Source organism: Styela clava, chromosome 2 (genome assembly GCF_964204865.1).
Source record: "Styela clava chromosome 2, kaStyClav1.hap1.2, whole genome shotgun sequence".
Classification (NCBI taxonomy): Eukaryota; Metazoa; Chordata; class Ascidiacea; order Stolidobranchia; family Styelidae; genus Styela; species Styela clava.
Genome location: NC_135251.1, coordinates 29,046,823 through 29,118,911, shown reverse-complemented (window position 1 = coordinate 29,118,911; position 72,089 = coordinate 29,046,823). Strand labels below are relative to the sequence as shown.

The following is a 72,089-nucleotide window of genomic DNA, read 5'->3' as shown; positions in this document are numbered from 1 at the left end:
CACATTAATAAAAATATATTTCTATGACACTTGGGACTTTTATTAAAGTTTTGTCGACCTAAGATTTTTTTAGCGCTGAAAATGGGCCACAAGGAAATAAAGGTTGAGAACGACTGGTTTCAAGCAACTACAGAGATCTGATTAACTCTGGAGACATATCTGGCATTCATAATTTTATCAATACATATACCTGCATAAATATACCATTAGTGTGGAGATTGGGGTGGTCCGAGGATTTTTACATACAATATACGATGGTGGTGATCAAATACCTTGGACTTGGGGAAACTCATTTTCACTGTCAATATAAATTGTGATTTAGCGCCGATAGAAACTCCAGATTTGATCACACTCACACAGCTATAAGATCTTCATAGTTTACCAAGGTATATCAAAACAGCCATACAAGTGTATAAAAAAGATATTAGCGGAAAAGAAAAAAGGAATACTTTCAGGAAAAAGGTTCCAGACTTTCAATAGTGTTACAAGGTTATTTATATCGCTGTTAATGCTGTTTGCGACACCGGGATATTGTATTTTCATTGCAACTTCTCTACCATCATGCAATACTGCCCTGTGAACCTAAAAAATAAATCTATTGATTTTTAGGACTCGTTTCTTACATTCGGTCAAATTAGGACTTTTAACAACCAATTACCCAGAAGTAACAGCTATTAAATTATAGAAAAGCTGCTATCATCCTTATTTGGAATAGCCCCAACTAATTACTATGCCTTAGGTCAGCGGTTCCCAAAGGGGGCGATTTGCTAAGTGCGTTAAACATAACTAATATAAGATTGAATATTTTACATATTGCATTTATTCTTATGTTTTTTATTTTCAATGCATGCATGTATATGAATCAATATATTCATTTTACTCTTCTATGTCGTTTACATTCTGTTACATAGTGTCTGCTTCTATTGATATGATAATTAACCGTAACATAACTATTGAGGTTGACACTACTTGCTGCAATTTTGCAAGCTGCAGTTTATTATTATCTGCTTAGCGAACATGAGTGATTTTTTTAGTATTTCAAAGGAACATCAGGCAGAAACGAGGAAAAAGGGTTGAACTTTTGCCTTTATTCTTTAGGCTCACATGTTTACAAACTTCAAATAGCATAAAGTACACATTAATGATCACAAAATTGAATTAGCCGGAACTGAAACTGGCACTTCCGACCATACCAACAAGGTTCAGCTAAAATACTAAATATTATAATTGCAACATTGGCTGCATAGAACACATACATACAAACTATTTCTGAATGTAACTTCAAAAATTTTCACATTTTCTAAACAAAATGCTGATTTTATTCCAATCCAACATAACAGAATCGAATAATGACCAGAATTACCTGCCCAATGGAAGCAGCTGCAAATGGTTTTTCCTCAAAATGAGCAAGCTTGTCTTGCCAATCCTTCCCAAGTTCTTGAACAAGTACTTGCTGGAAAATCACACAATATTTAGAATCAATTTTCAATTAGGTAGAATGTCTGGATTCATATATTTGTTATAAAGATAAGTTTCAGAATAAAAAATTTCAAATCTTTGACCCTGTAATGATATATTTGAAAGATATTTCACTTCTCAATCAATACTTCGAATACTCCAGTTTCCAACACATCCAAATTTACTCACAGTATTTAAATATACCTGAATTTCACTTAAATCTGGCATTATCATAAACAATACATATGATCCTTTCATTTTAAATATACAGAAACTAACCTTCATTTGTGATGCTGGCATGAAATCTGCACTCTGTCGTACCCTTTCAAATACTTCAAGTAATCTTGGATCAACGATACTTTCATCTATATAACGAATGGTACAACCGTAGAACTACAAGTTTAACCTAACACAAGCAAGGCTGTCGAGTATTTTTACATAATATTGGTCTATGGTTATTCTGGTAACCATTATTAAGTTCGTAGAGCATCAAACAGAAAAGTTGGCCTGGGCAGGTTGAAAACTACAACAGAAAACATTTTCAAAAGAGAATGCCAACATAGGGGTTGAATGCTATTAATGGCTTGGCGGTGCGGCACATAGTGCTAAGCGTGAGGAATATGCTCGTCATCGCTCCCCTTATTATCCTGCGTGGGTTAGCAAGTTTGATCCCATGCGAGGATGGTTATGTGCAAGAGGGCTGCTGGCATCCTTGCCACCGTAGGATGGTTCACGTAACCGCTGGTCAGTTGCTTCCGAAAACTGGCCAACTAATTCCATATCCTACATGGACCGGTAACCAGGCGAGAGGCTGTGGTTCACCATGTGATTAAGCCGTCCTATCGTTTTTGCTCTCCCCCTAAATATGTAAATCCTATCCTATGTATTGCATGCGAAAAATGATGACATGTTATACTGATTAAAATGATTCTTTACCTTGAATGCTAAGCATTTGTCCAAGTTTAAGAGCAGCACCACGAACTCTGCAAAGAGTGTTTACAATTCTTTCCAAATTTGCATCACTCATCAAAGAACTTGTCTTCAGTAGACTGTCAGAAGAATTTTTGTCAACTAAAAATAATGAAAACCAAAGTTTAATAAACTGAATACTTATATTATTAAAGCTTACTAAATAGGTATTACAGATTCTTCTGCCTATATTCACTAGTGCCATTCTTAAATGACATGAAGCAAACCATTCAGTTATCAAAGTCACCACAATCAGTAAAACAAGGTAAATATATCGTCTATTGATGGTATGCAGGAAATTTCAAATATTGAATCAGGTCATAAATATCTTCAAGATGACATTCAGGATGGCACACTAAGAGTTTAGGATCATTCTCTCACGCTTAATTCTTTATAATTGTTTTCATAATATTTTCAACCCAAACCCTTCATTTCAATAAGAAAGAAATAGAAAGACCAAGGTATCATAGCTTATTTGAAAAAAGTAACTGTAAATAAAAGCGCATTAAGTTGACTATTAATTAGGAATAGGCCTGATCAAGGAATCTATCCATCCTTTCTATTTATCATTAGGAAACTGAAAATAGTAAAGAGTGATCAAATGACATAAATGAATGTTCGATTTAAATCATTTTTGAATCATGGCGGCGAAAACATCAAAAATGAACCAAACACAATTCTATAGGTATCTAATGAGTAAACATTCTTCTGGTTAGTATATATCATCTCTTTCAATTCATCCTAATTATCTTAAGCATTTCACACTTCATTATAAACATGCAATTTTGCTCCCAGTTTCAAAAATACTTAATGACTTGAACATGATGAGTGTTGACAAAGCAAGTTAGAAAGGCTTAAGCCAAATCTATTAAATCTGTTCTTGGCATTTTAAATTACACAGCGGTACCTCATCTTAAAATAATTTGTCTCACTTTTTCCAGATTCAACAACACCTAGTGTCTTCTTTGCTAGCTCTGACACTGTCCCAACCATCAAACCAGCCGCAAGACCTGTATAACAATGTTTCGTTGAAAAAGAAAGAGTAAAAATTGATGAGGACAAAGGTCTTGAAGGTATCACAAATTTGATGAGGATTAAAATGCTAGCTGGCACTTTCAAAGTCAGCAAGACTAGTTAGTCAGCTCATTTCATCTAGCAGTTATATTTGTGTTTAAGTGAAATACTCATTGCTGAATAAGTCAAATATGATTCAAAAAAACAGCCACTACTTAATACACCCTAAAAATATAAATTTGTAAGACGATTTTTCATTCATATTCACCACCAAATGAAGCTACTCTGCCAATCCTAGTTGCTGGCACACGCGTTTCTCTTGACCGACTACTGAGTTGTTGTTTAAAGTAGGCTTCATTTCCAGTAACATTTGCTTTATGCTTTGGAATATCATCAAATGTCTTATTTTTAGCTACAGTAGCAACTTTTGCCAGGTCCTCAGGTGTTATTGCATAGTTTAAAATAGCATGTGAGTGAAACTGTTTATAAGGTTGGAATAAGTTTGAAGATGATGTAAATAGTCTGTGTGAATATTTTCTTCTGCATAACGAAGATGTACTATAGTCTCGTTTTTGATTGACAGTTCCGGTAATATTATTAGACTTCACAGAAATTGGATCGTATGATTCGTTTTCAACCTCTTGCTGACACTTTTCTGATTGGTCAATTGAAGAATCAGCTGTTTCGGTCATGTTATCATCCTGAAAAGAAATTGAATATAAAAATGTGACCTGACTTGATATATGATAAATATTGCTGGTTACTTCCAAATTTTATTAGTCTGGTCTAAAACACAGCTTTTGACTATTCATTCACTTTTAAATTAGCCGACCATTTTAAATGAATCAGTAAACTTTCTTATAAAGTCCATCAATGGTTAGAAACTTAATCTAGATTGAATGGATTAAATCTCCAGCTAGAAACAGTTCAGACCATATGTAAATGTATTCTGAAGATCACCATCGTACGAAAACCACCAGCGTGACCAGAAAAAAAGAGGCTGTTGTGCAACTATTAAAATAGGATGAGCAGTGTCTCCCTCCTCTTCATCTTCATCATATAGGCTATATGTAATCTCATCCAATCCAGGATGTAATTTTTACTGTTTCTGCGTTTTAATGAACTAGCCTACGCATGCTGAGTACCTTATTAGATAAATGTTTTAATACACACAAATCACGAATAAAGAACTCAAGTAAGCAGATTCTAAAAATTGCGGTTTTGTAATGAAAACTCTCGAATGCTGCTGTAAATTTTTTTTTTTTCACAACTACCCAATGGTAAAGTTTTTAGATTGCGCTTCCTTTTAGTTCAATGCACAGTGCCGGTTTGCCGATATGAATGCCCAGACTGGCTTGTAAAGAAGGGGTTTGCATTCAATGTTATAATTGATATCTTTGATTCTGGAGGCTATTCTTGGAATCAGGGAACTGTGCCATACTGAACTAGGCAAAGAAACACCAACGTAAGTAAATGAGACCTGGGCCAGAAATAAACACATAAATGTATTGAACTTTCGGTTTGTTGTACTACTAATAAAACACTTAATACAGCAATAATCACCTACTTCCTTTAATTTCCCTGGAACCAAGTTGAAATATGAATGCAAGGTTGTTGTTGCTATTGACATATACCTACAGAACTAGCTGTCTATACAGCTATAGTACAGTAAAATATGAATCACGTCCGATCTATTTACAACACCAATATTGTCTCTTAGAATCATTAAATTATGATAGAAATGAAATAATCCTATAGCCCATGATTAGAATAATATCTTCCAGATTAAGCAATGAGTTGACGAGAATGTTTTTATCACTTACCATAATGTGCTTACAGTTTTACTGAGTAATATTGATAAGTTTTATAGTAGGCTAAATCAGCCATAGGATATTTCAATACCTATGACTGTATGAACTAACCTGGTAAAATCTATGGAAAATTGATTGCATCATCCCACTGTTGTTGCAGAAATGCTCCCACTTAGAGCAAGCCAATCTCAGTTGAGCCTTCTTTATCTTCAATATTCCTTGACCAATCCAAACTAAATCTGACATACGCTGAATTACCATGTTGAGCACAACATACAACCACAAGAATCTACAGACTTAACTCTAATAATGTTCAATCTAAGTCACCTTTAGGAAACTATAGCAGAAAATAACAAAATTGGAGATGAAGAATCGCAGAAAATTCTCACACATACCGGTAAAATGTCCCCACTCTTTTTCGTTAAAAATTTTATATTCTAATTATTTTTACGATAGCAAACAAAGTTGAACAATTAGCAAATAGAATAATATTCAAGATTGATTATCTCAATAATCAATGAATTGTTAAAATATAGTAAACACGCTAAAACGACTGTAACAGTGCCAGGATAAATAATGATAATACCTTTATTTTGATTTCCCCAAAAAACATGCACAGAGCAAATAATGAACACACAAAACCTAAACACACAGAATGGGAAAACAGGCAAAACCTCTAGTAGGGTTTAAAACACGTAGAAATACATGTGCCTGTTTACCCATATTACACGCACAAACATAGGCCTATTACAGTATTATGAAAAAGATAAAAAACGAACGTGTTACCGTACCGTTCGGGCGTCTAACTTGTGTAACAAACGGTTCCATTACATTTGAACCCACGACAATTGCACATGCATACTATTGCACCTATGGAAATTTTATTTGTTTTACGGATATTTAATACTAACCCTGTGCCTGAACCATGGGTTTTAGCACCCGCTTATAGATTGGACCCGCGGATATACCTGTATACACAATTACACGGCGCGGCGGTGTGGCTCAACGGGCTAAGCGTTAGGAATACGCTCGCCACCGCACCTCTAATTACTCTGCGTGGGTTCGCAGGTTCGAATTCCATGCAGGGATGGTTATGTGCGAGAGGATTGCTGGACTCCTCGCTGTCGTTGGGTGGTTCACGTAACCGCTGGTCGGTTACGGGTTACGGCTTCCTCCACCACCAAGTCCATGCTTCCGGAGACAAACAATATAACTAATCCCATACCCGACTTGGAATGGTAACCGGACGAGAGGCCGTGGTTCGCCATATTGATAAGCCGTCTTATCGGCTTTCCTCTCTCCCGGGATAAATATGTAAATCCTATCCTATCCTACACATGGGTTCAAAAGTACGGTCACCGTAACAAACAAACTGCAGGGTTCCAATTTAAAACTTTTGTGCGAAACGTCCTGATTTCTGGGTACAATCATACACAAACAGAAGTTCGAGCGTAGACAAAATTATATAATTTACCCTATTTCTATAGGAATAATTAGAAAAAGCATGGGTTCCGTTTTTATTGGGTCACCCAGTGACGTTTTTTACTGTCATTGGGTCACCTAAATATCCTAAATTAAAGACGCGTAGATGCTGTTTCAAATTACAGTTTTTACTATGTTTTACTATTTAATTAATATGTAAATCCTATAATAGAATTCCATGCGCGTTTAGGAGTTGTTCAAAAATGACTGAATTTCCGCATTGCTTCGTTTTTTTTGGACCAAGGGTGTGCAACCTGAGGCTCGCGGGCCGAATGCGACTCACAAGTAAAATTTGTGCGGCCGGCATAGAATTACTAACTTTCAGTGGTTTGAGGCTCGCGAAGCGAGTTTTTAATTTAGTTTAATCCTAGTATATATTTACGGTTTAATCTGGCACGTGCGGGTGATCTAGCACGTGGGTGCAAATGTTCGTGGGTGCAAATGTACAATGGTGCAAATATTCGTAGGGCAAATGTCCACGGGTGCAAATGTGCGCTGGTGCAATCTACATGCGAGGGCTCAAATCGATAGGTGGAAATCAACGACTAACAGGTGGAAATGTATGGATGCAAATGTCGGTGGGTGCAAAAGTATGCAGGTGCAAATGTTCTGGGTGCAGTTTACGGGTGCAAAATACGTGGGTACAAAATGTGCTTTCACCGTGTATAAAAATCGTGGATAGTTTAGAGTCTAAACTTTAGACGACCGAAATGAATTTCTCGGGTCTACAGTTTTTAGCCTGTCGCATTTGTGTCGTTTTCGCTGTCCAGAATTCTCCATTTTTTTGTGCGTGTATTGTGAAATTTTCAAACTGAGAGAAAGGACAAAATGAACATTACTGTGCTGTATCAGTGTACTAAGTTTCAAAAATATTGAAAATTGAATTTTATATTTCCACCCTTTCATGACATTCAAATCAGGCGAATTAGGGCATACTGTATCAGATGGACCTTTCCCCGACCTTTGGCCCCCGAAAATTTCTTCCTATACTTTACTATTGCAAAATTTTCGGGGCTATTTTAAGAGTGATTTTGCGAGTTGGTGCCTGTATGGAGTGTGTGTTTCAAACCATCTTTATGATTCATTGCATACAACAATCTGTTTTTAAAAAGTACCGGTAAATAATTTTAGCCTATAGTCTATCACAGCTATTTCTAAACTAATTTTTTATTGCTGCAATTAAATTAAAACTCCTAGGAAGATAGAGTGATCATTGAATTATCTGATTTATATTTAAGTTTCCGAAACACAACAGAAAACTAACGAATAGAGTTCAAAAACGCGAAAACGACCACGCTTGAAAATCTTTCTGAGTGAGGAAAGTGTCTGAGCGGAAGTGAAAAGGGAGCATTGTTATGTCACTTTTTGCATCTCGCTGATTGGCCAATGTCACGAAGTAAACAAGGAAGTCGATGCTCGGGGAAAGGTCAATTGAAACGATTATTATCAGTTTAAGTGTTTTACAAGTGTAACAGCCCAAAAGTTCAATACATTCGCGTATTTTTGTTTGTTTATTTCTGGCCCAAGCCTCGTTTAACTAGGTTTGTGTTTTTGTAAATTTTTTGTGTGTGTGCTGATGAGCGGACTTGTGATATTTCTGGTGTTTTAAACTTTTTGAAAGATTTTGTTCGCTTTTCAGAATTTCCCATTTTTAATTTATGTGTAATATGGAGTTAAAAAAAAACTATCTGTCTAAATATCTTTCTCTGCAAAACACTCTCAATAATAGCGTTGAAGAAAATTGTTCTGTGGGAAGGGTCGGAGAAAAATATCCATAAAAAACAGCCTTGTCTCCGATTAAATGACGGGTGTGACGCCATAGAAAAGTTTATAAAGTTACCAATGCATGACCTCGCTTGCAGACGTGGGTTATATTCGCTTTGGTTTGAACGAGTGAAACGGTGCAAATATTTTCCTTGAGCTAGATAAATGTAAAAAATATTGAGCGCGTTAGCAAAGCATTTTTACATTGAGTTTCGTTACGATTTCACATCACCAGTTTGGTGAAGTTAGTGACGTTTTAGTAGGCTGTTTACAATTCGCAAAATCGAAAGTAAGGCTAAGATAGATTTGAAATTCACACAAGTACAATGAATAGGCAGTCATGGGATAATTTAGTTTTGTTTGACAGTTAGATAAATATTGAAGTGTAAATTATCGGAATAATATCATTTTAACATGAAGCGACAGTGCTGCTGCGACACACGTCACTCGCACGTTAGTCGCTTTAGTTAGACAGAATGCCGACACCGTGCATTTGGTCAAACAGGCTGTCCTGTAGGTCTCAGATGTCGTGTAATATAGTGCCACAAGCACTTCTAGTGAGCATGACCTAACAAATATGTCATTCCCGATCCCACCTGAGTACGTCATCCAAAAATTACGTCACGGTGACGTCACAATCACTAAATGGAGCTTTCCTGTGACAACGAACGCCTGCGATATCTCTCGTTTCCGGACCGTTGAGCTAAAAAATAATTATGAACGGCAAGAGGAAATCAAATTTGATCGATGAACGTTCACGCTAGTATCATCATAGCAACAGCGTGATTTATGGAAATACTTTTATAAATTCACGAGTTTACAAGACCCTAGCCTAGACGTACTGTTTGAATGACGCAGTTAGGTGGGCCGGGAATGACATGAGTTGTAACAATTGTTAGGCCACACTTTCTCGTAGTACTTGTGGTACAATATACACGTGACCCAAGTTCTCGGTCGCAACTATAGGGAGAGATAGGAAAATTCGTAGTTACGTGAATTGCTTGTTCTATTCTGAGATATTCCTTGCTATTTCTAAATCTGGGGTCTTGAGCGTTGAGATATTAGAAACCGGAGTATATGCCTTGGTATTATGTCTACGAAGTTTATAAACATAATTTCTTTTGTTATGATAATTTCGTTCGTGTTGACAGAATTCTAATTGCATATGAGGAAGCTGTGGTCCAACCCTGTACCTATTTCGGATATTCAGTGAGAACCTGACTAACTTGCCGTCACACCCACAATGACCAGTCCTTTGTTCTTGAAATCACAAACTAACAGTTATCAATTTCAAATACATACCAGGCAACATCGACTCGTAAAAGTCCAATTCGATGCTAATATTTTTAATATGGTTAAAATGAAGTAATGAGCTTGTTGAAATGTAAACCATTATTTGTTGTTGGTTGACAATCTACTAAATATTTACGTTATAGATATGCCTGATGATTAACATGGTGTCATATCATAAATAAAACTTGAAACTTCTCCATGAATTGTATGCTTTTTGTTCCACCCCTCAGTCCAGAGACCGATTATAGTTTTATAGCTTTACATATAAATGAGTATGACTCAGATGTATTTTGTTCATATCCGTTCGGTAGTACGTATACTTTCTGCCGAGAGATCATGATCATGAACGGGGCGGGACATATATTTTTACCCCCCCCCCCCCCCCCCCCCCACACACACACACCACAAAGACATGGTTATTAGGAAATTTCGTTCGAGTCCGTTAGTGAATTCTGAATAATTATAAAAACTCTCGCTGCTTTCGACAACAGCTACGCGAATATACTGAAGTGGTTTCTGTTGAGGATCCCGATCTCTGTATTGTTGCCTAAACTTAATTAGATGTTTTTTTTAGCTCGATTGGATTATTGCCGACTTTGAAGTGTGTGAACTGTGAAGTATCTGTCGTGTTATAGTTACACCCGTACTTTAAGGTGTCGATGATGTTTGAGACAATTGTTAGGCCTTTGGGACAGATTTTAGCAGAGTTTGTAAAATTTCTTGCGGAAGTTTAAAATTATGGAAATGAACTATTTTTACTCTTTAAATGGCTGTTTGATTGGAACAATACTTGAGATAGGTGCTCTTACTTTAATGAATTTACATTCTCTTAATTAGGGCTGGGACCAGTTAATTGATTGACCCATTTTCATTGATACCATCCAATCATTTTTTGTATTAACCGTTGTATATGTCTGAACCATTTCACCCGTGAATTAGTTGGCTCAGGCATACCGCACTTGGTACATTACAACACTCACAATAGGATGAAGTTATTTTGAATTTTATTTGTGATGATCTCATACCTTGAGTTATTCCAGCTGATAAAGGTAGTTTCACGACTTGGCATTGAAAAAATATTAAATCATATTACTTAGTTGTTGTCTGGTATGGCTAATACTATATTGATCTTACAATAATATTCCTTGCGCGCATTTGCAACGTAGACGACCGCAATCCGGATGTTCCTTCTGACTAATAACGCTCGGGTCGTAGCATATAGTGGTATATAAAGAGGTATTCAAGGCGTCATATTATTATTTTGTTTTATTTTTTCTGTACGTAGGAGATATGAAATTACTACCTCGTTTAATAGCATTTTCAACGGTGTACCTATCAGCCTATATGTTCATATTGTTTTGGAGAAGCCGTTTTTTGCACGGAAGGTAAGAATGATTTTTAGTTAAAAAGTCAGACTTTCAAGTTAACGATCAAATTGTCAATCAGTTTTCAACAGAGTGAAGTATTGTATGTAAGTGAATTACAATTTGTTGCATCACCTAATAATCAACAAAAACTTTACCGGCTTAGTTGAATGCGCAGATAACGTAACTAAATAATATTTGCCTACTATTCAAATTGTCTCGTATTTTAATGATTTAAGTGATTTTTTACTCTAAATTATTTGAACGACGAATTTATGGGTGATCGGTTATTGAATGGTTGCGCTTAAGGCAACATTATCAAATAACTTTAATTTATCAAAACAGCGTGGTTTATAATTTGATCTGCATTTCCCGGAATAAGAGCTGGTAAACCGAATCATTCTAAACATACATCCTCGCCAGAGCACGCCTGGCTATATTTGTTTGAGCAGCCGCGTTATCTATTGTTGTAAGAAGAACTGCTGAAGTGCCCGGTGTTTCTTTATTCTGGGGTTGTGAAAGCAAACCGTTTGAACGATAACCGGCTTATTGAAGATTACGTGTTTATACTGCGATATATCTAATTTAATGTTTGTTATGGCGAATTTTTCGTTCATAAATAATTAATCAATGCTCATACTCACTTGAGTCTGCAATTTTATATGGATTCAAACACGACTACATACAGAAATAAACGCTTTAATAGCTTTTTAAGAATCGACCTTCTATAAAACAATAAAAAATTTTATTACATTTTTTGTGACTTTTTTTTAAAGAAAATTCACGCACATTTAAAACCGAGAGAGACTGACCTTTAATCGAAGTTATGGGCCTCCACCAAAATACCAAGGTCTTTTTATGTTGTAAACAGTAGTTCAAACTAATATTACAACTTAATTTTAAATTAGACTTGTTTTTATTTCCGCAGCGTCGACGAGTTTTTACATTTAAAAATGATGAACAAATTAACCAAACGAAGACAACTTTTTTCGTTTTTGATGAGACCTATGAAAATCAAAGTTGAAACACCAAGATCGAATTTATTAAATTTGACTGATCCAGGTAGAGTAGAAGCTTTATTATTAAATATGAAATGTCACGATCACTGGATCAAAGTCATAAGAGAGACTACTGATAAAATTGCAAGCGAGCGCACCAACGCCGTCGATTATTGAAATTGTACATAAAATTATTTTTGTACTCGAGGTTTACCTGTAGCAAACGATTTGCATATCATGCTGTTTGGCCGAAGTTGTTATGAAAATTGCTTAAATATTTATATATTAACCAAAGTCCAAGCACGGGCCTTAGTGCTTAATATCGTTAAATCATGCTTGGGATAATATTCTCTGCTCGATTCCCACTCGACCAAATTTGAGTGGGAATAAAACATCATTCATGTTGTTTACAACACACAACAGCACAACATGAAGTACAAAAGCATTATCAAGCGCTTGGGCAGATTTTCTTTTTGTTTCAAGAAAGAAATTAGTATCATTTATATTTCAGTTTCTCTATTATTCGCAAGGAAGCAAATCAAATCTTCGTATTCTAGAACTTTTTGAGTTATGACTACCTAAATTCATATAATACAGGTTTACGATGGTCGATGATTGTATTTGTTAAATCACATACCTCGCATCGATCTCGGCGAATGTTAGCCAGGATGTCATGGGCTTCATTCGAATATGTTGATGGAATTCGAATTGAAACTATATTTATAGTTGGTAAAGCTGAAAATCAAATAGAACAATCCCAACTCGAGGACGAAAACAAAAAATATGGAGATCTTCTACAAATCAATATAGAGGAAAAATACTCGTAAGTTTGTATTATGCGAATTGAAATGGACTAAACTACAACTGAGACACTCCGTAACAATTACGTCCTTGCGTATATATCGTTTAGGTTTCAAATATCCCATACAGCAATTGGCCTGGTAACCGGATTAATTTGTCTAGTCGTCTAGTCCAGTGAGTCCCAAACTTTTTTGACCATCGCCCCCCTACAGTAGCTTATACAACTTCATCGCCCCCCGGCACTACAAAAAAATGTAAAGTCAGAAACGAATATATTACAGACCAAAAAGGAAGTCAAATCATAGCTTATAATGTTTTTTAATGAGATGGATGAGCTTGATGTCTTTCAGCGAGTTTTTTATTATATCTAAAATTACCCCGTTTACAGATGGAAAGGCGATTTCGTTGTTTTGGTAGCAATAGTAGCACGGCTGAAAACCCCCTTTTCACCATATAATATAGGTAGGAAATGATGAATCCAGGGTTCTACCTCCTCAAAAACCGCCGTGTACTCTTGCCTTACAGCATTTCACTCCCCAAATTCACCCCATTTCACATTAAAATAATTAAAACAAAGGTAATTTTCCCAAACTTATAATAATGATTTTCGTACATCTCATTCATTCCCACAGCCTGATGACCTGCACCAAAATACTTCGGTAAATATCATCCCCGATTCCTTATCCTACCATGGCCTCCAGTCCATAGAATTAATTAGCCTTTTGTTTTTGGATTCATGGACTCGGATGTGGAAGATGCCGTGACCAACTACTGTATCGTGAATCTCTCGAATAGAATATAAATTTTATTTCCTTATTGCATTGCATTATATATATTCGAATATTTACTGCGCTATTGAACCCCTGCCCTCAGCATCAACTTTTTTCGTGATTCCATTTGTCTAATTACAATTAATTAAATTGTAGGCTCGTTACACAAGTAGCTGTTCGATAGAATTTTCAGGATATAATAAAACTTAGTCTAAACGTGTCTCACGATAAATTCTGTTACGTAAAAAATGTAATTTACTCCTCGAGCGTAGATTATGGGTAATATTAATTCATCGTCAAAACCGCCATTTGGATGTTTCTCCGGGCATAGACTTCCTTGTTTACTTCGTGACATTGGCCAATCAGCAAGATGCAAATGCCCTCTTTCGCATCCGCTCAGACACACTCTCTCAGACAGACTTTCAGGCGTGAACATTACCCTATTTTCGCGTTTTTGAATTATATTCGTTAGTTTTTAGTTGTTTTTCGGAAACTTATATATAAATCAAATAAGTCAATGATTACTTTGTCTTCCTATGAGTTTCAGTTTAAATACAGTAATCAAAATTTATTGTAGAAATAGCTGTGATAGACTAGGCTAAACTTCTTCATCGGTATTTTTTAAAAACAGATTGTTGGATGGTATGAATTAGAATGATAGTTTGAAACAAATTACCCCATTTTACAGGCAGCAACTCGCGAAACCACTCTTAAAATAAGCACCGAAAATTTTAAAATGGTGAAGTATAGGAAGAATTTTCCGCAGTCAAAGGTCGGGGTAAGGTCCATTCAGTGAATCGTTCCGGGCCAGATTATTTTACTTCAGCCGTATTTTGCCGACCACTGGGATACGCAAACTACTGCGAAGACGAGTCAAGCAATCCCTTTGCGTGTGATAATCGCCCACGTGATTCAAGCCTGCGAATTCACACGGAGTACAGAATAAGTGCACGATGCGCCGAACAAAAACAGGTTTCGCGAAATCGCCCCCCTATCGCCCCCTTCGACTTTTTCGCCCTTCCCCCCTCTGTATCGTTTTCGCCCACCGGAGGGCGATATCGCCCACTTTGGGAATCACTGGTCTAGTCGACGTTCCCGATCCTGATGAAGATCTAATTTCTATTCCTCCTTTATTGTTCTCTCACATTTTGTTGACATTTTTTACATTCTGACTATATACCCCACAAAGTATAATTTGACTAGTTCAAATTATTGCTGGAAGCGGATACAATACTTACTCATTCGACTCATTGTATTGACGGAACTTTGTTTGTGGCACGTTCTTATCTATACTTCCAACCGATTTGCGTGCAATTCCTGTTTAACTTCTACCAATATCAATATTCATCTCACTTTGAGCAGTTGAAAATCAACTTTTGGAATTCGATTTGTTGCCAATAGAATTCGTGGATTGAATAATTTTTTAAGCATGATAATTTAAATCAATACTGTGAATTGTCCATTTGATGACAAAAACTTGTGCCCAGTTCCAGTAAGGTCACAATATACATGGATGGCGAACCTTTATTTAAATAAAGGGCACAATATACATTTTTATTATGAAAAAGAACACTGTGGGTCACAGATATTAAATCAACGAACAAAAAAATGCTTTTGTTTCTTTTCCGCAAATCCGAAAACACGAATTCGCATGTAGGCTATATGAATTACCGATAAACCTTTATAATGCAACTGCAGAATTAGGCTTGTACGTAATTGACAAAAATCGATTCCGTAATTACGGCCAAATCGATCACGTAATGACCTGTAACTGCGATATTTTCCCACACATTTAAACCTATCATAACAACCTATTGAATCCACTTCTTTTCCGAATAGTACATCGAATTTTTGTTTTCATATTCCTGGCAGTACTACACGCCGGCGACAGATGTTAATGACAAAAATATCAAGGAGTGAATTAAAATTAATTTTATTCTGATTTTTATCTTTTGTGTTAGCTCTGATTTTCCTTTATCACATCCGCAAATTAACAGCCCTAATTTTATGCGATCAATTTTATCATTGGTATACTGGTATACGGATATTTATGAAACGATAGTTAACTTTTTTTAAATCGACTTTCGTATTAAATAAAAGTTTCGGGATTCTAATTTATTGATCAATGACGAGCTTATTATCTCGTTTGATTATACTTGCGCTTGCCTGGCGACGAAGACTTGTTATTGCACCGTTTTTTACATTATTCGACTTTACTACCTATTTAGCATTTTGTAATAATTAATGATGCCGACTTATTGACGATATTCCGATTACCATGCTTCATTTTACATTTAATTATTTCGCGGCCCAAATGTTATAACATTATTTGCGATAAATTTAGATCAAATGTTAATTATTTGCGCATAATTTAAATACGTCTTTATAGGACATGCCTTTTCCGAAAATTCAAAGCTATATTGCAAAATAATGCATTTTGTGACATTTATTTTGCAAAAATAACTTATTTTTCTAACTCAAGTCGACGATCCTATCGGCCAAGATTGACACAAGTTTGGTCAAGTGCCGGTAGTATTCGAGTCGGATAAGTTGCCGCATTTGGTAAAGACAGTCAATCATATTTGGCCGAAATATTGCGGGGCATTGTGAAAAACATATTGAGATAGGCCAAGTCCGGACCGGTAACAGAACATCAAGATTTTGTTATAGAAAATGGATCTCGCACAGAATAAACACACTGGCTCATATTTGATAGTAGTTAAATTGAGAATATTGAACTGTTAAGACAAAAAGATGATCGTCAAAATTCTTGAATCCCGTTGCCTTGGTTAAATATAATCCAATGATCAGGACATTTCCAATAAAATACTGTACAAAGATAGTTATGCATTTAGTTTTCTAGAACACGGGCTCCCAACCGCTGATCCGCGGACCGGCACCGGTCCGCAAAGGATTTTTACCAGTCCGCGGGAAAATCCCGTCATTTTGTTATTCCTCTGCCGTCTCAATCGCTTTACCGATGCCAAAAAGACGAAGTAGCGTTGGTTCAGTACATTACGCAATTTCTTTTCCTTCGTCATATTGCTGTTCGATAAGCGCGACATTAATTATCACGGCGACGTATTGGCAAGAGTGAGAAAAGGGCGGAAAACGGCTGCGAATACCGAAACTCTTAATTCTTCTATTTATTAAACTTTCATGTTTTACAATCGACGGAATTGACTGCTTTGAAGAGAGCTCGATTCAATCGCGAAAACGCTCGACCAATAATTACGACTTTACGTAATTCGTAACTTCCCTTCCGTTACTCGAAATAATTCCGTAAATCCGTAAATTACGTACAACCCCATGCAGAATCTTTTATTGGTTCCAAAAGGTTTGAAAGGAAATACACTTTGAATAAATTATATATTCGATCTACTTTCAGCCGCATTAAAGTCTCTACCATCCTGCTCCCTCGTTATTTGAGATTTCTGTAGTCGTTAATTCGATAGGTTCGTAAAACTTTGTACCATTGGTTCTCGCATACGCGCCACATTCCCCTTTGATTCAGATACATCAGAAAGGGAATCGCTGTATGAAAACCGGGGAATAAACAGACCTATAACAGCATCGGTGTCAGTAGCTACAAAACGGTATATGTTATGGTAGTTCGCTAATTGAATTTGTGCAATTTTATCACCATAATGTTAGTAGGCTATGTTTTTAGAATATTTCGTGGGTCACCGAAAAAACTAAGTACCGTAGGTCACTTTATGACCCGCGGGTCGGTGGTTCGCCATCCCCGGTATACAACACTTCAGAATTTGTCGATATTCACCGAAGGAACCATCGAAGCTGTTGTTTCGTGGGTTATTCACATGGTTGGTGCTTGTCTGATGTAACTGCGATTTTGGCTATTTATAGCATTGAAAAGCATCGTTGGAATTCACTAATTATCATTTTTACTTTTATTTTCTAGAAACGTCGGGCTCAAGACATTAGCCGGAATGCAATACGCTGCATCTCATTTCCCACCCGATTGGATGTACGTCACTGCTGATGACGATATTATGCCGGATTTAAAACATTTCTTAAACGAACTCGATGAAATGCGGAAATCTAACAAGAATATTGGGAAAGCAGGCGGGGAATGCGACTCGAAAATCGTATGTGGACTTGGTTGTGTCGTTAGTGCTACACCTAAGCGACTAAAAGACAGCAAATGGTATATTAATGAAGAAGACTACCCTATCATTATATACCCAGCATATTGCATGGGCGGTCTTTACGGGATGTCTGTAAAGTTGGTAAAAGATTTGTACCGCATTTCTAGGACGTTGCCATTTTTCTGGATAGATGACGTATGGATTACCGGATTTCTCCGATTACGTCATTTTATTACTGTGAAATCAGAATGTCGGACGCCGGGTGCAGAAATGGGATTGTGGTCAACTTCGGCTGACGTTTTGTCAGTAACGGGAACAGAAGACATTTTAATTCAAGAGTGGACAAAATATGTAGCAAAAATTCACGAAAAACAGTTTATTCACGTCAATGATCATAATGGACATGATAGCGAAAGCCCCCTACCATTCGAATTTAAAGCTTGGTTGGAATATGTATTTCACGAAACACCACAGAAAATTTAATCAAAATTAACAAACGAGCTTTCAAATCGTTCGAAACCATCACTTACTACATAGGTCAAAAAATTGGGGTTCCGCCCACTTCGTTGATTATCACCATAAGGTCTGCATTGAATATTTTTTGCTGCCTCTTACAATACTAAACCGAATTAAATATCTTCAAATGCTATTTTTCCGGCTTCGACAAGCATTTCCCGTGTGTTGAATTGCTGCTTTCCCGTACACGATTGTTTCAGCCATCAGAATAAAAGATAGCAATATCAAGTTTCAAGCATATGGACTGGATATAATTGCTTATGCATATCGTATTGCATATTATTTTAGATAGGCAACTTCGTTATGTTTTCATGTACATTTCTGTAGGCCATTATTAAACCGATTCAACGATCGCTAGACCAAGCGAAGAATATAAGAAATGATTTATCTATAAACAAATTCCCTTGGTCCACGAATTTTCAAATTGATTCGTTCTGTTACAGTGATTCCATTGTGATCTTCTATATTTTGCAATAGTTTACAATTCTTGCCAGTAAAGGTCTCGATTGTGTGTTTGATGATTTGGCTTGTTACTTGTTTTCTTTTATTATTCTTACCGGTACTTATTTTGACTCATTCTATTTATTTATTACTGAGCGCCTCGCGCACGTAATACCAGAAGAATTTCCTGTTATCGCCCACGATAGATCGTATTATGCAATTTATCCTCCAGATCAGAAAACGATTGTCATATAGTAGGAAGCATTACTATTATGGTATCATCTTTGAACCATAGTTGTCAGTGCTCAACTTCAGACTTGATACTGAGATGATATTCGTTACCTAATTTGAAACGTTTTAAATTGGCTTACGCATAATGAGTAAACTATTTAGTCGCTTTGTTCATAGTATTGATGTACCTGCGATTGAATGAAAAAAACAATTTCATGATTGACAATGACGTACGCTTTCATTCTGTGCGCTAGTATTATTTTTCATATAAACGAATTCTTAGGAAATTCTTCTTCTTTACTATTTGAATTCTTAATATTGCGAACAAGGTTTTGGAATTAAGATTGAGAAGTGCCTTTTAAAGTTAAATTGGCTTTTGAATAAAAATTTATTCTACGCATACAAACATCCAGTCACTGTGCCCATTACGTATAGGGTGACACTCCCCCCCCCCCCCCTTTGGGTTGTCGATATACGAAATGGCACAACTATATTTCATTAGGAGGGCATTTAGTCTGTACTGTGCTTGCAAGAAGTTTGTATGTGGTTTGGTCAATCCAACCAAGACCTATGCTACTAATATAACTTTCTAGAGCAGTGGTTCTTAAACTTTTTGAGCCGCGCCACCCTTTGAAAATTTTTACAAACTTCGCGCCCCCCCCCTCTTTTTGCTTTGAAAAAATGCTTTTGTGATGGGCAGGTTGCTATATATTAAGATGGCGCTATAAGAGTGTTGGTCTCATAGCGTCATTGCTCAGATTGTTTAGGCATAAAACGCTTCGGAGTACAACTTCGCCATTCACTGTCGTATGTATAAAGCCACATAATGGTTGGTCATCATGCATTCCCGTTTTTGCAATACCTGGTAAACTGAAATTAATTTGTAAGTAAAACTAAACACGCAATAAACCTAGATGCATTAATGTATTTTCTGCTTAAACGTTTAAATAGGGCACGTAAAATTTCAATCAATTGTTTACTTCATCACTATTGAGCGATGCCAAAATTATTTACTGTGTGTGGACGTTTCCCCGGCCTTGACCGTTGAAAAATAAAGTCGCTAAGGCGTTTGCGATTGCATTTTGTTTAAATTTCGATTGTTTTCGTAAGCGTGGCGTGCTATTTAGTCCGTAAAAATTTGATTTCGGTGTTTATTCTCCTTAACTTTTTTTGTTCTCGAATGGAACCATGACATCTCTGAGGAAAACGAGTTAGTTTTTATTATATAATCATCAGCGACGAGATGCAAAAGATAGAATAAAGTAGTGAATCTGCAACCAAATATTTCTTTATTGTAAAAGCGAGATTATAAAATACTAAAATCAAAACGGAAAACACCATGAGTTTTGTTTTGAGATGGACCGCGACAGATTAAAAACACTTTCTCAGACATTACAAATGTTAAAAATTCCTTGTGCCTGCAGCACACCAGTAGTGTTCTAAAACTACTGACTTGAAATAAATTTTACTCCGTGGGTTTTAATTGCAGACTAAGGAATTTCTGTAACGTGGTATAATTAATCGAGCATTGCGTTAGAGCGGAGTAAGAGTTGCAGGGACAGCTCATAATGGTGAAATTGGCAAGAATACAAATCAAAACAAAATGTAATCGGTCACTTTGCCACACATTTTTATGGTTGTGGATCACCGTGGTATTTTGGAATGGTGGTGCTTTTATTTTATCGACGCAGTCGCAGATTTAATTTATCACAATTAAATGAATAAAACCATCCATTTTAATTAAATAAGTATATCGGTCATGGATTGAATTTTTCATTTGTAACAAATTAACCAATAATTTGGATAATGGAAGTCAAATTCTATATAATAATTGACGTAATCGAAATATTGAAGAGATCTTTCTAGTCTTTCTCGTGTATGAGAAAATGGATATTTTCCCATGTCGGGTGACCCATAAACAACCGAAATATTGAAGAGATCTTTCTAGATCATTCGAAATATTGAGTCTAGATCTTTCTCGTGTATGAGAAAATGGATATTTTCCCATGTCGGGTGACCCATAAACAACCGAAATATTGAAGAGATCTTTCTAGATCATTCGAAATATTGAGTCTAGATCTTTCTCGTGTATGAGAAAATGGATATTTCCCATGTCAGGTAACCTATAAACAAGTGTAATTATTGTAAGAAGGGTACCGAACATTCTAGATATGAGCAAAAATTGCTCCGTGGGAAACGAGATTTTTGGATAATAAAGAAAGGTACCGTTTTTGGCGAGCGAGATGAAAAAGATGTTACCGTTTAAATAGACATTTGATCGTGGTTTTCACGGCTTTTTCTATTTCAATTCGTTCTATACAACAATGCTGATTCATCACCGACTTGGTTTTCACGATTGTGAGTGTGTTTTATTGTAAGTAAATTTATTGTGATATATTATCCGTGGAAATAAAAATCTTTACAGGCAAATTGGTCAGATCCTTACTGTTATATAAAATTAACAGATATCTCAATTTGAACACGTAACCTACTATATATTCTGTTTTTGGAGTCAGATACTTATCTAATTCGCTTAATTAGAAAGCGAAGACAGCAGAAGTTACATTGGTGACCCCGACGTGATGTCGAGATTATTATGGGTCGTCAACAATCAATTCACGAGTCCAACGACAAAGGACATCCTATGGAAGAAGGAGAACCAGCCCAAGACCAGATACGGCCGGACAGTACGTCCGCCAGACCGGTATGGACAGGCAGAGACGGAAGTCTAGAGGAAAAGGAAGAGGAAAATTCGGACAATGACCAAATAACCCGGACCGATAAATCCGATAGAGAAATCATTTATTTGAAACGTGGCAGGATGGTGAGACAAGAATTCAGGTATTTATCCATTATACTATTACTTCTAGTTTTTATGCAATTACCATGGCTATGTTTTGGAAATCCAGAGGTTCATGGCTATATCTGCCAAAATGACAAAATCAATCAAGAGTACGACATATCGGATGATAAGTCTTGCAAACAGCACAAATCCGAACATATAGTGAAATGTCAAGCTAAAGTCTATCACGCACCTAAATTGCATACTAAAATTCCAATTAGAGCTTGCCAAACTAGTATAACTGAATGGAAAAGTCACTTTTATTTCTTTGGAGCTAAGACTCACTTTACTAAAATAAAATCAGGAGTACCTTCGTCCGAACAAAATTGCAGAAACTGGTTTAAGACTCACGAATCGAATCAATTCGGTAAGTTTGTTCAGAAAACCAATGATCTATGGGTAACCGAGAATAAACCGGTTATCAACTATAAATGGCCCACAACTGATTCCGGAACAACTGAAAATATTGCCCTAATAACATCCTATGTAATGTATGACCATCTAAACTCAAAAATTATTTTTCCTCTAGCTGACAGCGCAAATTGCTCTGTAAATCAATCTTCCTGCCAAATTGGTAGTTATACACTTTTATTTGACGATGCAAAATTCGAAAAATGTCCAAACAAACCGGAGGAAATAAACTCTTCGCTAACTGCACATGTAAACAACACTAATTACATATATGCTGTAGAACTAAACGATTTACATATGACCTTTCATTCCTTTTCAGTGTGTAACGAATTAACGACTGATTGCTTTGGCAGTATTTTCTGCCTTGAAAACGAACATTTGGTTCAAGTCAAGAATTGTAGTTTATTAAAGAAAGTCAACGTGTTACGTGAGTTTGCTGATCACGCAGACATTTCGACGGCATTAACGTTGATGATACAAAATGTCGCAGACTCACAAACCGCTCTGTCCGCGAAATTACAGAGCCAAATCTTTAAATTGGAATGTGAGACCGAACGAATATTATCTAAAATTTATAGAGTTTTAGCGAAAACGTACCCGTCGGATGTGTTGAACGAAATTTTGGGAACAAATAATCTCTTTGCGGTTAACAGAGGCGACGTGCTGGGCACCCTTTTGTGTCAACCCATAAAAGCGAGTCTCTTAAATAGTCTAATATTACCTAACGAGTTATATTCTACTCGTCCCTTAGTTAACTATACTGATAACACTAACACTACAGTTATCGCCCAATACTTGTCTTCGGGAAGAATTCTTCCAGGTATAAACTTTTATAGTACCGAACCACAGGAGTTCGTTACCTTTAAAATGAATAACACTTATTATAGCTATCAAAAGGGAATTCTACAAAACAAAACCACAAACCCAAAGAAAATTCACCCTTACCTAACAACTAAGAAAATAAATCCTTACAATACAAATTATCTTACTTCATTGTCAAAATTTTTCAAGAACGACGTACCGCGTTCTAACGACATAGATTCAATGCTAATGTCCATAAGCCAGAATTCCATATTTACTAAAAGTCTAATTGACTATGCCAATTCTTTTAATGACGAACAGGAAACAACTAGTGCTAATCCTGCACTTCCCCTGAAAATACTAGCTAAACATATTAAAAAAAATATTGATATCTTTTCTTAGTGGAATAGGCAATAGATTCCTTGCCATTGTAATACTGATCGGGCTAATTCTGTCTATTATTTTTGCTTACGGCAGGACTGTAACTTTGGCTGGAAGTGGAATCCGAAGTTCTGTCGGGAGAAGAATAAGGGATAGAATCTTTGGGGGGCGTCCCTCTCCTCCCGACAGACGTACAAGCACTCCGAGAGAACAGGAAGGCCCCAGATATCGACGTACCCGCTCCCGTGAACCGAACGGAAATCATTCCAGACGTACGCATGTCCACCACCAACCGAGAGTCACGCGTACCCCAGTAAGGGATAGATGGGACCGTCTCTGGTCGTCCCGTGGCGGAGCCAAAAGCCGAACCCCCATCGGCCAATCATCCACAGCTCGTCCTATGGCACCGGTGCAAAGAGCTCCCCCAGCAAACGAGAGGGCCAATGCTATGCAACACCTCAGAAGCAATGGTGGAAATGTCGAGGTCATAAATCTCGTGTCGGATAGCGGAAGCGAATAAATAAAAATTTATAGCGCTCGCGGCGATAAACAAAACTTATGACCTAATAAAAGACAATGACAGGTTACATAATCAAGAAATTATAATCAAGAAAATAAATACCTTTTTTAACATTTTTTTTTTGGATCCAAAGGCTCACAAGTTTTTTAAGCCTTATTTTTTTCCCTCAATCATTTTTTTCAACCAATGATTCCCCAAATGGAGTACTCCAATCATTTTTTTTTGTTTTCTCCACCAAGTTTTATCTCCAAATAAAGTGCACAAAGTTTTCACAAAAGTTATCTTAATTCTTTCTGCAGATTATTGAATTTATGAGATTAATAGGAAATATCACGGTACCGATTTCTCAAAATTAATTTTATTGTTGCATTCTTTTATTGGTTTTACAACGCTCGTCTATTTGTTGTATTTTTCAAATTTCATGACAAATTATTGTGTTTTACATCTAAATCTTCCCCCCCCCCATTTTTATTGCAAATGGTACAGACAATTAAATGTAGAATGAGTAGTAACAATACTAGTTGCAATCACTGAAACGTAAAGACCTACCTAGTTGCAATCACTGAAACGTAACGACCTACCAAAAAGCCTTATGTTTAATAAGGTTTAACACTGATAACGTAAAGACCTACAATACAGTCATATTGTAAGATTTTTTTTGTTTTTGGGAATCAATAAACCATCTTTTCTTCATTTTTTAAAGTCATTATCGCCTAATTTATCTAATAGTAAATCGTACATTAAACAAGTGCTCACAATTTTGAAAGTCGTGTAGGTGAGAAGAAGGTATAATAATACCATTACTGTTTCACTGAATTGCACAATTCAAATGCCTTTCACAATACAAATGTCTCATCCTTATAATTTGAAAAGACCCCAAGTCAGAATCATAATAAATGGGGCTACAATGAGTTCTTAAGTTGTATGTTTTTAATTCTTGCATGTATAATTAGTGCTCAAATTTCATGTTTTTCTTCTTGTATATAAATCTTTCAATTGCCATTTTTAATAACCAAAATTAAGGAATTTGTCTTGTCGTGTGTTTGACCATTTTTTTCTTGCTCTTCGTAGTGGATGTTTTGCTCTTCATCCGACAGTTTTCAAACAAATTACTTTGACATTTCAAATTGCCATCTTCAAAAGTTACGAGATTTGATTACTGTCATGATAATTTCGATTTCATTCTTATATTTCTACAATTATCGGTTAATTTTTAATATGTGCTTTTAAAATATTTCACTTGTGGTGCCAGGAATGTGTAACAAATTAACCAATAATTTGGATAATGGAAGTCAAATTCTATATAATAATTGACGTAATCGAAATATTGAAGAGATCTTTCTAGTCTTTCTCGTGTATGAGAAAATGGATATTTTCCCATGTCGGGTGACCCATAAACAACCGAAATATTGAAGAGATCTTTCTAGATCATTCGAAATATTGAGTCTAGATCTTTCTCGTGTATGAGAAAATGGATATTTTCCCATGTCGGGTGACCCATAAACAACCGAAATATTGAAGAGATCTTTCTAGATCATTCGAAATATTGAGTCTAGATCTTTCTCGTGTATGAGAAAATGGATATTTCCCATGTCAGGTAACCTATAAACAAGTGTAATTATTGTAAGAAGGGTACCGAACATTCTAGATATGAGCAAAAATTGCTCCGTGGGAAACGAGATTTTTGGATAATAAAGAAAGGTACCGTTTTTGGCGAGCGAGATGAAAAAGATGTTACCGTTTAAATAGACATTTGATCGTGGTTTTCACGGCTTTTTCTATTTCAATTCGTTCTATACAACAATGCTGATTCATCACCGACTTGGTTTTCACGATTGTGAGTGTGTTTTATTGTAAGTAAATTTATTGTGATATATTATCCGTGGAAATAAAAATCTTTACAGGCAAATTGGTCAGATCCTTACTGTTATATAAAATTAACAGATATCTCAATTTGAACACGTAACCTACTATATATTCTGTTTTTGGAGTCAGATACTTATCTAATTCGCTTAATTAGAAAGCAAAGACAGCAGAAGTTACACATTCAACAGGAAAACCATTACATATCCGTTGACAAAGTCGGCTCTTATAACGACTGGCGTAATCTCGAGGACTGACTCAGGATGCGTACCGCGGGGATTTCGAGTCGATGAATATGTATTTTAATTGTGATAAATTAAATCTGCGATCTGGGATATCATACCAGATCTTTCTAATGAAGACAACTAATTCGCATGAGTGCAATCTATATCAAAACTAGATATAATCGGGCAGTTGATCACACACTTTGTTTAATATGTACGCGGATTGGCGTGGTATTTTAGATCGGTAGTGAGTTTATTTTGACATGAGTCGCCGCAACCGCGAGTTACCTTGAACTAGGCTTACCATACGTCCCGATTTAGGCGGGACAGTCCCAATTTTCAACGTTTTGTCCCTGTTTTCCGACAGGTCAGCCAAATGTCCCGCTTTGGCGTTCAATCAGTCAGCATAATACAAGAACAATACCAATTAGAATGTTCTTGATACTGTTGTTGTCGTATAACGTACCGTTAGCCTTTTCACTGAGAGTGGGTGCGTGGTTTTGTTTGTTTCGTAGTTTTGTTAGCGGATAATTGCTACATTTTGTCACGTGTTAGCCCCGTACTCCGAAAGAGTGCTAACGATAACGGGGTTTAATCGTAGTCCCTCCATGTAAAATTTGAAGGTGCAAAATTCACAGGTATGGTCTTCGGAGGCGTCCCGCTTTGAGATCACAAAAATATGGTAACCCTACCTTGAACACAAATGAATTAAAATAGAGAGACATTTTGAATTCTTGTAGTTATTACGAGACAAAATTTTATTGTACCACGAAAAAGCTGGTATTTTTAACGAACGCGGAGACCGTTTCAGGAGCCGTTGCATGTAAATTTCCGATTCCATCTTGTGACCTCTCGCGCCCCCTTGGGGGCGCCCCCTGGGCGTGCCCCCCAGTTTAAGAACCACTGTTCTAGAGTATTTTATTTAATACTACCGAATATTCGATAAAATAGAAGAAATTTCCACTCATTGTTATTACGTACTATAGATTTGTTTAGTCACATGAGATAGCAACTTCAATTTTTTTTTTTAAATTTATGCACTTGGTCGTTGTACTCGTTCATTTCATATACGTTATTACCTTTCCCCGGTTGCCATGGAGTGAAATATCGCATTCACGTTATGATCTACAACAGGGGTGTGCAATCTTTTTTACAGGCGGGCAGAATACAAGTAGCTGGGTGACGCCGCGGGTCGCACCAAGAAACTCTACCTACGAAAGTCTCTGGATACCAAAAATTTGTAGTTTTCGTTCGGTATTTATTTCAATCTTATTAGTTTTAACTGTTACGTATCATCGTCTTCTCAACCTAAACTGAGTGAGAGTTGTACCCGCGGGAAACAAACGGGCCAATGGGATGACATATATATATTTGATTGGCGTGTGGCAAGGCAGCTAGCGCGGACTTTAATTTTTATATTGCTCACGACACCATTTGTTTGTCGTGAAAAAATTGCCCTCAAGTTCGGTGACTATCGAAATGAATAGATGAAAACAATTAATTAGAACACAATTTGCTTTTAAATTTATTACCAAGGCCACACAAACTATCTCGACAAAATTGAAATATATATATATACGATAATAATTGTAAAATATTTTCAATCTAAAATATCCTCGACGTGTAATAACTAATAAGCACTTTAAATCGGCGATAATTGAAATCCTTTCATGCTTTCAAAATGTCCTAAATCAAAACGTTGACGGCGGCGCTAGGATATGTGCGCCATATTCGGTATTCTTACAAACACGAAAAGCAATATTCGAATAATAAATTCGAATCGGACATCCGTGCTTCAAGCACTGCATTAAATTAATTCAAAATAAACAAATGTCACTACACGCGGTTGTTGTTTTCGGCCTTTCGTATGTAGAAAATCTTACATTAGTCGAAGCAATATTTTTACGATAAGAATTTTTGTAAGTTGATTTTTTCCTTTCCAGAGCCTTTCGTAGGGTTCTATTGTAGATGCAAGCGCAATTATTTTTGTTATCGATCTTACAGCATTATTCGGGGTCCTGGCAGAAATGTTGAGTTAAAACGCCAAAATTTCTAAGTAAAACTGCTATTTAAATTTATTGTCACACCGACTTTAAACGAATCCAGTGAGAAAGAAACAACGAGATTAAAATTGCTCGCACGTTCCAGATTAACAAAACTAAGAGCTTGCTTCGCGGGCAAATCCTTCGAAATTGGCACTTCTCCGCGGGCCGCACAATTTTTCTTTGCGGACCGCAGTTTGCACACCCCTGATCTACAATACACGGATTCCAGCACCGGCCAGAAAGCTACCATTCCACCCTGTTCTCTCCGTGGCAGAAGCGGAGTGTTGTGATATTACCCTAAACTAAATAACCCTTACATCCTGCCAAACGGTTGATGGCGAATTGGGCTATATTGTGAATTAATGATCAACCTGCTTCATTTTCAATAAAAAAAATTCTGATTGTGTTCTTTTGCCAAGACCATCTTGTATCCATGCGGAGTCGAGACGAAAATAACCACAACAGGTTGTGACTGACAATTCACGATAATTTTTACATTGCGGTTCGCTAAAACCCACGTTATGCAAGGTTAAGTAAAACTAAAAATCACTCAAATTAGACTTAAAGAGCTGTATTAAAAGAGTTATTTGAAGGATGATTAGATCCAATGCCTCCCGTTTACACTCAGCTACACATTAAAAAAAACAGGACATGCGGTAAAACGCTCTGACTGACATACAGAGCCCGATCTCCATGGGTGCTTTCATCAATTGAGTTGTTCCGTAGGGGATGATTATGCGCAAGAAGATTGCTGAACTCTTCACCGCGCTGGTTGGTTCACGTAACCGCTGGTCGTTCACAGCTTTCTCTACCGTCGAGTCCATGTGTCTGAAGTAAATGAACTGTCGAACCCAATCCCATACGGACAAGGACGGGCAACCTGTCTAGAGGCCGTAGTACCTCGTATTATTAAGCCGTATCATCGGCTCTTCTCTCCCCCGGTATAAATAACAAATTCCTACCCGGTCTCTTGATTCAAATGCACTTTTAAGAGATGGTTTGTTTACCACGCAGCGCATGATACTAATTAAAATACCGGTACCTAACTGTAACATTTTTCATAAAGAATTCCACACATTTTCTCGCGCACAACTAAAAATGAAACAAACACTACTATCCATCCATTCTTTTTTACTTCCAACATCAAAACGAGCAAGTACCAGAAATCAAGGAAACGACATTCAAGAATACTACAAGTGCACTATCTAGTAATAAACAATATTGCAATTTATGAACGGCAGACATATCATGACAGAATATAACATGTTTATCGGAAGCTGAAACACCTTGGTAAATAGTATGATGTCATTGGAACAGAAAAATTTTGTATAATCCTATAGGCACTACTTTTATGGCCATTCTAAAATTGATCTACAACAAGTGTGGAACAAAATTGTAACTTAGGTCAAGTATATGAACAAAATTTGATAATCGGTTTTGTACGGGTAAGGGTACAATTCGCCTTTTTCCAAATTTAATCATGAAAACTGATTTAAGCTAAAATAAATGTGGGTTGTTCACCTTAAAATCATAAATTTCTTCAAATAAATTATTTTTCATTTCAGTATTCGCCCTTTTGCCTTCAGACCCTCGACATTTTGGATCATGTTTAGTTGTATGTATATACATATTCTATTCTGGTTTTGGCAGAACTTGAAACAGAGGTGTGCAACATTTTTGCCGGTGAGCCATATAACCAACCTCAGACATCTATCCGGGCCAAACAAAAAATTTAGTTATTCCATGTGAAAAAGGTAAGATAAGAGAATGGGCTATTGCTCAGCCTCGCAGTAATGAAGACACCAGGCAAAACGACGAAAGATTTAACAAGGCGATAAGAGCAAAAAACAGTATGCATTTTTAACCACGTGAGCGACAGAAACTGTCGGATTCGGATTTTATGCTTGATGTGAATAGATCTGTATGTTGACAAGGGCCGCACTAAATGGCTTGGGGGATGGGGGCCCGCCGGCCGCGTGTTGCACATCTCTGATTTACATCTAAGAAAAACGAAGACATTAAACAGTGATTATTATGATGGAACAACATTCGGTCATTTATATATGATAACAATAAGTTACTATATAATATGATAACAAGTTACTCCCAACTGACGCACTAACACTGCCAACTACCTATCACTGTTATTTATGATAATTCATACAAAAATTACATCATCATTTATGCGGAGAAATCCAAAGATGTAACATGCGTTGTCGAAAAATTGGCTGGATTTAGGTTATGTCGGTAAGTATTTTAAAATTGTGCATTTAATGATTTCCTGAGCAAATAAAGCATTGTGGGCAATACTTGATGAGAACCAAAACCCCGCAATATGGCCACAATGTGTATCGAAACAAGTTGACGAAAAGTCTGGGTATGATTTTGATTCCCACTAGCTGGGCAACATTATTTCTTAATTCGAGGCTAAGCCACTGTGATTTGTGCCAAGCAGCCAAATTCATCAATGGCACATGCTTAATTTTTGAGTTTATAGTGTTTAATTACTATGCCTTAATTTATAAGGATAAATAAATAATAAAAAAAAATTACAGTGTAAATAAGTATTATTTCTCTACATATGTACGTGTACTTGGTGAAAAATAGAAATATTACTTTGCGAAATTTATAGAATTAAGTTAAGTTTACATCTTGATTTTATCGATTTTCTTTCGATATTTCAGAGTTTAAGTTTGGTCTTTTATCAACAAATATAATATCACAGTGACGACATGTAACAATGCGAGTCTGCTCTGGAATGGATGCAGAAACAAGACAAATCTCTGCTATAGCGAGACTCAAGGTTCAAAATAAATTCTATACTTTAAATTCCCGAAGACACTGTAGAAAAATTATGAGAATTTGCGAGGTACACAATTTTCAGTATTCATAAACGTTTTTTTCTGATTTTGTTTTTAAATCACCTTAGTAAAATCACAGTGAACTATTACATATCAATGCAGAATATTCAAAATAGGAGATTATTCGAATTTGAAAAGGGTATTTTGTGATAATTTTGACAACACTAATTACAAAAAAATTTTTACTCTCACAATGCAACTACTTGAGTTTTAAAATTAATAGTATATTTAAGAATCTCAGTCAATTTACCAAATCAGATGTCAAAATCACATATTTTGCAGATATAGCATTAAAAAATATCAGATTGAAGTCCTCCGTATGCATCAGAGATAATTGATACTAAGAGAGTTTACACATTGAGCATTTTTCAATCTGCTGAATACCAACCAAAATAACAATGTAAAATTTGACAATACTATTTCCAGAGAAAAATTGCTTTTAAATATAGAATCCATAAGGAACACTGACATCAAACCATCAATAAGTTATATTCAACCAACACATGGTTGCATGCAAGACACAAATCCCTTTATATAACATATATACGTTGAATATCATTAACGGTTTCACAGGTAGATTATGGTGGTGCAAATATCGAACTATCAGTACATCTCCATACTCTTATCTTTTTGTCACTGCAAGACAAAAAAAAACTGTATTAACACAAAAAGAAAAACAAATCCATATTTCTGAAGTGAGGACTATGTAAAGATGCCAAAAAACCTGTTCAGATGAATATTAAAATGATATTTATAATATTTAAATCCTTTCCACTACTAAACATAGCTGATAGTTTGAAAATAAAAATATTTATAAAAACAATGCTGTTACTTTGGTAGTACTGTTGGAAAATCTCTACAAAAATTGCCAAGAGCTAGTAATTGCTACATGGTTGCTCTTTATTGCTACATACTATGATTTTACAATTGTTTAAACCAGGAGTGTGCAACATTTATGTTCTGTGGACCATATAACCAAATTTAGACGAATAGCTGGGACACACAAAAAGAATAGCAGAAAAGCCAAGAGAAGGAGAATCGGGCTATCGCTTAGCCTGCCAGTAATAAAGGAACATGTGAGTGCATTTTAAAACATAAACTGTCAGCTTAGGAATTCATGCTCGATGGCACAAATTCTGAGTGTTGACAAGGGCTACATTAAATGGGTTGGCGGACCAACACCCTGGTTTAAAGCTTCTTATAGCAGAACACTTATCATTAGTACCATAACAAAAATAGGCCTTAGCTTCAAAAATGCTACATAACTACTGGATGTAACTATTCAATTCAGTTATTTCTACGATGATTGATGAATTATTGTAAATTGTATTACATTTTGATAACTGTGTCATTTACATAACTTAGTTGACAATTGACATCGTAATGAAATTAGATAGTGTTGATGTTGGACTAAAACATGCAAAACTTTTCAATAATCAATTCTTTGTTATTTGAATTAATTAGCTTTAAAACAAGTGCTTTGATTAGAAAAATTCAAGAAAACTAAGAATAAAATTTCTGGAGGTAATAAATATTGTCAGACAAGGTAACATGCATGTAGTTGATAAACATATGAAAAAATAAAAGTAATCAATTCGAATGCCCGATTTTTAATTAATCAGACTTGAACTTCATTCGAAATAGATCAAGTTATTAGTTTATAAAATCGGTTGCGAAAATTGATGAATATAAAAAAATGTTCAATAGTTTTTTGAGAAGAGTCTGCTATTGCAACCAGATTTTACACAATCTGGGGAAAGTCTCAAATATGACCAGGATCTGATCTTATTTTTGCTGATTAATGTGAGTTTTAGATAAAACCAAACTAAAAGAAAAAATTCAGATATTGAAAAAACTACTCATTCAGGCATGCCAAATTAAATATTGCATCTGCAATAGTCATGCAAAAGAAATAAGTCGTTAAGATTAGAAATTAACACAAACTAAGATTAGAGAAAACTATATTCTTTTAGAAAGCAGAGAGAGTAATGCTTCTAAACACAAGCCAAATTTATTACTTTTAATGTCATCTGTGCTTCCAAACTTTAATTGTCATATCACTGAAAAGCAGAAAACGACCATTTCAAAATCATGAGCGAATGATAACATACGTTCATAGTTCAGCACAAAATATTTCCAATAATTCCAAAGTTATCAAGTTGATAAAATCCTAAAATATTATGAATCCTGCGAAAAGCTTTCAACATATTTCATTATAATACCTTGCAATTACTGACATTGACAAATTTGAACAAATGCCGCATTTCAAAAAGGGATTACTCAGAAACATTGTCCTTGGACTAAAATGAATTTCAATGAAACGTCTGTATAAGTTCTATGTAGTTTGGGATGGAAATCATATATTATGTTACGATCCTAACTTCAAATGTCATAAATAGCTTGTTAAGAAGTATGCAGCCAAAATTTTAAATGATCATACAATTATTATCAACTCATAAACATATCACTCACTTTGACGCTGTGAAAATAAGTTCATTATTTGACGCGATGTCATTGACAGTGTCAGAATGTGCTCGAAGATCGCCAACAACGCTTAAACTTCCAACATCCCATAATTTCACAATACCATCACGGCCACCAGATAACAAGATTTCTTTGCCGTTAAAATTGACCATGTCCAGAGTACTGACCCAACTTGTGTGTGCAAGATATTCAGACTTGAAAAAGAAATGGAATTTACTTCACAAAACAGTGAAATAATTTCACAATACCATCACGGCCACCAGATAACAAGATTTCTTTGCCGTTAAAATTGACCATGTCCAGAGTACTGACCCAACTTGTGTGTGCAAGATATTCAGACTTGAAAAAGAAATGGAATTTACTTCACAAAACAGTGAAATAAAAAATTTTAATGAGCAATTGGTGAAGGTTGATTCTTCATTATATAACGAAAGTCCTCATGCAAATAATGCTGAAAATCTGGCCTTTTTAATCGTGAAAAGCACTAGAAATACACTTTTCATCGCACCTCTGATTATCCTGCGTGGGTTCACAGGTTCGAATACCACAGGGGAATATTATGTGAAGAGGATTGCTAGACTCCTCGCCGCCATAGTCTGGTCGGTGGTCGGAAAAGGCTTCTTCCACCATCAGGTCCATGCATGTTAAACAAATAACTGGCTAACTAATCCCATACCCAACATGGACTGGTAACCAGATGAAAAGCCGTGGTATACCATATGGTTAATTTGCAAAATCGTTTCTCTAGGTTTTGCTCTCCTCTAGGATATGAAAATTCCTTTCCGATGTTGAAAAACAATTCATTTGTATGATTGCCATCAATTCACCAGTGTGATACTAATAATGTTTTGCAGCTTAACAGTTTGTCTTCTAAATAAATGACATAAACATACAGATACAAATTCAATACCTTTATCAAACTCTTTGAACTCAAGTCCCATTTTTTGATAGATTTATCTCTCGAACAAGAAAACAAAGCATTGTGAGTGACAGATGTAGCAAGAGATTCCACTCCATCCATATGTGGAGGATCAAAAGTTGTTGTTGGTGATATATTGCCATGTGATTCCGGAATAAGAAAAGACTGAAAAAGCAAAACAATGTATAACACACATTTTGATTAAAAGAACTAAAAATGTGGCCACAGCATTGATAACAAATCAACAAATTGAGAGAAGAAAACAATATATAACACTCATTTTAGGTGAAAATATCGAAAAAAAGGCCAGTGTTGCTAAGAAATCAACCAAACTGACCATCCAAATTATCACACAGCAATTGCTTATAGCTGTAGTGTTTTGATTATTCCCATCATACAAGGCTTTTTTACACAAGCAGACCTTTCAGACCTACTATATTTGAAAGAAGCAGGTTCTTTCAGTTCGACATAGTCTATCCTATTTAGAACACCCCAGATGATTTGTCCTCAAGATGTCTTGTGGATATAGTTAGTGAGAATAACATACCTTGACATAATGATCTTTTGAACCAGTTATTATGATTTCATCCTTTACATCTGGAACTTCTATTGTTTTAACTTGTCCACCATGCCCTGTTAACTTTCCAACTAATGCATATCTGAAATAAAAGAATCACAATGTCATTCAATATTCATCTTAAACAGCATTTCGAAATAGTGATTTGAATGAAGCCTGTTTCCACTCGAGTTATAAATAACAATGTGTCCCCTCCCCCTCCCTGGATGGAGTGGCAAATTATGGCATGCAGGCCAAATCGGCCCGTTGGGTACTTCAATCTGGCCTGCCTGATGCGGCCACAACCAAACTAAAACTCAATTTTGATGTTTAAGCTAATAGCTCAAGGAATTTGTTGAAATTGAAATTAAATTATGTTTTGGCACAACGCTCACTGATTTCCACTATTGCTTTTGTAATGCTGTAAATATTGTTCATAAAATATCACTTTTTACGTCACATTTGCATGACCCACCAGTCTAGGTCGCAAAATTTTTAGCCCCTGATCCCAAAACCTTGCCCACCCCTGGTTTAGACTATTACAGACTAAAATCGAATATAGCTGTTGCGAAACAGAAACAAAAAGCTGGTCTTCACCTTTGGAAGAAAAGTTATGAACCTCTGTTTCAAAGATTAAACAAAGAGTTAGCATTACCCAGAGTCAAAAACAAAATAATACTTATTTAAATCCCAAATCTTGACGGTTGATCCAGTCGCTGTGTACAAGAGTTTCGATTTCTTAGATGATGCAATATCAGTGATTTCAGATTCATTATCAGGCATCCTATTGGTTCTTCCCATTGTTGAAGAAAATGCTGACAAAGGAAAATTCTGGCCGGAAGAGCTGAGAAGAATAAATATCAATACTTGAAGTAAATAAGGCTAATATAGTTACTAATAGCTGAATTCCGAAGGACGCGGAATCAGTAGGTAAATAGACACACAATAAAAATCATAAGTAGGCTTTAATTGCCATGCATTTGTAATCTTTTAAAGCAATGGCAAGACAACATAATTACCTATCAAACAAACAACTCATACCTGAATATTCTAATACATTTTGGTTTGCTTCTTATATCCCATACTTTTATGAAAGATAATGATACAGTATATACAAGACCATTGATAGGACAATGATAAACAGCCTGGAAAAATTTAAAGAATTTAGTTTTGATTAACTGAACAATGATTTTGAGTTAAAATTGTCCTGGTTAGAAGTATGCCTAGTTCAATTTCAGAAATTCAATACGAAAGATGGGATCTAAGATTCTCATTTATACTGAGGGAGATGAAAACTGTAAGACAGTTAATCATATTGCAAACTATGGTTTCTCTTCTAGCTACCATATCATGCTGATTAAGGTTAAGAAGTTATACAAGTTTCAGATGCATGGACTTGTAACCGTAGGAATCCGTAACGGACCAGCGGTAATGTGAACCACAGTATGGCGGCAAGGAGTCCAGAAAATCCCCTCGCACATGGTTATCCTCCCCAAGATTTGAACGGGCACAGGGTAATCAAAGGTGCATTGGCATGTGTGTTACTAAGGCTTAATGAGATGTGCCAACTAAATTGAATTGGTTATGCCAAAAAGGCCAGACAATTTGATTATCTACTTTCCTGGTGTTCTATTCAAAAATGAGTTTATGAATGTACATTAAGACAAAAATATGTATATGGGGCGGATGTAAATGAATCAACACTGATACAAAATACCATTAATAACAAGTAGAATTAATGAACTACAAATTGGTGAATGGTCCTACTTATGTCAATTAACAAAAGTTTCAACCTTATTGAAAAGAATAAAAAAGTGCAGAAAAAGCAAGGATATATTGCTACGTATATTACTCACATTAACATTATTAGGATGACCATCAAGTGTTGAGAATTCTTGACCAGTTACTAAATTCCAAATTTTCACTGTTCGATCTAGATGGTGTAAAATAAAACTAAATGACATACAATTTTACAGAAAAAGAAATGACAACCAACAATATTATTGCTCGTATTATATACAATGATGACAAATGGGGGTTAAAACAATTAGACCCGTGATTTTTAAAATGAACCAGGTTACAAGATTCAAAAATCCAGAAGAAGAATTTTCAAATTTGTGTTACCCATGGCTTGAATGAAATACAAAATCTAATTTAAACCAGACCAGTAGGGATATTACAATATAAATGAAAATATAATTAACCAACAAATCGAGGTTTTCTCGAATATCTAAAACTCTACCTTTTGAGCCAGAAAACAATAGTTGATCAGTAGCATGTAAACATAGAACAGCTTTACTGTGTCCTTCTGCAATTTTAATGCATTCCAATGGTGTATTCTTTCCCAGTGGTGTTTTCGATGTATGTTCTGTCATTTTGCCTCTAAAAAACGTATTTGACAAAAAGAGATATTGGATGAAGGTATGAACAGTAACGGCGGAATCTGAATACCATTTCATTCAGAATAAATTGATTATATAATACAAATAAACATTGCAAAAATTAAAATTTGTTTTATGACCCTCATATACTGGACATTTAAGTATAAAGAGTAATTTTAATAATGAGTGAAGCTGTTTATAAATTTACATTGAGTTTGACATGATGGAATATACAAACTATACAAAATAAATCTGATCATTAAAGTATGGTCAATTTATAAGTTTAATCTTATTCAGCAGATGTTACAGAGTATGAAATGTAAACCTGATTCAATGTACTTTTGAATAGTTTTGAGGAAAACTAAATACAGGAATATTGATTAAAATGATCTGATATTCAAACAAATCATAATTCCTATTAAATTTTTCAAACTAAATCTTTTTCACCTTCAAAATTTTAAGGACGGATTGAGGTTGACGGATAATACAATCAGTATTAAGAATTTACAAAATCAGCCATTACAGATGCGTCAACAATTTCGAAAATGAATCATGATTACCGGTATAAATATTGAGAACAGAATTGAGTCGATTTTTGATTCTACGTTGTAGCTCATTAAATAGTTTGCAGCAAAGCTTATCTAAATTTCTCTCTATTTTTTATTGCCATAATAATTACAAATATTAAGATTCATTAGGCCAGGAAAATCTGGATTGAAGCAAATCATTGGTATATGCATTCAGCCAGCCATTAAGATCTTTTAAAGCTTTGTTAACCATCGAGATTGTTAAAAACCTCTACTGATGCCTAGATGGTCTTTTTTTAAAAGGATGCAATGGCAAGGTCATAGAAGGAAGCGTCAACATGGACAGAGCAAAATTAATAAGCCAAACATGAATTTTTATTACCACGAATCGTGATTGTGAAATAAATTCATTACTGAAACCTAAATAGTTTTATTGTACAGATTGCTATCTAGTTTTAATAAACTTCTAAATTCAACCCCTTCAAAATCAAGGATTGAAACTTTCTCGGACTGGGTTACAACAATCCGGTCTTGTGATAAGAACCTATTCTAGCATGATCAGACAAGATTTCAAGTAGCCGAAGCATAAACAAATTTATCTAACTAATGCCACAAGCATATTGATATGATAATCTAAAATTTGCAATATTGCAAATAAAATTATAGTCGTTACAAGTCCTCAAGCTCAAATTTAAAACCTTACATATTCATCAAAATTCACCGTGAATTACATACATGCAACACCCAGCTTCACTTGACATAAATAAATACCTGAATTCATAATACTCAGGGTATTCCAAACTGAGAAATTAATCAAATAAATATATAATTCAGGAAACATTGTAATTCAAAATGATGAGCGGGAAAACGATGCTGATACTTTGAAAAATCTCACTCTTGTGAATTACAATTTTTTGACAGAAATATCCATAAAATTTCACAGATATTAGCTTATTTTCAATGCATGTGACAAAATTTAAGAAATTTGTTTAAAGCATTTTTGCTCGTAGTTCCTTCGATAGATATCATGTAATGGGCAAATACTTCATCCGCCATTAGATAATGAATGAGATCATTAGAGCTATTTATTATTCATTTTTTTAGGTTTTTAGTTTGAATGTGATAAATCACTAGACATGCTAAAAACATTGTTTTACGATGAGCCAACAAGTCATGCTTAAGGCTTTTCAATGTTTTAAAATATAGAAATACTTAAAATTAAATGATAACTTAAAGATGTTAGATATTTATAACAAGAATACGATACACAATGAAATTCCCAAAGTAGATTTCACTGATTTTTAAAGTTGTAAATTGGCTTTGCAATCTTTGGAAACAATAAAATTCATAGGCCCACCTCTTTACATGGGGAGACCCAATTGAAAATGATGTTAATCTGGCAAAAACATCAGGTGGCATTTTATGTTGTCGATTTGACACTGGTCTGGATGTTGGTGGGGTTCCAGGACGTGCAAACTCTTCGCTTCTAGAAACATTTACAGATTTAAAAATAAGATATGGAACAAGGTTTCAATTATGCAGGATGAACAAAAAAAAATAGCTGGAATACACTGCACTAAGTTTTTCAGCGAGATCTAAATAATTACAGTTATATTATCGATTAATACTTACGGTGATTCTTTTATCCCCAATTTTTCAGGCGTAGTTACTATTTTGAGAACAGATTTTGTCCCATCCACAACTTCATTCTCCATATCAGGCGAAGGCAAGGTTGGGACTGGTCTGTTGCCTAATTCCCTACAAATTGGAAATGATTTGATTAAACTAGCAGTCACAAACTTTTTTGATATATGACATGAGCATTTATATTGTCTACCAGTATTGTTTTCATCAAATTCAAGTTATCACAGATTCCACAAACAAGCCTATTAAAAAAGTTATGACAAAAATTAACTCACAATGACGTAGGTGGATTAAGAACATCGAAAGTAAGTCTCTTCGATTTTGCGTCATCATTTCCACCCCCTTGTTCCTCTGGTATGATTGGACTTGACATTCTCCATGGAGAAACAGGTGACAAATTAGCTTGTGTTATACCATGCAGTAACTCCTAAAAGCAAGTAAAATAAAAGGAATATGAAATAAACGGAACTAGAAACATGATGAGGAACATAGAGGCACCACACCTGATTATACACAAAATCTTGTGTACATATATGTCACAGTAACCTTTTTAAAAATGCCGCTCCAGAAGTGTATGTACCAATATGGCGGTAACTAATTTTGTTCGCCTATTTTGCATCAAGTTGTGTAAAGGGACGAAAACCTATGAGCAGGGGTATATTCACTTGGCTAACACAGATAGTCCCCGAACTTACCTTATCTTAAATTACACATGGTTTTAACATGATGTTTAGGTCTGGTTTGAGGCATTTTTTGCTGTTATGAACACAATAAATGAGAAACATATTAAAGGCTTTGAAACAGTCACTTTTACCAGCTTTGTAGATTATGGCATTATACAATTGTTTTTCAACTCAAATTAAAGTAAACCATAGGAGTCACACAACAGCAACTCTGTAAATTGGCATTTCAGATTGCTTAGGATATGATTCAATAAACTCAAACTGAAAACCTCAAGGAACTGGTCTCTATCAACAAAATCTGTCGATTCACTACTATTTGCTACCAGTATATTGGAGTATAATTTTCAGGTAATATCAACTATATAACTTGAAAGAGGGTCATTCTTGCATATAATATATGAATGATCAATAATGAATATTATAGTATTACCTGCGGTGTGGCAGTTTTTGCTCTGGCCTTTATTCTTAAATCTTTTGTTGGAGTTTCAGGATTTGAAACCAACTCATTCCTTGATGAGGGACGTCCTGTTGAATTGCTATCAGTATCACTGTCACTGTCATCATCAGATCCTGGAATATTGCAATGAGTTATTGCTGGACCCAAAGTGGAAATATGGATTGTTTTTCAAATAGTTTGTTGTTGTTGGGGTACAGATGTTAAATTGCTACAGAGGTTAAACAGGAAATCAATGGTATTAAAAACACCTTATTCATGACATTCTTTTCCACATACTTAAGAATTGCTCTAGTTTTCAATTCTTATTACAGGTATTCTTGCTCTAATTAAGTAAGGTAGTCTGATAAATGATAACGAATATAAAAGTATTACAGTAATCCTTAAAAAAATTTTAGAGTTTATATCAGGTTTTCAAATTCCTGTTCCACCAAAATGCTTTTACATTGAAGTGGTAAAAAAACTATCGGTGCTGTCGCATTTATATGACAGGAATCAGCTACACAATGTCATGCTAAAATATATGTTCATGAATTAAACCATGAATATAGTAAATACTTTATCCACGGATGATATACTCGACTACAATGATCTATTGATCAAGCAATCAGAAAATTCTTCATCTCACATAATTGTACTCCATATACAAAATACAACAAAGATTCATAAAAAACAAAAATTACAATCCTACCATACTGATAAAAATCATATGATGTTCCGTATAAAATCAAGTGAACTATTCCAATGAAAAGAAATAATTAAATTATTAAAGCATGAAAATGAAGGATTATACAAACATTGTACATTATTAGGTACACCAGGTGAAGGCAGGTTAGTTGTGTAAAAAGTCATAACAATATTTTTTATTTTTGAACAGAGTACGAACTTTTTTCGACTGTGTGGAGCAACTATGTCCCAAGAATAAACAAGACAACACTAAATGTCAGAATGCTGAGGAATTTTATATTTTTTGATTCCCCTTATTATTTAATAATAAGCTATAAATTTGATTTCAACATACTTGCAATAAGTTCTGTAAGATCAGGATCAAGTTCGGTCTGAGATTCTTCAACAATGTATTTCATCAATTCCTGTGCCCGTTTCGATGTTTCTAATTCGCTTTCTAGTTTTGCTTCCAGTTCTGCTATCTACAATATACAGTATAGTTAAAATCATGACAAGGAAATACTGCTTCAAATCAAACTTTTAAGATAATAGATAAGATAATGTTCTTCTATTCTATTATATACCTCTATTAAAAACTTCAAACCATTGTTTGTAATTCAGGGCACATAGTCTAAGCCTGTCTTGCTCTTATCGATATGGGGGTTGAACTTGGTTACATTTTCAGACACCCCAAAGTCAAAAGTCTGAATTTTGATTAACTGGAGAATTCAAGACTTTTAATGATGATAATCAAAGTCAAGAGTTATGACAGTTGACAGAAACCAAAAAAACAATAGCATTTCAAAAGACAATGAGAAAAGAGTTGCATATGACAAAAGTTGATGAGCAGAAATGCATTTTTCACCTCACTGACTGCAGCAAAAGAAAATGAAAAGTGATAGCATGATGCCATAATATAACATATTCTAGCTGTAAAATTAAATTTGAAATAAATATTGCAAAATGAAAAACATATCACTGAAACAACATAAAAACTGAATCTACACATAATACTTACTTTATTCTTAGAGACCAAGGAAAGTGCTGATTTATTGACAGTAATTGCAAGAATACTATCAAGAATATATCTGAATTCACTTCTAGAGCAGGTATCGAAAATTGATGATATGTATGAATCTGCCTCCATTGATTCATTGACCTTTGTAGAAGAGATATTATGAAGTTACAATTCGAGCCTATTCCAAATAGGTTACTTTGTGTGTGTGAAAATATTTTATGGGGATGAAAGAGGGTAATAGAAAATTGTGAAAATTACAACTTTTGACCAATTTGGCACAAAATCATCTCATTGATGAACACTTTCTAATTCTAGCAACACTTGGCCAAATTTACAAAAGGATAATGACACAGGCAGGAAAGTTGGCATCCTCAGAGCTTGCTCTTGCAGCATCCATGAAACATTGTCAAAAATTCTATCTCCCCTTGCATTTTGCAGTCTACCTTATAGCCTACACAATATCTACACAATAAATCAGGGTAGATATTTTTAAAAAGTGTGGAACAAAATCTTCAAAAATATTATATCTATTTTCATAGCACAACTTTTTAAAATCGTGATGCTCCCACAGAAAACACAACAATTTGATCATCAGAAGTAAAATTTAAACATTGTTTTTTAGAGATTGTTATCATGAACTAACCTGCAACATTTCACTTTGTATTTCTTCAATCTGATAATTAGTAAATTCAATAGTTTCTTTCAAACTTTCTATTTCACATATTAACTCTGCTGGAGCTTGCTGAAAAGAAATCATTAGATATAAATAAATTAAATCTCCAAATAACGTGATCACAGGCAAAATCATGACAAGACTTTTATTTCTTTAATATGATGACTACTGATAAACTTGTGTTTCAACTCTGATATCTAGCCAATGAAAATCCAATTTGAGAAAAATAATATTTCACCCATAAAAGGTCAAAGTATAAGGTGTATGGAGAGAGAATGTACAAAAAAATTCATTGCTAAGAACTGGAAAATAATTTGTATCAAATTGTGAAGAAAAATCATCAAAACCAGCACTGAGTTAAATTTCACCAATTTTCAATTTGAATAAATTCTTTAGGTAACACCACAGTGCATGGGTGATCTGCATTCCTATATTTAATGACACACGATAAAATGCTTGTGGATGTGCAAATAAATGGGCGCTTCAGAAGTATGTGTACCAATATGGAGGTGACTAATTTTGTTCGCCTACTTTACATTAAGTTGTGTGAAGGGACTGAAACCTATGAGTAGGGGGTATATTCACTTGCCTAACACAGACAATCCCTGAACTCGTAAGTCGTAATAGAACTAAAACAAAGAAAATAAAAATGAGATTATTGCCTAACCCTAGCCTGGTACACATACTACGGGAGTAAAATAAATGTACACAGTTGCAAATGCACACAATACGAGATGCATAAAGTGGCAACACTATAAATCATGGTATTCTCGTACATGTCCAAAATCAATGTAGACTATCTTCCATTTTTTGATAACCATTAACCATTTTCAGAAATGAAAATATTTATAATTTTAAATTCATCAAAAATATAATACATCACCAATCACCATTCGATTTCATGATTGAATGCAATTTTATCATAATTGCACGACTTAATAAAATAATAAGCTTTTTCCACTCTTGAAAAAAAAACGACAACAGATAGACATTACCTGAGAAATTGAAACTTTCTTCATCTTTCTCTTCTCTAATCGTTTAATATTTTTCAATAAATCTTCTCGTTGTTTTATGAATCTGTCCATTCTTTTACCCATGTGTTCAATAGTTTCTCTTTGCATAACAATATTATGAATCTAAAATACGAAATGTTGCTGTGAATAACAGCCGCCCAATGTTTTTATACACCTTCAGACTGAGCAAAGAAAGAAACCTCGAACCCACTGATACTTGAAAAAATTAAAAATAGGATAGCAGCAACAAACAACCAAAACCAATGATATCGTAAAAAATTGACCCATTTATGTCAAGTCATTACAAACAACAATATTTCTATTAGAAAACTTTTAAAAATTATTTTAAAGCAACTGAAAAGAAATGTATATTGCATGATACTGCTAGATACTGTCATTAATATAGTAGGCAATTCTGCAGTATGAAAATTCGAGTCCTAAAAACAAAGTATCTTACTAGATATGTAGACCCTCATTCGAAATAAGCTTTTAAGAAATCTCAAAAAAATTTACACAAAGTAGGAAATCACAACATTACCTTGTTCTCAATTTTGGTCCATTTTGATTTGGCCCATCTCATTGACTGATCATTTGATAATTTTTTATCTCGATTCTTAATCTAAGAAGGTGAAAATATAATAAATTAAAAAAAAAAAATTACATTATTACGCCATACCAAAATAATGAGTGTGCTTAGAAAGCAAGTAATAGTTAGACCTGAAATAGTGAAAAATGCAGTACTGTGGGAAATTTTGACTCTCTTATGAGTGTACTAAAAGTTATTTGGATCTAAACCACACAGAGTGGTATATTTAGAATACATTTAATTTATATCAATTCTGACCATACTGATGAATCAACTGTGACCAGACTAACTTGCTTTTTTTATGGATTACCATGCAGAAACAAAGCATACCATTGCTGCCTTCGAAGCTTGTTGTGCTGTGAGAAAAAAACAGAAAATGAAGTACGTCTGACTTGATATGACTCAGTATTTGTGTCCATAGTAAATAATAGTTTGATTGACTGATAACATAGATAACATGCCAACACTACAATTTTGTGTACATTTTTAAATATGAAGATGACAATATTATGAAGATATTCCACATAACGAGAATTCCATTTGCTCATAATATATAGAAAGATTTTCTATATAGGCCTACACATCAAAATAATTTTGGCAGTTTCTCGTGATCCTACCTTGTCTCTTGGCACCCAATCTCCCCGATAAAGGTCTGATTTGCTTTCTTAACATTTCAATTTCCTCTTTATTTCTTTTAACAACGCGATCTTTTGCTTGAAATTTTGTTTCTAATGTACGAAGCTGACTCTGTGAACAATAGTTAGAGTAGTTTACCCAGTAGTATGTTTTTACTTATATGGTTGCTATCGCCTATCGCTACATTCTATGACGTCATAACGGAAGAGCAAAAACAGATTTCTAGTGGTTGTGGTGTTGCAACAATTTGTCATAACAATTCATAAACGTAACTTGTGTTGAATATGCTTGGCCAACAGTGCAGAATGCAACTGTCAACTATTTTAAGATAATAACTTTACCAAATTTTCCCACTCGTTTCAGTCAATGGAGGTGGCAATTTGTAAAAACAGAAATTCAATAGAGAATCGGCAAGAATGACATTAAATTCATTATTGAGTCCATGTCATTTTCGCCGATTCTCTATTGAATTTCTGTTTTTACAATTGGCCCCCCTCGTTGACTGAAAAGAGAGGGAAAATTCAAATCTTGGCCCAAACCTAATACTCACATCTTTCTTCCTCCCTTCTTTTCTTAATTGTGTGATTTCACGTAATCTTTGAGAATCTTGTTGTTTGCCTTTCTTCTGTTGTTCTTTCATTTGTTTCATGAGTTTTACCTAAAGTTTGATAATATCAAATATTAAAACATATTAAATCATGATTGATTTCCTTATTCTATTTATTACTTATCGATCTTGATCGGTAAGTACGTTGATAGGTATTTGTCTGTTTGTTTTTTTGTTTCACTTTTGTATGTCACATGATATCTCACGAACGCGTGGTTGATTCTGCTCCAAATTTTGCATGTGCATTCATCATATCTCAGACCAGAAGTCTATTGATTTTGGATGAATTATGTAGTATAAATAGCAAGTTATTGATTAATCACTGATGCGGTGTCGCTATTCAGTCAGAGCGAAGGAATTGAATCCACAAGATCGATAAGCCGCCGATCGCTATCTAGTTATGAAATTATTACCTTCGTCGATTTCATTTGCTCAAGTTCAGTTTTCAAATTTTTCAATCGTTGATGATCTTTGAATTGTTCTTGCACCATCTTGTCATAACTTTTCTTCTGTGCCTAAACATAAACATTTTAAAATTTTATATTTTGGTGAAAATGTTAAATGAATACTATCACAATCGCCCAATCAAAATGAAACAAGAATCACAATGGAAATAATGGATAATACATGGCAATATCATTTTCTACTCGGCCTAATGACTTTAACTAAAGTAACAGTGAGCCATGGTGAACATTAGCAGAAAATGAGAAGATTTCTAATTAGACAATCAGATTCAATTATAAAATGCAAAGGTGTTGATTTCAACAACTTATGTAACAGAATAAAACAATTTTGCTATGTTACTCATCAACATTGGCCCCCAGCACATCAAAATTATGAAGTCAAACAATAATTTTTTTAAATTTAACATAAATAACATTACTACTTCCTAAACTACACTTAATGATTATTAATGAAGAGTTACGATTTAATAAAAAAAAATTTAAACTGAACCTTTAATTTTCCAACTTCCTTCTGCATAGTGTCCAATTTCTTTTGATATTCTTGTTTGATTTTGCTTGAATCTCGTCCAGCAGTCGGTTTTTTCTCTGTAAACAAAAAGTGCAAAACTTGCAAGTTTAAAACAACATCATAACAAAAGAAAGTTTGTGATAATATAATTTTGATTGAAAAATGAAAGCAGATTTCAATATTCATTGAAGAGCAAAGCCCAAAATATTTGATATATAATGAGACAAAAAAAATCAATTTGCCTGTTCTGGTTGTCATTGGCGGTTCTTATTAAATGAACATTTTGTTATTTTCACTTGTTCTCTTGTGTAATTTTTAACCAACAAGGAGTTGACAATGTTATATTAACCCCAGGATTTAAGATAAAGAGCTATATTCTTGTGATGAATTACAATCTCCCACTTGGCCATCAGTTCAGGTGAATTACGTAAGTATAAATCATCTTACTAAATGTACCAGATATGTGGATATATCGAAGAGACAGTAGCACCCTGAGGTGACAATGAGTTAAGCATTCTGTCACCCCATACTATACTCTGGACTTCTTTCTAGCCCGGACTCAAAGTCTTGATACCATACCATACTAAGGTGTTTATTTGTACACAAATTTCGTCCCTTTATATATTGCTTAAATTTCAACAAAACTTATTCGTATTTTTGCTTCGAGTTTTCTAAGAATAAAAATTATCTCACCAAGATTGGAGAGAACTTTATCTCTTTCTTCTTCAGTATTTTTAATTTTCGTTTGTAATTGTTTGACCTAGAAAACAGCAGTATCAACTAGAACAAATATCTCCAATACAGCACCATGCCAATAAACAACTTTCAATTCATTAGTATTTAAAAGTATATCAAATTAACAAGAATTACAGAAATTTGAATAGTTTTATCAATTGATTTTGGATGTTCTCAACAATATTTTAATACAGTATCAATAATACAAAACAATCAAAACCATTTTTGAATTTATAATCCATAACTCAACATAACATATAATCAGGATTTGGTTATTTTACTCATCATACCTTGTTCTCATATGAGGATCTGAGTGTTTCCATCTTTATTTTTTGAGATTCTAATTCATCGATAAGATTTTGTTTGAGATCAATCTCAAATGTCAATGTTCCCAGTTGATTTTGAACATTTTCTAAATAAGAGCATCAAGGTAACACAGGGAAGCAGAACACGTTCCATTGAAAGAAAAGACCACAATAAAATTGCCATTGTATTACTATAGGATTCAGTTTTATTGTAAATAATATCATAGATATATAACACAGCAGATGTAGTGATTTGTCACTTTAGCACATACTATCAAACTTTTCAGATCAGAGAAATACTGGAAGTTCTAAAATTAAAATAGTAAAGAAGATATGTTTTGAGAACATGAAAAAATATATAAACAGCGCATAATTCAGAATCAGAATAAAATATAAAGAATCAAAGTAAACACAAAAAATGATAATAGATTTTTTATTGAAAAAATAAATAAAACAGCATCATTTCAAGTGAATAATGCCAGTATCTAATTCTGATGTTCATTCTGGAAAAGAAAGGTAACTATAATTTATTGACAACTAGCTAATTGTCTATTCCCTAAAAGACCACAACAAAGAACAGCAATAGCCTAGGCATTGTACTCAATTAATAACCACCACATAGACTCAATATACCCCTCTCCCCCCATATATATAACGTTTTACATATTCTGCAGAAAATAACTCAGCATTAGGAGAATACTTTAAGAGAAATCAGCTTTGTCTAAAATAACTATGAAGTTATATTTCAAGTGTTTATAAATGGTTTAAAATTAAATTAAGCATGATATAATATCAAGCAGTAGTCCAATCAGAATATTGCTATCACAGTTTTTGCTGTAAGCAAAAAAAAACTGTATTAAGATCTTTGTTTACTTCCCTAGATTACCGATTCAATTCTAATTCACTAGTTTTTAATAAGATATGGATACTCATAACAGAAACTCAGCAATTAAGGTTTGTATCTTACTCCGAGCAAACAAAATAAAAACTAATCAAAATGTTTGAACAAATATCAGATTTGGATCTAAACCAAATTTTCAATGCAGCATCAAAAATTTTCCCTATCCCATTTTAGAAATAAATATAAGAGTTGAATCACTAAGACATGCTGAAAATAAATGTTCATTCTCATTACAATATACCAGGTTTCTTTTCTTCATTCTTTTTCTTGACTGCAATATTATGAATTATTTAAAATAAGGTATAACTGTGAAGTGCTATATAGGCAATTTGAGATGTTCTCACAACTATTCGAGTGAAATTTGTGTAATACTGGAATTGAAGGCCATTGAAGTTAGTCCTACATATTTTAAATTTGATTCATTACCGCCCATCATTGCATAATTGATATGTGCATTGTTCAACTACAAACAAGGACTAGTAATAAAAAGTTCTGACTTTTGAGCACTATTTACTTCTACATCAATGGTCAAGTAAACTTTGTTCAGCAAATGAAGCAAATGAAGTATCAAACTGAGCTTTGTATTGAATTTGGAAATATAAAAATTCGTCATCAGTGAACTCTTGGGGAATATAAAAAATTGATACAATGTCAGTGAGTGCGATACAAATAATCATACAGAATGCCATAACATTTTGTTGCTACTAGATCTGAGGCCACCAGAACTTTGGGCTCCAGCCCCAAACCATCTAATATTTTTTGACTTTTGTAATTATTTTATACTTTATAAAAGTATAAAAACCATTATTTTCAGCTTATTATTTTTTAAATTTAAATTTCTCATGTTGAAATAAGTTCGATGTAGTTCGAGTCCCGCTTCAGTGAGAATGCATTTAGGCTACTTGTTCATGGTAGTGGTCCTACCAATAAACCACAATGGCCAGAGCGCAGCTACATTGTAATATAAAATAAAGCTCTGGGTGCAATCTCGAATTAGATCCCCAGCCCTGCATAAACTAAATTTATTAAGTTATACAACTTTCAATCCCCAACAAATAAAAAGTACTTCACAATTGTTTGCAAATCATATATGAGCGATAAATACGAGAAGAATGGTATAACAACAATTACTGGTAAAGTATTAACTATTGACAGGACCTATATAGACCAGTTAACAAACCTGCTTCATTATCATCCTCTTCATCTGTATCAGGCAAATAAACCTCAGCATCAGACTCATCCTCACTCTCATCCTCGTCAATTACCTCCTCGCCCTCATCTAAATTATCAACGTTTTCCTTGTTTTCTTTTCTCATTCTGCAAAAAATATTTGACAATTGAATTGAAATTTTTAAGTTAGATTACAAAAATACTAAAATGATAATGCACTGTGAATTATTCAAATGACACTTAGAAGGGGCGATTATAGTGGTTGACTGGTTGGCATATGCTGTCTAATAGCATAATGGACCTATTTTTAGCGTAAAAGCAAGATTTAGGCAATAGGTATTCCTCAATATAAAATTTGATACAAATGTTCCAAAAATACCAAATTTCAGCAAAAATAATCTCAAGTACATAATTTTCACAAACAAAACTGTTTCAGAACATAAATAATTAAATCCTAACTTGGTTGAAACTATATTCCCTAAAAAACCAGACTAGTGTAGTATGTAAGACCAACACAAATATATTTCTGTAACGTTTCGTCTGACCCTCGGTCAGACTTCCTAAGACAAACATTATTTAACTTCCCTGAGTAAGTCTGTCTTTGGTCAGATAAATTGATACAAAAATATATTTGCAAGACGCTAGCAACACTTAGGATAGTCATTTTCACTCTTGCTACAGCATTCCTGCATTATATGCATACAAAGGCATAGAAAAAGGATAAGTGGTTGAGTCCCATAGAAACCCAATCGATAGCACTTATATAACATTTTGTCTTTAACAGCAAATAAAAATTGCAATTTTTCTTTAAAAATATGCAATATTCTAGTAATTTATATGAGCAGTGTAAAATAAACTCACAAATTCAATTTTTTCTGTCGTAATTCCTCTATTTCTTTCTTTGCTAAATCAAGTATCGGAATGTTTTCTTGAGGTGGATCAAAGAAACTCGTACCCGCCATAGGCATGGGCGTCGGAGTAACTCTGCTTCCAAAAGGACTCATTGCAGAGCTTGAAAGAGAAGTTCCTCTTCGTCTCAAATTTCCGCACATTGCCTCACTTTCAAACAGCTTAGATCTAAAAACATAAAGCCGTAATCATCTATTTGTATCCATACTACCAGAATGTTTGATAAGGAATAATGATCATTTCGAAACATGTGTATATAAAATTAGAAAAATGTGCAAACATGTCCAAAATATCTTCCTGTGCCCAGATTTAACTAGTTCAGTAATGCAAAAAAATGATGCAAATGTCAAATTTAAAGTGAGTGAAATTTAAAATTGAGAACATATTTTTTGTTGCACGAGTCATTTGTTTAAATACAGTATTATGCATATTTTTTGCAATATTCGGAAGGATGCAGCTCTGAATAGTTTGTTATCTTAAATCTTCATACACTCTCAGCCGAATCACTCGAAGATTCTCTTCCGTTTAAATTCTGGGGCTGAATTTTATATATATTTTGAATGACAGAATAGCTCATATATAACCCCTCTGGAGCCATTTTTGAGATGAAATTAAAATGAAAAGGAGCTCTTTCTAGTATAAAAGGTTGGAGATGAATTTCAGTATGGGCTAGACTGAATATAGAGTTATGTAAGTTGTCAGGCTAAAAGAGCGAGTATATCCTTAAGAACACTTACTTCAATTCCTCGTTTTCTTTAATATATTGTTTGATTAGAGACTGCTTTTGGGTTTCACTATCCACGTCACCATTAGCATTCAAATCTATATTGCCAAGTGCTTCCCTCGATTTTAATTCAGTAAGTTCTTCCAACAGTGTGTCACATTTTTCAGAAATGACTTTTACTCTCATTCTCAAATGCTCATTTTCTTCTTTCAGCATACTGTTCTCTTGATACATGTCACTGTAACCTTCATCTCCTGCAACACGTTTGCCCTAAACAGTAGGATTTACATATTTATCCCGAGGGAGAGGAAAGGAGATAGTTAGTTATTTGTTTTCGGATGTATGGACTTGATGGTGGAGAAAGCCGTAGCCGAACAGCGGTTGTTACGTGAAACCTCCTACGATGACGAGGAGTCCAGCAATCGTCTCGCACATAACCACCCCCGCATGGGATTAGAACCAGCGAACCCACGCAGGGTAACGCTTAGCACGATGAGCCACACCGTTGCGCCAAGTAAGTGAGATATATTTGTCTTCGATTTCTTCAGTATGAATTTTGAAATATTCAGCATCATAAATAGCATCTCACATAAACTGATCCCAGATGATATTTGTTTCAAATTGTGTCTTTTTTGGTAACATTAGATATTTTCAAAGTTGTCAATGAGGAATACTTGGACTTGGTTCGGATTCAATACTATGATTTGAACTCTATTAAGTTCATGAAAATAGAACTGCATTTCAACTCAGTCAATTAATTTCAAAATGAATTTCAAATTACAATTGACCTAAGAATCTATGATTTAGTCATGTTCTGGAATAAAGATATCAAAATAACATCTAGAGATTCATAAACAGGTTGCAAGACTTATTTGATTACATCAGAGAGACTATTTTTATTGTACAACATCGAGTTTGTTATCCTCATACTTACAGTCTTGAATTCTGTAATCTCAAGTTGAAGTGCAGCGATTGTCTGTCTCAACACTTGCATTTGTTGACTTGCTTTATCCTGATTCAAAACCACCTTATTTTTGATATTTCTTGCACGATTTGCATAATTCAAAGTACTAACAGTTTCCATAAAATCAGAGTCTGATGGACTGATACATGCAATCATCAATGTTCGACTAGTAAGAAAATGGCACAGTTAACTGGGCACTAGACAGTACGATCATGGTGGTCTTGTGGAAAAAGTGTTAGACTACTATGGGGGCATGGCAGGTTAAAATCTTGGGTTCAAATCCAATGTCACTCAGATTCCTCTAAAAAAGGAGCTCCTTAATTATTAGTCGCTGCTTGTGAAGAGCATTGATCAGAAGGAAAAACGTCGTATAAAGAAGTTATATAGAAAGTATAATAAGCCATAAACAGCCTAAAATATGATAGAAGGCATGAATAACAAAAGGTTATTAAGAAACTAATCCAACTTAGCTCACGATAATAAATTGAAACTTATAATTCTGTTGGCAAAGTTTTCTCCATACCTGTTTCCTCCAAGAGAATCTTGCAGTAATCTTGTTAATTTTGAATCTCTATATCGAACAAAACTTCCACTTTGTTCTGGATCTCCAAGAGCAGATATTACATTCCCCAATGCCAACTAAAAACAAGAATATTTTCTACCACAGTGCATTAAAATATTATTGTGAATATATATTAAAATAATGTTAATATAATGAGGATACTTGAAATACTACAATACAACTGATATAACATCACCAAATTTTTTTGATGCTGACTTTTCAAATTTCTCAAGATATCAGCAATCCATTTTGTTGCAATTCAGCAAATATAGTTTTACATGTATTTCTACTAAATTTTATTCAATTTTTTTTCCAATTTGACAATGAGTTGTTGAACTTTTGTTTACTTGTAATGTTAAATGTCTACAGCATACCAATCCAGTGTTGATTGCAATTCCTTCTTTGGCACGATCTCCAACAGCTCCTGTTCTATCTAATCTTTCTGAACCAGCTAAATCCGTGAAATGAAACTTTGCCATCAACGATTCAAATTCTAGTGGTCCATCTCTACAACAATGAATAACAGATCTTAAATATTAAGCCTATCAGGGTGAAATTATGCCATAACAGAACACTTTTTCTGATTGTCATAAAACAGGCTGTACATTGGGACTTTGAATTTTTTTCAAGTTGCAAAGGGAATTTATCGATACCACATATAGTTTGTTGCCTCGAGAGGTGAATTAAATGAAGTATAAACTAAATAAATGAGCACTGATTAAAATAAAAACCTGGTTAAAATATATTGACAACTGACTTCATATGAAAATTGAAATTGTAGCAGGACGTAATGAACATCCTGTATATGTAAATGACTTACCCATTTGTGATTCCGTTTTCTTTCACCAATTCACCATCGCTAGATGTTGGAGATTCCTGAAAATACCATTCAATTTACAAACAAGGCTTCAACGAGTTATTGTGAAAATGTTTCAAACATGGTAAGCATTAATAGATAAATAAATATGAATTTGAATGCCGTTTACAAATGATTTGCTGGACAAGTTTTCTCTACTGCTGTCTGAATAAACTCAATGCAATGAGGATTGAAGAGGATTCAGTATGGAATTTGATATCAACAATACTTGTGCGGTGGAAGTGGTACAATAACACAGTCGATACAAGCCAATACATAGATTCAATTTTATTCAAACAAAATTTGCAGAAGAAATGCGAAGTAGGGGGGGGGGGGGGGGGGAGGGGTGGTGTATATTGAGCATATGGGGTTAATTGAGTACAATGTATAAAAACCTGGCTAACTTTTTTGTATGTTGAGTGAATGGTTTGTACTTTGTAGCAACAATAGTTCATATCTTATGCTTCCATTTCATTGTGTATAACTCACTTGCCTACCAATGATAAAATTGTTTGAGATGTTTGTATGTGAAATTTTTTTTGTTCATGAAAAATATTGTTTTGGAAACTTTTACCTGACACTTTTCTGATAGTATATTTTAAACTTTTTGTGATGCCTTTTAGTACCCTAGTTAAGACTCTCTTTGCCCCTGTAGATAATTTTTGTGTAACTCATTGACTTTTTGTTTTATTGATGTTTGAAAAAATCGAGGTAAAGTGAGTCTGTCGGAAATTTACCGTGGGGTAAATCGGGTATATGCATAAATGGCCTCTCCCACTGCTATAACACAGGAATATGAGGTTCTGTGTGACTGTTTTGAGCCCTAAAACTTTTTTGTAGCCTTTATCATGTCCATCTTTCAATATAGGCTTCTATTTTTAATGAATATGAGTGTAAATTCACAATGGGCATTTGTAGGATTCTGAGAAAGCAGTTTTTTTCTTGTAACTAAAAAAATAGTAAAAAAGAAAGCTGTGGACAAGCCAAGCACAGAGCCCTACTCCACCAGTGAGCTTAGTGCATATACAAAGGCTTTAGTTGACGTAATCACATTCACTGTCATCTCCGAAAACATGTAGTAATAATAAAAAAACAGCCGTCCCAGAAAATAAATTCAGGCGAAAACTATATAACGTCAATTGAAAGTATATACCATTATACTGATAGGATAGACTTAAAACGGATATGATTGGTAGAAAAAAGAAAAAACAGCAAATAGAAAGATCATAATAATAGTTCAGAAAAGCAGTAACAGAGTCAGAATAAGATTCGGCTTTATTGACTACAAGACAGAATATGAAGCAGAATTCTCACATAGTACAGCTGATTATAACAGAGGACTAACTTTAAGTAGCATATTCTGACATTAATGAAATCAAGACCTTGACTGGCTGGTTGAAATATTGGGAAAGAGAATTCCTTGGCCAAGTTGTCCTCACCGATGTATACAAAATGAACTTTGTATGATACCAGTGTATGAAAGAGCTCAAATGTTTTGTGTTAGATTTAACCCAAAATAGGAACATAAAAAGTATCTCTATCAAGGAAGTTGTTGGCCAAGTCAAACCACCCATTTCTAGTCCATAGTGAACTTATATTTAAACTAAAAGTTTCTTTGTGGTAAAAAGTTTATGGAAACCATAATTGTGATCTATCATACCAAGTTTAAAGTGATGTCAGATAATTATGTTCCAAGGTTTTTGTAATTACTATTTTTTTAAATAAACTATATGTACCCAAGTTTCTCATGAAGGGGTTTGATTTGGTTCTAGGGCTTTCTTAGATTTGATTTAACTGGTAGATGTCAGTATACTCAATTATCCTCGAAAAATGAGGTAAATTGAGTATACTGACTTCCAAAAAAAAATTGCATTTTTAGGTGACTTGAATACATTAAATAAGACTCAAACTGTTATGCAAGGAAGTAGAGAGTCAGAATGTTACAATGAAACCATAATTTCACAGAAAATCGATTTCACTCAGATTTTACACCGGTTCAAATGTCAAAAACGACTCAAATAAAGTCAATTTTATTTGCATTTGTTATTGAATATTATCATAAAATAATGCAAACAGTGCTATGCAGAAGACAAAACAACATTGTAATCAGCTTACATTATTTTTAGCAACTGCCCTAACAGCTCTGGTCTGCTTGATATGAATAGAGAATATCGCATGAGATCTTGAACTTTGTTCGTTCATTCTTGTAGAAGCTGTTGTTCGATTCAATGCACCATCTTGAAGACATTTCATAAGCTGTTGGAAAATGAGAAAAGCAATCCAAATAGTATTACAGTAATTGGGGATAATATATAATATATTAGTATATGATCAACAGGAACTCCCGTAGTATGTGACCCAAGATGGCGTACACCGGAACATAGTATGTATACCAGAAGTTAGGGTTAGGCCATATTTTATTCTAATTTTCCTTATTTTAGTTCTATCACGAGTTACGAGCCAAGTGACTGCCATAGCATTTGTACCTGAAATGATGGCCTAACCCTAACCTGGTACACATACTATGTTCCGGTGTCCGCCATCTTGGTTCACATACTACGGAAGTACCAATCGACATAATATGGTTAGCATAGTTGCAAGTTAATAAACTATTGTTATGGTCGAACCACATTCATGACCTGCCAAACTGACCAACAGATAAGTTGGACAATCGCAAACCAGAAAGTGACTTGTTATCCTATCTAATGGTTAACACTACCAGTACAGTAGTCTGGTAGACGTGGTTATATGTCTAATTTTTTAAAGTTACAGTGTGAGAACGTCGCATAAAATTTCTTCATACTCACAACCACAAGGCTATTGTTCTATCAGTAGAGAAGATAATAAAATTTGTTTAAAGAAATTCTCATACTACAAATGTCAATTTAAATTACAATTCTCTTTGACAAATTTGCAATTTTTGTAGTGAAATCACTGATTAGTCAAATATTACATCATGATTTTGCAGTAAATTGATCTTTTCAGATTTTCGTTTTAAAACCAAATGTTAGGCTGATTAGAACTTACCAAATCCTGAAGATTAGTTCATTGAAATAATTGTATGAAAAGAATACAATCACAATGACATATGTTCATTGGCAAATACAAATATTCATTTGATTTTGAGTTTTTTTTTTTTGGTAGAAACTGCATAGGAATATTGATCTCGTACTTGAAGTTGAATCCTTAACCGGTCGGTCGCTTGGAAAATATCATGAAAATTTAATGATTACCTCTGTGCCAGATTTGACAATTTTTGTTGTCATTCCCACAGCATATATGTTTCCGTCCTTGTCTTTTGTTATTTTGATATCAGGCACATTCTATAGAAAAAAAGTATTTGGGTTCACACATACTCAAGAGTTTTTGCTAAGAAAACAAACAGAAACTTCATAAAAATTACTGTTCAATCAAATATAGGAATTTGCTGAATTATTTTTTTTACTTGGGGAAATAATGGAAGACAGAACAATTGGTTATAATCAATCATTTAACATAGTTCCAACTGGCGCGGTGGTGTGGTTCATCGTGCTAACTGGAATGGTAACCAGACGAGAGGCCGTGGTTCGCCATGTGAATCCTATCCTATCCAAGAAATCATGAATTGCAGCTGTAGGTGTGGTATATCACTATAAAACGATGACATGAAGTCATTTGACTGTAAAATAAGTAAACTTACTCACCCCTTGTCCCCGGCGTGTATTGAACAAATCAATAATTTTATCATTATATAATTCCATGAATTGAGCACTTATAATGAATTCGGGTTGAGGTAGTTCTTCGTCCAAAGCTTTTTGTTTTCTAAATTATAATACCATAAGGTTTAAAATAGCAAGGGGGGAACTAGGATATTGTGTATTGAACTGCAGGTTCCTTTTTCTTGTTTACTTCCTACTTGAGGTCTGAATGTGGCTGTTGAAGAATTCTTGGAAGGGACAGTATTAACGCAATGAAAAGAATATTGCTACTGTTTATTATTCAAAATAAAAGACAATTTTTGCCGTTTAACTGATGTGAAATAATCCTTCATGTGATGATCCAAAATTATATTCAATCTAGCATCTAGAAAAAGAAGTAGCTACATTCAAATTACAATTTCACTGATCAATTTTTGATAATCCTTCAAAATGAACTGATGAAATTTGGCATATTGAATCTTCATTCAGATCTTACACAACCCTCCAATATTTATTTATATATACAAGGTATAAAAAACAATGGAAATTCATTATAAATAAAAAACCTTTCTTCTATCCCACTGAAAATTTGGTCCACAGCTCTAGGAATGACACCAAATTCTTCTTCACATCTTGATATATCGAATCCTGTACCCATTGTGTAAGTTTTTCCAGATCCAGTCTAAACAGACAAAAAAATAACTCACAATTACGATTCTTTATACGCCTTTTTCAAAAATGGTCACATAGACATGTTCACAAATATTAAATCAACTTGGAAAACATGTCGTGAGCATGGTATTTTAATCCTGTTCAATGCTCAGCAATAGCACGGGAACGATTTGCATGATTTCTGAACTGTTTCTGATTCCAAACTACACATTTTAGCAATTGATCAAACAGTATATAGGAATTGAAAAATGTGAATTGTCACAAAACCCATATTTGTTAGACATTTGTGATTGAAAAATCATACCTGTCCATAGGCCAGAACAGTGGCATTGTAACCATTGAAGCAACCATCTACCAACTTTCTGACACATGTTTCATAGATAGTGATTTGCTGTGTGGGCAGATCAAACACGTAATCATATGTAAATCTTTTGTTTTTTCCGATAGTGAGTTGAGGTTCGCCAGGTGGCACAAAAGTGCAAATGCGACAATCATTGATTCTCTCCTTTGCAGATTGTGGTCGAATCCTGAAAATGTAATGTAGCAACTAGCTTATAACCGCTTGTTTACAGCTTACAATCATGTCAGCGCCAATAATAAATTGATGATCTATGTTTTAATTGATACCTTGAAAAAATTGACATATTGACAAAACGACACAATGACTTTGAAGAGAACACTTAGATTTACCATTGCAAATGTTACACAGTCTGGTGCATTTGTACTATGAAGCTTGCATTACTGTTTTTTAAGAATACCACAATATACATGGGGAATTTCTTTCTCACTTCTGTGTTCAAATATGTTAAACCAAACATGTTTGATAACCTCAAACACAGTACTTGGTAGTTATTGTATCAGATTTGAGAAACTTACCATTGTATGTGAATTCTTATTAACTTTGCTCTAATTTAGATAAATTAAATGTCCCATGGATAGAAATAATATTTGCTGTGAAGCTTTTAGCATTGTTCAGTGCAATCAATATTTGTGAACTTTAGTTAAAAGTGGTATTTGGTGAAACATGGCAATACTAAGTACCAGAAATTATTGCCAATAACATATTCTCGACCGACTGTACTCACCTGACAGCCACTCGGACGCTTGTGCCATCATCCTCTTCTGCCATTTTCTAAAGCAGTCTCCCAATATTTACAAACGATTACTATACATCACATTCATATTAACAACACCACATCAGTGACTATCATTAACAAAATCTAGGTGAAGTAGTTATACTAATGAATCTGTAATAACAATAATGCCATTGTTTAGTTTCACTTTCATATAAAACCAATGATCATAAGTAAAACCAATGCATTTTTTATTCAGTTAATTACTTTCAGGCATGTTTAGCTTGGCAAATGACCTTTTTACACATGGTTTTTAACACATTTTAATGACACATGGACTCGACTGACACCTCCTGCATATCATAAGTTAAATAATATATTGATATATATTAACACTCTGTAACATTTCATGGATACACTGTGTTTTTTTTATGTGGCCTATTGTTTTGAATGTCAGAAAAATGCTATTATATATTAGAGGTTACAAGAACTTATACAGCGGTGTTAAATAAATTGAAAAGTTGTGCTGATCATATAAACTTATGTCTTCTTCATGCCCGAACATATGGACACAAAAAAGTATCAGCTTTCTAGCGAAAAATACAATCTTTAACCACTGAAAATTTCAAAACAATAGGTCCAGCAATTATAAAGAAATGCAATTTTTTCATAATGATAGGAAGGAAAATTCCAAAAACAACAAGAACAAGATAATAAGAAAGATACACAAGTCTACTTCATGTCCAACAAGCATTTTGAGGGTTGCAGGATAAGAGGGGAAAAAATTATTCAGAAATAAAACAGAAATAGGTGCATTTCAAACTGGTAATTTATTAATAGTTCAATTAGTGTTTGAAGTTTATATGTTTTTTTCAAAACAGCTTTTTCATCTCAGAAGTTTTACCCTTTTGGGTTCTAGCCCTTGAATAACAGGAGCATTGTCGTCTGCTATATGTTCAAGTATGAAAAAATAACATTGGCAAACTGTGGTCATGAATATACCACAATTTTAAAGTACCAACCGAACTAATGGTACCTATGTTTCACCATGTATACAATGATACTATGACTATGAGCCGATATCAATACAATAGAAAACAAGGTTCACTCAACAATTGAAGGATTGATTGTTATGAGAGAATCATGGCAGATGGATTCTTCAAATAGGAACGACAAGCTAATCTAAATTTAGAGTAGACTATTATGTACACTGGAGTATGCAATGCTTTATTTATAGGCTATGTGATACGGATTGAACTCTAAATAGCAAATTTGTTATTCCTATGGTTTCTAAAACATTTATCCATAACAGTGGTTTAAAAACTGCTTGAGTGCTAAGTGTATCCTTCCAAATCTATTATTATGCATATGCATTAGAATAGAATGTTCAAAGAAACTCAAAAATGGTGTTCTGCATTAATTCATATAATAAGTTTAAAGCTGGAATCCGTAAGTTTGTTAAAATTTACTTCAGTTCATTTTATTCACTATCATTTTTACTTTCAACTATTTCATTACCTCCAAAATGTAACAATGCACTAGGCTACTACACCAATATACAGTATTTTAATAAATATCAACAATTTAATAAACAATCATGAATAATTTGTATAATGTACTGTTGCAAATTTCTACCATTCTACCATTTCTACCAGATTGAAGATATAACAAAAGCAAATTTTGACTGGGAAAACTGACCTACAAAATATTATATGACCCACCCAAACATTACACAATAGACTGGACTTTTAAAAACATGCTTCACATTCCTCTTTCGTATAATATATAAAACTTTATATACTGTGGTCATATTATCCTAATATCAAACCATAGTTGAATATATATGAGAGAGATCAAACATAAAAGAAATATGTTTATGATCTCTCGGATTATGTGAAACATCAGTAAACAGAATCAGCAAACAACATTAAAAGTTTAGTTTTATTCTATTCATAGAATATTGTGCAGGAAATGAATTCTTTGGTTGACATGTTCATAACTAATACCTTTACATGTCTTTTACCGAAGAGGCTAATAATATATATCTGAAAGCAATTGGAAGCTAGTATCCAAGATCTTGTAATGCTGTACTCTCATTACGAACTTACTTCAAATTGAATAATAGAAAAAAATGTTATATTCAACAATTTTTTATTGACCTATTTGTGAAAAACTACATTCAGCATAGCTGTGATGGTACCCAATTTACTATTATTACCACAGTTGAATGTTTGCAAATATTTTTTAGTCAGTAATAAATTTATTGATCACAAAACTAAAAAGCAACAACGTAGGCTATAAATGAATCCAAAAAATTAAAATATACTATATGACATTGCATTGATGATTGTATAATAGAACGCACTATCGCAACTATGATTCACAACATGTAAAATACTTCTTTATAAATGGAGGAAATCATTAAGACACGAAATAGTTAATTATGGCACATCAGGTACGATAATTTATAATAATTTCAGGTCCATGACGTGAGCATCAGTTGAATGATATAATTAGACTCACCTGAACGAATATACAAATACTGATGATGAATGGTCTGGTTCAGAACGAGTATGATTGCAGCATACACGCATAAAAAAACCTTCAAAAATATGTATGGCAGTGTTAACTCTAAGCAAATTATGAGTGCGAAAGTGCTTCGCAGTCCAAAAAAAAAGTGCGAAAGTGCTTTTGCCGATTTTAACAAGTTAGGTGCCCTAGCCTTTCATATAACCCATTTAAAACGGCATAGATACTCGAAAAAGCGCTCCTCCGGTTAATATTATGAATTAAAGAGAAGCCTTTTCGTTAACCGAGTTCCCTTTAAGCGAATTCATGTTTAATTAAAACAAGCGAATTCATCGGCAACGAAATGACATCTGCTAACACCTGCCGCGGACAAAACTTTCATGCAATGTATCACGGTGTCAGTTGCTTACTCGCGTAAACAGCAAAGACTTTCACATTTGTTACTCCTTCCATCTAACAGACACGCGGCCGGCTGAAAACCATATTAGTTACAGGGTGGATCGTTTGTACAAATCCGGTGCACAAAATAACCCCCCCCCCCCCCAAATATAAATAGCAATCAACTAATTAGGGTTAGGTGCGCTGGAAATTCAACTTTTCGATTCATCCCTAAACCTAATCTGATAATTATTAATTTGTGATTTTGAACCACTTTGAAAGTCGCCACCCGCTGTTTTAAAAGATAGGTTAACCTACGTTCCCTCCGAAATATTATGCAGGATACTCCCCTGTTTTAGGGGATAGGTTGACCTACTTTCCTTTCAAACTTTTTTCTCCGAAATATTACACAAGATCACTTTGAAAATCCTCCCGTTTCGTGAGCTAGCGTGACCTAATTTCTCATTTACATTTATATTATACTATTTCAGAGCTTACCCAAAGACAAGTAATTTTTAAATGTCCACATGCCTTGGTTTGCGTGCGAGTTAGTTTAAATCGGGCAGAAAACATCATATATTGGCAAAATGTTCAGTAATGTCATGTACTTTCAGCATTCATAAATAGCACTCTTTGTAATGCTGCTGACCTAGTATAAAATATTCGCATCACAACGCCACTTGCGAGGTTTCCATATATTTCAATTACACTAATAGGAACGATGACATCAAAGAGTTTTCTTTTGCGAAGGTACACTAAATATACCGAGGGTGATCCTTGAGAAAAACATGAATATAAAAAATAAACGAATGATATGATAATGGATCCCAAATAATTTTGAGAGTGTCTCGAAATACCAATTCATTTGATAAATAATTTTTATTCGACCACATGAACGCTGATATCCTGAAAATTAATGTTGAAAGAGAATTACGCATTCTCAGATATCGGACATCCAGTCGCGATATTCAATCGTTCATATGCACAAATCTCACATTATTAGTAATTGCTACCCAAGTTTGTAAAGTTTAGAAACCAACAAACAGAAAATAACTAACCTAAAACACAATTAAAATTCAGTCGGCAATAAATTCGTCGCCAAGACGATGCCATACAAAACAAAAAATATTTGGTCGCGAGAGTTACGTGAAATGACTGCCGTTGTTTTTTAAGCAGAATGTAAAAAAATTTATAATTAATAAACGGGAGTTAGGACGCCCTTTACACATCGTGAGTATTAAACTTCCCTGGTAAGTACTTTGGTAAGTACTATTATTATTGTACCTATACACCTATACGAATTTAAAATAAATGAAAACCAGACATATAATAAAGACGCAAAAGTAAAATGAACATTTATTGAAAAAGTTATTATTTAAGAAAGACAACATGATCGTACAATTCCGCCAAAACCTCGATGTTCGCAAGTGAGATGATAAATAAATACTTCCCTGTATTCGATCAATTAACTTTAGCGTATCGTTGTTCTGCCAACAAACAGCCGGGTGCAAAATATTTCCGTCCTGTGATATGCTCACAAATATTCTCGATATTAATATCATACCCTCGAGTATGTACTTTCTATTAGCTCTGTAGTGATCCCTTCCATCCTTGGCCAAGTCATGTTTCGAATATGTGAACATTTTATTCGACCATACGTGGCCGGCGGGATGTTAAAATTGTAAACAAGAGAGAGGTAAAATCAATCGCGAATTTCGTTATAACGTCTCGTTTACGAATTGTTGCGCCTGTTATCGTCGAAAATGATTACATTTGTTGTATTTTGAGGCATTTAAGCAGTAATAATTAGGGCATGAAATCATCAAAATAGTCAAGTGAGATCTTGAAATTGCAAATTCCGTAAATAAAACTGTGAATTATTCGGTACCGGTAACGAAATCAGCTTTAATAACCGTCGGGGTATTGTTTTGTTGAAAATTATTATTAATGTGAGAGCGCCAAAAAATACAGTCCATACCGATGCGACTGCAATTTATATGGTCGAAATTGGTCTGGCGCGTTTATTAATAGTGTAAAATAAATTAAACGAATATCAATTATAACCAAGCCTGTCAGCGTGTATATTTTCTGTTGGCAGGAATCGTAAAATACCATCTTGAGACAAATTCACTTCTATTATAAAATCTTAATTTTCAGTTATTATCGTTATACAAATAACATATGACAACTTTTTAATTTATCGTCGACCAAAAAACCGCCCCACACTCGTCCAAACGTGTGTCCAGCTTGAACGACAGGAACAGATTCATCGACGACCTTAATTAGGGAAAATATGTATTTTATTGGGAATGCAAAATAAATGTAACCAAACGCATTTTTTTGTGATATAACTTTGTATTTTCGGAAACGGGTTGCCGTGAAAGGTAAAATTTGATCTAAATTTATCGCAAAAATGTTTTATTTTAAATGTAACAAAACACATTTTGCGATATAACCTTGTATTTTCGAAAACGGGTGTCCTGAAAAGTAAAATATGATCTAAATTAATCGCAAAAATGTTTTATTTTAAATGTAACAAAACACATTTTCGCGATATAACCTTGTATTTTCGGAAACGGGTGTCCTGAAAAGTAAAATATGATCTAAATTAATCGCAAAAATGTTTTATTTTAAAAGTAACATAACACATTTTTCGAGATACAACTGTATTTTCGGATACCGGGTGTCATGAAGAGTAAAATATGATCTGAATTAACCGTAAATAATGATTCATTCCAAATGTATCATAACGTATTTTTTGCGATATAACTTTGTATTTTCGAAAACGGGGCGTCACGAAAATTATTAATCTAATGTTTTATCTATCGTCTAACTAACGCCTGGAACACATCATTTCCGGGGAGAAATCTAGCCCGCGAAACGTCATTTAATTTAAAATAGAGAATGTTTCACGCATTTCAAAACGGAAAATCACCAGTGAGTGGACAGGGATTCAACCCTCCGGATTCAGTATTCTATATCCCCCGTGTCAGAACTTTCTGAAGATTGGAACAAAGAACCCGTCAAACCGCCGCGGAAGAAGGGGAGTATTTTTTGCACTAATAATTAGGGCGTGACAATATCAAAATCGTCAAGAAACTGGTGAATTTGCAAATTCCATAAATAAAATTGTGAATTGCTCGGTAACATTTTAGCTATAATTATCGCCGGGGTATTGTTTTGTTGAAAACAGTTGAAACCTGAGGGAATTAGTTACAATTAGCGCCTGACCTCTATTAGGCACTCCAGCATTCGAAAAAAAAAGCACTCGAGCCCAATCTTTTTAGCATTAAGTCGCATACGTAAAATATCCTGTAAAAGAAGTGGTGTTCATTAACGTCATCTCGTCTTATGACCACGCAGAAATGCCTTTATTGCCGAATTATTCAATCACTATTTTAAATCAACATTCAGGATTGGCACAATTTCAGATTTGCAAAGTTTATCACCATAGAAATACATGAGAAAGTTAATTATCGTCTTAATAAATATCTGCATCACGGTATGGACAATAATATTACCATTCGCATAAAATTGGGACGGTAAATATACAAATCTTGATAGGTAATATTAAAGCCAACGCAAATGTTAATTTGAGTCCTCAATGTCTTCAACAGCTGTTGCCGATGTGAACGAACCGGTAAACCCGAAATATAAAACTTCGATGTCCGCCAACCCACAAGAATTCATATTTGTAAAAAAGAGAGGGCGGGAATATAGATTACCCAAAACCTGGATATCGCCGCCAAAACGATCGGTGACAAGAACAATTAGCGATTACAAGGCTTTGTTGCCGATTTTTTAATGTTTCCACCACGTTTATTCGGTACTCCTTAAAAATATTCGATTCAAAAAAATATTGAATTTTGCCCACCCGTCCTCGCATATCAATGAGAAATAGTTGTGTAAATATTGCAAAATTACGGAAAATGCCACTCCTTTCAACATTGTGATTACAATAAAATGGCACTTAATGGTATTTTGTGAATTTGGTGATTTTGCAAATCTGTGACATGCTGCTAAAAGTTTCGTCTGATTTGAAAATCGTGCAGTTTGGTCAGAATTCATCCAAAGTGACTATAACACATAACACTTTTATAGTCATTTTGAATTCATCGATATCATTGATAGTCACATGACCACTCTCTTCAAAGAAACGCACTGCGTATTATTCCAACATCTGGTTTCAATCACCCGGGAGCGTTTTTTGCGGGAGAAGCGGAATCGGTGTGCTTGTATAATAATCATATTATAAACAAGAATTTTGCCGTTTATGCAAAAGCTTTATCTCCTATGTCTGCATCTCATAGGTTAGAATACCGGTAAATATCGTTATGATATGCAGAATTGAGTTACAAAAGTACTAGTATGTTACTTATTTGTCAACTTAATACTCGAAAATATTTGTTAACTTTGAATTTTTATTCCATTCAAAATCGGAAAAAAGTGCTATTTCTCTTCAAAAGCGGAAAAAAGTGCTATTTCGCAGTCCCTAAAAAAAGTTGCGAAAGTACTTCGCAATTTTCGCAAAAAAGTGCGCTAATAGTGAACACTGAATGGTATTTGTCAATCTTGATTGACAATCCATTGATGACTCACTACCCAGATAATACAACCCACCGTGTGTATGATTAAACTTTCTACATCTTTGATCATAATATGTTAATAAACAAGTTTAAAATAAATTTAAAACAATCTTTCAAAATTCTAGCTGTGGTGTCTCAAGCAGTGAAGTTTATCATCTAGTTAGAAAATTATGTATTTAGCAAATTAAACATGAGAAAAGTATATGGATCTGCCAAATCCATAACATTGTAATCAAAATTGCTGAAACAAATAAAAAATATGATACATAAATATCTTAAGTGATAATCACTTGTGCAGGTAGAGTTACTAAGAATAAGAAACATACATATTTAGACACAAAAACAACTAGGCAATATCAACAACAAAAAGTATTGAGGAAATAATAAACAATGCACCAAATAATACACCTGAATGAAGATTGGAAATCCTTATTTAAAAAATGATCAAAAATGCGAAAAACAGAATATTATGTAGGTTTAGGCTCATATTTTTGAACAAGTGATTGTAAAAATGAATCCCCTGCTAAATTTCTCCATTTGCCTATTGGAAATCTTATTTCCTCCTCCTATGCATAAAACTATTTGTTCAATCTTAAATGGATCCTTCGCTAGTGTTTGTGGACAAGTTGCACTCCTGTCATTATACAGTTCGAGTAGTTTATTATGTGTTCATGGTATGGATAAGTATAAGTAAATCGTGGAGGTGGCTTCATTTGCTGATTTAATTAAGCATAGATGCAAATCATTTTGAACTTACAAACAATTTTGATGCTATGTTTTCTACACACGCATTGCATCAAATCCATTCTTAATTAAAGAGACAAGTTGCAAAAATAAAATCAACTTTTAAATGACAAAGATAGAAACAGTCGAATACACTTTGCCCATGGGAACCCAAAATTAGATAATTGCCAAATCATTAGGGTATTTTTCTATAAAAGACATAAAACAAAATCAATTTGTTCTTTCGGCCGTTTTCTTTGATACTCGCAACATGGAGGAATAATCAGAAGGTTGAGGCGGATTTGATTAGGCTATATTAAATATCCAATCATTTTCATTAGTATTTCACTTCATTTGTCCACAATGTTGAACTTTTTATAAAATTCTCATTAAGATGGCTAAAATTCCTATTACTGTAAATTCCTATTACAGGCGCACAGCATTGTTAATCAGAGCTTGAATAGGCTATTCAGTTATATCCGTATATGGTCAAAATTAATACTGTAATACAGTAATAGGTTGCTGTTAGGTTTTTATGTCGTGACACTTCTCACATTTTGAATTATTATTGAGCAACAGTTCAATTATAACAGTATAAGTACAAAATAACCAAATTTAGTAGAAAATAAAATCAACATATATCTGGGACGCAACACTCAGACTTTGGGTAAAGACCCATAGACTACAATAGGCCCACCTATGCAATTTGTCCATAAATCTCTGAAATCAAGATAATAGACTTGAACAACTAGAATATTTCAATATTGACAACATAGGATAGGATTTACATATTTATCTCGGGGGAGAGGAAAGTCGATAGTACCGGTACGGCTTAACCATATGGCGAACCACGGCCTCTCGTCCGGTTACCATTCCATGTCGGGTATGGAATTAGATAGTTATTTGTTTTCGGAAGCGTGGACTTGACCTACATACAGTACTGACATGTACGTGTACCGGTACCGTACAGACCTACATAGTACTGTCAGACTGTAGTATTGTCTGACTATAGTGCAGTAGCAATCAAAACAATAAATAATAATAAACAAACAATAATCCCTCAGGTGAGTGAACACGTCTGGCATACCGGTACCAGTACCGGTACCACTTCTTCTTGGCAAAACCTTCCATCTTCAGATCTTATACCGGTCGGTACCGGTATAGTCTACATTCTGTACCGGTACCGGTACCGTATGCCCAATATCTGAATATATAAATCCTGAAATCAGCGGTTCCCAACCGAGGCCCTCGAAGGGGGGCATTGAGCAGTTGGACGCGAGGACTAAATTTACTTTTCGCTTGACAAAAAACTTACTGCTTAAAGCCTCTGGAAGGGATCCACAAAAGTTTGTCGAACACTTCTAGCGTTATAAACCCACACCACACATGTAGCGGTATTATTCATTACAAACCTCAAGGCCAACAAGTGCACTGCAAATCAAAATACGGTAGGCTTTGACAACTCAATCCGTCTTATGCCACCTGGCGGAGTTGTGATCAGCGATCCAAAAATGTCCTTCCATCTATAATTTCTGCTATCTTTAGATCTTAACAGTACATAAAGCGCTGCTCAAGAAAACAAGAACAAGAAAAACTAACGGAAAAGCACGGAAAACATAGCAATCCAAATAAAACAAGAGAGCTATGCTCAAATATATGGACACGTAGAGTCACATAATTTTGATGACGTCATAGCGAAAAAAAAAGTAATAGCCTTCTGGAGAAAATTTTTATCTTTAACCACTAAAAATTTCAAAGCAATTGGTCCAGTATTCGAAGAGAAAAGCGACTTTTTAAAAACGTGTCAAAGAACAACAAGAACAAGAACAAGAACAAGAACAACAACAACATAATATTGAAACGATCGTTATGTCCACTACGTGTCCAATAACACAAAAAAGCAACTCATTCTCTAATAACATTTGTGTCGTGGAGCAGTGAGTTCCCCAAGGATCATTACTTGGCCCAATATTTCTTGTAGCCTACCAATGACATATGTCATTGAGCCTACATAAATGACATGCCTAGATGTCTAGACTCCTCGGAATCGATTATGTTCGCTGATGACACTGATCTGATTCTTTTCGGGAAAAACTTGTAACAGCTATTAGTTTTCAAATATTGAAAATTACAGTTTGGAAACCACATTAATATTTCTCGTTTTTGTATGAAATTAACCACTTAGGCCCTATTGATAAATATCAAAATTCAAGGCAAATATACTTCTGGTGATGGTCGATGACAAAAAGTTGGAACACTTCATACTTGCTTGTTGTTTTCATGGGAATGTTGGACAGCTATAATAATATTATTAATGTTCCTGTAACTTCTAGTTCCTGTGATCAACCGTACAGTCGAACCATTCTCTGCATCCTTTAAATTTTTATTACTTCTGTTTTAATCCTAGAGTGGTACAAAACACTAGTATAAGGACATGCATGTATATGTTTGTTTTATCACAGGGTAGCTGACATACCTGGATGGTATTTTCTTTAAATAGTTGGTGAAATTTTAACCTTTCTATGCGCATGTTTCTTACTATTTTCTACAATTTACACATGCATGATTTTGATTTTCTGATTGAGTATTAGTATAAGGGTTGCAGTTATTGCAACAAGGTCAGCAGTAGAGCTATATTGGATTCTTCCTTCAACTTTTAATTTGATGTGGTCTGATATATTTTTTGTAAGCATGCATTTATGTTTAGGTAAGGTATTAATGTGGAGCTGACTTGATGGCCAATGTATAGATAGTGTGATAAAATCAAATATGGGTGTGTTTGCATGGTGTGATAATTTCTTCTTTGCCCCAAGCCTAATTTCTTCTCAGATCGTTTAACGATCTATTCTATATAATGAGAATACCTCCTCAAAGCAATCAAACAACTACTTTGGATATATTCAATATTTCAGCATGTTGTTCCCCTATATGCAATCATTGAAACAGATACTCGCAGATTTCTTCTTTGGACACGTCAGTGTACATAACGATCGTTTCAATATTATGTTGTTGTTCTTGTTGGTATTATTATTCTCTTTCGTCATGATGAAATCGCTTTTCTCTTCGAATACAGGACCAATTGCTTTGAAATTTTCAGTGGTTAAAGATTGGTTTTTTTGCCAGAAGGCTATTACTTTTACTTATTTCAAAAATTTCTGTGGAATTCAAGAGATTCGTTTTTTATGTCTCAGAATAAAAAATAGCGACACCTTTTGACGTGTCCATATATTTGAGCACAGCTCTCTTGTTTGTTTTTCAGGTTGCTTCACAATGATCAAATGAAGAAAAAAAAAATACGAAAAATATTAAATAAAAACTCTGATGAATCCTCCATACATAGGCGTAGCCAGGGGGGGGCCAGAGGGGCCATGGCCCCCCCCAAAATTTTCAAGAATTCCATTCCTAATCCACCAGTTTTGTGGCATCTTGTCTCGTCACGCTTGCTGATTGTCATTGTTACGTCACAAAGACTTGACCGTTCGCTCTTATGAGCAGTATGGGAAAGATTGTTTCGCAAGCTTTCGGGCAGTTACTCGGTCTTGATTTGTTCTCGCCGGATTTTTATTCGAAACGCTTGGATTTTGATGATCAAATTACTTCGATGGCTAAATTTAAACAGGCGAAATTCGATAGTTTTTTTCAGCGAAATAAAGACTCGCTTTCCTCAAATACATCAATAAGCGCTTCTCAGGCTGTGGATGCACCGGTTACGTCAGTTACGTCTATCACTTCTATTCCCGAAGATGAACTAATAATCAACGAAGGGAAAACAAACGATCTTCTCAAAAAATGGTTTGACGATAACAGATTTTGCAGTTGGTTAGTTTACACCCAACTCTCTGATGGGGGTGGTTTGTGTAAGATATGCATAGTCATGCAAGCACGTTTGAAGCATGGAACTCTCAGAGACACTGCCTTTGTTACAAGACCATGCATTGACTACAAAAAATTTATGGAAAAGGCTGTAGCACACCGAGACACAAATTACCACCGAGAATCAAATATAGCTGCAAAAAATTTTGTCAAAAGCATGGAAACTGGTCAAAATGTGCGTGCAAACATGGAGGCCCAATATGCTACGCAAACAAAAGAAAACAGACGAATAATGACTTCCATTGTCAAGACTGTCAGGTTCTGTGCTTCGGGTAACATACCCTTGCGCGGACATTTCGGGGATAGTGGAAATTTTGTGAACCTTCTTCTATTTCGTATCGACGCAGGGAATGAAGATTTGAAAAGGCATTTCGCTCGAATGGCCGGAAACGCTAAGTATACAAGCCCGATGATACAAAATGAAATTCTCAAGGTAGCAAGCAACATGTTAGTGCAAGATATCGTTATGGAGGCTAATAAATCGTTTGTGTCCGTAATAGCCGACGAATCATGTGATATTTCTGGGAAAGAACAACTAAGCATCGTTTTGAGGTATGTGAAAGGTGGTGAAGTGTGCGAGCGCTTCACAGGATTAGTGGAAATGGATTCTGTTTCTGCCGAATCAATTTCCTCAAATATTTTGACCCACCTCTCTGGTATAGGA

General features: G+C 34.5%; 3 protein-coding genes across 7 annotated transcripts in view; 1 reads left to right on the top strand and 2 right to left on the bottom strand.

Annotated features, from left to right (window-relative positions):
- The window catches only part of LOC120336265 (atypical kinase COQ8B, mitochondrial-like), an 8,802-nt gene extending 3,181 nt beyond the window's left edge, over positions 1 to 5,621 (bottom strand). The window contains exons 1-7 of the mRNA XM_039403911.2: positions 5,364 to 5,621; positions 3,710 to 4,142; positions 3,360 to 3,437; positions 2,395 to 2,529; positions 1,738 to 1,823; positions 1,364 to 1,453; positions 450 to 582 (exon numbers count right to left, since the gene is read on the bottom strand). Coding sequence (XP_039259845.2) covers positions 450 to 582; positions 1,364 to 1,453; positions 1,738 to 1,823; positions 2,395 to 2,529; positions 3,360 to 3,437; positions 3,710 to 4,142; positions 5,364 to 5,513 — 1,105 coding nt within the window. The 5' untranslated portion in view covers positions 5,514 to 5,621. The remainder of the gene's footprint in view (positions 1 to 449; positions 583 to 1,363; positions 1,454 to 1,737; positions 1,824 to 2,394; positions 2,530 to 3,359; positions 3,438 to 3,709; positions 4,143 to 5,363) is intronic.
- A 4,853-nt stretch (positions 5,622 to 10,474) lies between these two features.
- On the top strand, positions 10,475 to 21,617 carry LOC120336872 (beta-1,3-galactosyltransferase brn-like). Its single transcript, XM_039404642.2, has 5 exons — positions 10,475 to 10,590; positions 11,077 to 11,176; positions 12,084 to 12,217; positions 12,751 to 12,976; positions 17,647 to 21,617. The coding sequence occupies exons 1-5, from the start codon at positions 10,530 to 10,532 to the stop codon at positions 18,314 to 18,316; spliced, it is 1,191 nt and encodes a 396-aa protein (XP_039260576.2). The 5' UTR covers positions 10,475 to 10,529; the 3' UTR covers positions 18,317 to 21,617.
- A 7,605-nt stretch (positions 21,618 to 29,222) lies between these two features.
- On the bottom strand, positions 29,223 to 59,510 carry LOC120336863 (kinesin-like protein KIF21A). 5 transcript variants are annotated; one of them, XM_078110104.1, is made up of 39 exons: positions 59,349 to 59,510; positions 58,568 to 58,790; positions 58,158 to 58,273; positions 57,598 to 57,715; positions 57,148 to 57,237; positions 56,030 to 56,170; positions 53,879 to 53,934; positions 53,433 to 53,565; positions 53,020 to 53,135; positions 52,467 to 52,662; positions 51,546 to 51,802; positions 50,761 to 50,976; positions 49,910 to 50,046; positions 48,971 to 49,000; positions 47,814 to 47,935; positions 47,482 to 47,548; positions 46,771 to 46,865; positions 46,230 to 46,331; positions 45,760 to 45,867; positions 45,191 to 45,320; positions 44,904 to 44,929; positions 44,526 to 44,606; positions 43,970 to 44,110; positions 42,945 to 43,043; positions 42,302 to 42,442; positions 41,639 to 41,765; positions 41,309 to 41,353; positions 40,594 to 40,733; positions 39,756 to 39,907; positions 39,469 to 39,594; positions 39,194 to 39,322; positions 37,171 to 37,310; positions 36,785 to 36,861; positions 35,970 to 36,073; positions 35,608 to 35,772; positions 34,920 to 35,031; positions 34,364 to 34,537; positions 33,442 to 33,647; positions 29,223 to 31,605 (listed from the first exon to the last, which is right to left on the bottom strand). In XM_078110104.1, exons 1-39 carry the CDS (start codon positions 59,390 to 59,392, stop codon positions 31,548 to 31,550), a joined length of 4,740 nt encoding a protein of 1,579 aa, XP_077966230.1. In that variant the 5' UTR covers positions 59,393 to 59,510; the 3' UTR covers positions 29,223 to 31,547. The 5 variants fall into 5 exon arrangements, with proteins under 5 accessions (XP_077966230.1, XP_077966226.1, XP_077966228.1 ...); XM_078110100.1 differs by lacking the exon at positions 29,223 to 31,605 and adding an exon at positions 38,608 to 38,637 and having other exon boundaries at positions 33,594 to 33,792; XM_078110102.1 differs by lacking the exon at positions 29,223 to 31,605 and having other exon boundaries at positions 33,596 to 33,792.
- Positions 59,511 to 72,089: the final 12,579 nt, after the last annotated feature.

What these genes read in the sequence shown, in the direction of transcription:
- LOC120336863 (XM_078110104.1), bottom strand. Translation starts at nt 59,392, where the DNA reads ATGGCAGAAGAGGATGATGGCACAAGCGTCCGAGTGGCTGTCAG. An exon ending in AAGAAGGGAGGAAGAAAGAT is followed by an intron (nt 45,321 to 45,759) that starts GTGAGTATTAGG and finishes TATTGTTCACAG; the next exon opens with AGTCAGCTTCGTACATTAGA. An exon ending in CAAAAGATCATTATGTCAAG is followed by an intron (nt 34,538 to 34,919) that starts GTATGTTATTCT and finishes TTGCTTTTTCAG; the next exon opens with TCTTTTCTTATTCCGGAATC.
- LOC120336872 (XM_039404642.2), top strand. Translation starts at nt 10,530, where the DNA reads ATGGAAATGAACTATTTTTACTCTTTAAATGGCTGTTTGATTGGAACA. An exon ending in TGGAACAATACTTGAGATAG is followed by an intron (nt 10,591 to 11,076) that starts GTGCTCTTACTT and finishes TTCTGTACGTAG; the next exon opens with GAGATATGAAATTACTACCT. An exon ending in AATATAGAGGAAAAATACTC is followed by an intron (nt 12,977 to 17,646) that starts GTAAGTTTGTAT and finishes TTTATTTTCTAG; the next exon opens with AAACGTCGGGCTCAAGACAT.